Source organism: Tasmannia lanceolata, unplaced genomic scaffold (genome assembly GCF_043159265.1).
Source record: "Tasmannia lanceolata isolate RefF3 unplaced genomic scaffold, GAP_Taslan_0.1 ptg000024l, whole genome shotgun sequence".
Classification (NCBI taxonomy): domain Eukaryota; kingdom Viridiplantae; phylum Streptophyta; class Magnoliopsida; order Canellales; family Winteraceae; genus Tasmannia; species Tasmannia lanceolata.
Genome location: NW_027518701.1, coordinates 13,811,533 through 13,883,621, shown reverse-complemented (window position 1 = coordinate 13,883,621; position 72,089 = coordinate 13,811,533). Strand labels below are relative to the sequence as shown.

At 39.0% G+C, this 72,089-nt stretch overlaps 3 protein-coding genes and 1 pseudogene across 3 annotated transcripts; 2 read left to right on the top strand and 2 right to left on the bottom strand.

The window, feature by feature from the left end:
• Positions 1 to 42,865: 42,865 nt before the first annotated feature.
• LOC143857065 (BAHD acyltransferase DCR-like) lies at positions 42,866 to 46,602 on the bottom strand (annotated as a pseudogene).
• Positions 46,603 to 52,313: 5,711 nt separating this feature from the next.
• LOC143857144 (BAHD acyltransferase DCR-like) lies at positions 52,314 to 56,279 on the bottom strand. Its single transcript, XM_077367463.1, has 3 exons — positions 55,702 to 56,279; positions 53,332 to 53,829; positions 52,314 to 52,885 (listed from the first exon to the last, which is right to left on the bottom strand). Exons 1-3 carry the CDS (start codon positions 56,152 to 56,154, stop codon positions 52,502 to 52,504), a joined length of 1,335 nt encoding a protein of 444 aa, XP_077223578.1. The 5' UTR covers positions 56,155 to 56,279; the 3' UTR covers positions 52,314 to 52,501.
• A 3,010-nt stretch (positions 56,280 to 59,289) lies between these two features.
• LOC143857064 (uncharacterized) lies at positions 59,290 to 60,243 on the top strand. The gene has a single exon (XM_077367336.1). The coding sequence runs from the start codon at positions 59,290 to 59,292 to the stop codon at positions 60,241 to 60,243; it is 954 nt and encodes a 317-aa protein (XP_077223451.1).
• A 2,330-nt stretch (positions 60,244 to 62,573) lies between these two features.
• Positions 62,574 to 63,368, top strand: LOC143857062 (uncharacterized). The gene has a single exon (XM_077367335.1). It carries the CDS (start codon positions 62,574 to 62,576, stop codon positions 63,366 to 63,368), a length of 795 nt encoding a protein of 264 aa, XP_077223450.1.
• The last annotated feature ends 8,721 nt before the right edge of the window (positions 63,369 to 72,089 follow it).

Here is a 72,089-nt window from a genome sequence, read left to right as displayed (position 1 = left end):
AATTATCATAAGAATCCATGAAAGTTTATCAGTAAGCTATACTCATCCATATCATATTACTGTATAAATTTCAACTTGTTTGAAATTCGTTTGCAATGGGTTGCTTTGTAAAATCACCCACTTGGCTTGAAATTGATAAAATCTCTTAAAAATTGAAATTAATCATAAACATCATGAAAATTTCCAGCAAACTTTGATTTTATATCATGTATTCATTCCTTAAGCCGTTGATTATGTAATCCTGATCCTCTTTTTGAAATGATCTGATCATACTTGTATGCTTGGTCTCTTCTTACTCTAGGGGTAACCTTTCTCAAGATTACTTTGCTAAGCGCCTCAGAGTACATTATTATTATCCTTAAACTATGGGCATTCCCCTGCGCGGTTGTGCCATCATTGTTATGTCTCGATCATTAGGATTCATTCTATTGTCCCAATTACTTGCTTAGCGTATAATCTTTTTTTCAGTCATTGAGAAGGAACACTTCTTGAGTGTCAAGCTCATATACCGTTCTTATTGTTTCCATGTCAGGACTGTTCACAACTGAAAATCCAGGAAAGCTTCTTGGGTTTGAATCTATTCGCAGTCAGTGAGGAAGCTAATTCCCCATTTTCTTTGGAAACGTCTCTAATCCTCTCCCTCCATACTCATGGCAGACTCTATGAAAAATTCCCAGCTCTCTTACATCATGGAAGCCTTGACCCAGCTCGTCCAACAGATGAAGGAATTGAAGGAAGAAAATCAATTCATTAAAGCACAACTGACTGAGAAATTTGGTCAAACCACTATTGTTTCTAAGGGCAAAGGTCCTAGCTTCTCCATGGTTATGGGTTCTGAAGAACTAATTGTGAATCTCTCTAGACAAATGGTTATGCTAACAGAAGAAGTTCATCAGATGAAGCAACAAATGCAAACCTGGTATTTGTCAGTCCCAAAGTTCTGCACATTTCGCTGACAAAAATATCAAATTCCAGGATGTTGTTACCAGGAGCTCCGTCTCTCGGCACCATCAGGATTCTGTTGGGCCCTTAATTCTTGAATATGACCAAGAGCCACTATCTGAGACTCCTAAAAGAGAATTCACTGACTTACCGATCTCACGACCTGATACTTTGAAATGGTTGCTCAAGGAAAGAATGATAACACTATTGGGACCAGAGCCTGTTCCTAATCCTCTTCCTAAGACCTTTCAAATGAATGAATTTTGTGATTACCATTTACGTCGCTACTGATAAATGCCTCAGTTTGAAATATGATATTCAAGACCTTATAGACATGGAGCTCCTCGACCCTCAAAATCTTTTGTCAAGCGGCAGAACTCCATCCTTTCCTGATGACCGCAAACCATGGTTTGAGCAAATGAAGAGAAAGTCTTACGATAATCACGACCAGCAATGTACAATGACGGGTCAAAATATATTGAGCCTGATCTCCACAGGTCAGGAAATCAAAGAGACCATAACACATGGGGCTTATAACAGGGGCAATTTTACTTCAAAATATCAAGGAGCTTCAAAACCCTATGGTATTCAAATACGACCAGTCAGGGGCGACACCTAAGCAAGAGCTCATTAAGGAATTTACCCCTCTCCTGTTTCCACCATCCATCACATTACAGTGAGAATTGGCTTCAGACAATATTTATTTACCTCCCATTAAACCTCCTCCTAATCCACTCCCCAAGACTTGGAGGGCGCAGGATCACTGTGATTTTCAGCGAGGACAGGGGCATAGCACTGATCAGTGCATAACTTTGAAGCATATTATCCAGAAATTGGTTGATGAACGTAGGCTGGCATTTCAGCAAGCACCAAATATTGTTGATAATCCTATGCAAAACCGTGGTGTACCGCCGCTGGATGATGTTTAGATACTTGGGGTTTGACAAGCTCAGGTCCAGTTACAGTGAAAGGGAAGAACCAGAAGTTAAAAGGCACTTGTCATGATGATGATTCAGTTATCGCCGAGCCTCCAAAGCCAGACAGTTGCAGCAGTCTTAGTCCTTTTGTTATTTTAATTCAGTCAGTCATGATGTTGAGTCTAGTTATCGAGTGCAGTCTTCTAAAAGTTTGAATAAATTCCTAGTCCAGTTGAGTCTTTTCTTACTTTTACTTTTGAGTCAAGAATGTGAATCCTTAGTCTGTTCAGGATAAGTCTTATCAGATGTAGTCATTTTCAATTCAATAAAATTTGCTTTCTCTATACATTCCAATGTGCGCTTGTGACTTTAATAAACAATGAGAATAATACTCCCTCCTCGAATGAGAAAAGATGCCGATGAAACTCCTCTTGAGTTACAGCCTATGCTCAAACAAGAGGAGGAACGCCGAGCCCAGCCTCTAAAGAGAAAATTAAAATGATAAACATTGGCACTGAAACTTTGATTCAGTAAATGCCTATTGAAAATACATTGTCCTCTGAAGAATGTGAAGAATTGGTAAACCCATTTCGAGGATAAAGAGATGGTCAAGTAAGCACTACCATTAATGGCAGGAGAAAGACCTAGATAGAAGGTTCAAGAAAGAATGAAGGAAGTGAATGTCAGATGTTATACAGGGGGCATGGATTGGAAACAACTTCCATATCTCCAGTCAATGCCCCTGGTCACTGGTTTCACTAGTGATGTGTAAAGCCATCGAATTCAATATGAAAAGTGCAAGAGCAATTATCTCAGAGCGATCATCAAAATATCAAGAGTCACCAATTCAAGGATGAAATGATGTCTACAAACCAATATCCACTCTCAAAGTCAAAGTACTTATCAATATCTAGAAGCAAGAAGAATCATTATCTCTTACCGGCAAACGCCATCAAACTCCATGAAAAGAAAAAGAAAAAAAGAAATACTAAGTACCAGAGGGACTCTAGTAACCTAGATCGATTCCCAATCTGAACATCCGAGGCCTCCTTTGGCCGAATAAATTCCAAAATCATAACCCAGTGTTAAAAGAATACCGGTTGGCAAACCCTTTGAGCGTGAATGAAATTTTCTTGAAAACCCATCAAACTAGGGGCATCTGCCCTGAACTACGCGAGACCTGATCCCTACGCTGGGGTTGTTTCCTTAGGCTTCAATCTTAAGAACCACTTCTTTGCTATTCCTATGAGAGACATGGGAAATAGTTGGGCCATTTGCTCTCGGTTCAATCCATGCTATTGGGACAAAGTGATAAACCATCTGACGTGGTTTCTAGGGCACCCAGTTCCATCATATTTATCATAGTCTGGTGCCTTAAACTTGGGTGGTAAAGTGATACTAGGGGTCACGAAGAACTCGGAGATGTCGAACCTCTTGGGTCCCTGTAACTTCCTACTCTCAATATCCCGAAACATCTTCTCATAGAGATCGAACAGCTCTTTTTCCTTGTTCTGTTTCGAAGCGCAATACTCCTCGGCATACTGCTCGTCATCCAAATCAACCTCTACAGGAGGAATAACATGCCTATTAAGGTTAGGGAATGTGACAGGAGGAGGTGGAATGGGGGGCTCTCTAGAAGTAGAGGCTTTGTCGGTATTTTGGGCTTTCAGCTGAGTGATTTCCTCTTTCATGCTTGCCATCTCATGACTCATATTTCTCAACATCTCTTGTATGGCTATCATGGGATCACTTGAATCAGCCATTGGATCAGATTTGGATGAATTACGTAACTCAAGTGTAGGGGATAAAGAAGCTCTAGATGTAATAGGTGAGTCAAAATGATGAAAAAGTCTAGATAGTGATGAAGATCGAGACCAAACAAGTTTCGACTGGTTATCTTTGACTGGAGCAATGGTGGCTCTCTTTCATAATCCTAAAATGGAAATTAACACATTAGATTAAATGAATGATAAGTGAAATAAGACATTATGATCAAATAGAGATAAGAGAAAACAAACACACTTTCATTGATAAAACTTGGTCTTATTACAAAGATAAACTGGTAAAATAAAGGATAACATGTCGTAACACTGAAACTCTAAACAATAAGATGTCTATGAAAAGTCTCAGTCTTACTTTTTCTCCAGTCTCGCCTTCTTAGGTTTGCGATTTTCGATTTCCTCAATCAACTCTTGATAATATCCTGGAGATACTCGTGCATGTACTCCTCCAGGTACTGTTCCTCCAATTTCTCATCTAGGAGTTCTATCTCGCATACGATGCAAGAAATCCTCAGATTTGCGATCTCAATCTTCACAGATGTTTTTGGCAATATGACGATTGAAATTTTCAAGAGGATGGACTGGTGCAGAAGATAAAACTAAGTTTGGAAATCCCCACATGGCCATTCAGTTTGGAGACCTCCATACTAACGGAGGATACGATCTAGGACATAGAAAGAGGTTTTCTCCAAACCGAGGAATTGAACATACCTACTAGCCCGGGTTTGGGTTACTCCATCATGATAGATGAAGAACCTCCAAGTGATTCAATCAGCCTGACGGGAGCTTAACCAAGTAACCCATTTATCTTTGGTATAGTTAAATGTCTTTTAGTCCCACGAGTTGTACTTGGACAAAACAAGGTCATTATGTGTTGAGGGTATGAAAATTCGGAGTTTCAAACAAAGCCAGACGTACAAAAGGACAGGAGAACCCGTGAAAGAAGCATTACGGACTTTGTTAGCAATGCAGTCCAATCCATTAAAAGTTTCTGCAAGAATAGTTGGAATTGGATTACTTCCTTTAGAAATTTGATACACAAAGTCCAAAAGCAAACATAATGGATGTTCCCTCTAAGCAACGATCTAGAATAACACATAATACTAGGGCATGACGATGACTGGTTTGGAATTCAGTGGTATGTTTACCAGGTTCAAGAAAAAATTTGATCAGTTGATTAATGGACACACCCTTCTCCCCTAGGAAGGATTCAACAGGTGCAACATAAGGGGGAATTAACTTCTTAAAGGTATGACGATGACCTAGTTTAGCGTCAATCTTGACTAGGGGATCAATGCGGACATGATCCTTCAAATGATACTAGTCCTAAAAAATTGGACAAATCTCTTGCATGCCAAAACGGAATACATGGAGGTCGGGTTGCCAAAATTCAGTGGCTGCCTCGAGGAGCTTCCAATCTATCTTAATGAAGGCCAAATGGCAAAAACTGGAAATATCATGACCGGCGGAGTCTATCAAAATATGACGACCTCTATGATTAGTAATCTACTTTTTCAAAACTTCATTCGACATGATGAATCACCTGATGATTAAAGAATGTAAATAGGATGAGAATAAGGTCAGCCCTAAATATGAAGTTATAAAAGAAATGGTATCGGCAATAAATCATGCACTCAAAGGATACGGGTAAGATCAAACTTTTCCATCGGTGATTTTGATATGATCCTGTGGGACCTCAGAATATTTGGACACTGGTACAGAGGATTCTTCTTTTGACAAGCATTCAGACAAATATTCAACTGACTGGAAGGAGATTCCGATTTTTAATGGTTCATCTTTATGAGAAACTTGCTCAACCACCATTGCATCTAAGGCTCTTCCAAGCTCAAGGTGCTTTTCTAGGGTATGATCTTCTTATGGGAACTAGTTTTTCGGATTTTTCTGCTTCTGGATTCTTCTGGAACTGACTTTGCTTAGACTGGATTTTTTTCTTAACTCCTGAAATCCTTGCCTGCGGATTAACTTAGCTCTGGAACAATTGCAGGGGGTTAGCTACACCAGGCATCTTTTACCGAGACAGTTGCAACATTTGACTAAGTGGACAATGATCGACTCTACTAAAAAGGGGAAGATGGTAAAAGACACTATTGGATGAACGGGAAGTTTCTGAAAGAATGAGCTAAAACGAACAGGAATGGACTGACTGGACTGATACACAGTGAAGCTCCTGACTTAGTTAGCGTTTTGTTTGGTAAGTCTAGCCTTTCAAATAGTAGTTTCTCAATTTATAAGCACTGGAAATTTATTTTTATTTTTTTTAACAGTAATGCTCTTAGAATTTGATTACCACTCCTAGGATTGCTTGGTTTCAATGCCCCCAAGTTTCTTGGATGACATTTAAGCTTGCTCGAACTTCTTTTCTCTTCGTCAATCTTGATACTGGCTATAACCTTCTTATAATGACTCTCTTACCGTGACCAAGTCACCTCTTCAGCGTTTTTAACTTGGCGGACCGTGTTAGCCTTAACTTTTGCCTGAATCGTCCTTTCGGATTCTCAACTCAGCAGGCTATCCCCTTAGCTTTTGCCTAAGCCGCCCTTTCGGGTTTTCAACTTAGCAGGGGAATGATCTTCAATTTTGCCTAGACCACCCTTTCAGGTTTTCAACCTAGCAGATCTTCAAACTCCATTCTTTTTTTTCTTTTTTTTTCACTTTTTGTGTTTCGGGACCTATATCATTAATTCTGAACACCGGAAGGACTTTATAGGTAGGATAGGGCTTTTCAAAGAATGGCTTAAGGTTCAATAAAGATTTCGACCGAACCTGTGAACAGGTTGCCTACGTGTCCTAGGGTAGGAATCAGGTCGTGCGTAGATCAGGGCGAATGCCCCTAGTTTGAAGATAAGTTGTTTGAAGGTTAATTGATTTTTCTTTTTTCTTTTTTTTCTGAAATAATTGACTTCCCTTCTTTTGGAACTTGTCCCTCTTTTTTTTGAAATGATTGAATTTCTTTTCTTTTTTTTGAATCGACCGAACTCGGTTTAACCGAGCTGCCTACGTACCCCAGTGTAGGGATCAGGTCTCGCGTAGTTCGGGGCGGATGCCCCTAGTTTGATGGGTTTTCAAGAAAATTTCATTCAGGCTCGAAGGGTTTGCAAACCGGTATTCTTTTGACGTTGGGTTCTGATTTTGGAATTTATTCGGCCAAAGGAGGCCTTCTGATGTTCAGATTGGGAATCGATATAGGTTACTAGACTCCCTCTGGTACTGATTATTTTATTTTTTTTTATTTTTTTCACGGAGTTTGACGGCATTTCCCGGTAAGAGATAATTATTCTTCTTCCTTCTGGATATTGATAAGTAATTTGACCTTGAGGGTGCATACTGGTTTTTGGACATCATTTCATCCATGAATCGGTGGCCCTTGATATTTTGATGATCGCTCTGAGATGATTGCTCTTGCACTTTTCATATTGAATTTGATGGCTTTACATTGTCACCGGTGAAACCTGTGACCGGGGCCATTGACTGGAGATATGGAAGTTGTTTCGAATCCATGTCCCTTGTATACCATGTGACATTTACTTCATTCTTTCTTGAACCTTCTATCTGGGTCTTTCCCCTGGCATTAATGATAGCGCTTACTGGACCATCTCTTTATTCTCGAAATAGGTTTATCAATTCCTCACATTCTTCAGAGGGTAATGTATTTTCAATCGGCATTCACTGAAACAAAGTTTCAGTGCCAGTGCTTACCATTTCAATTTTCTCTTTGAGAGGCTGAGCTCGGCGCTCCTCCTCTTGTTTGAGCATATGCTGCAACTCAAGAGGAGTTTCGTCTGCATCTTCTTTCTCATTCGAGGATGGAGTATTTTTCTCTTTGTTTATTAAAGTCAGAAGCACACGTTGGAATGTATAGAGAAAGCAAGTTTCACTGAATTGAAAATGACTACATCTGATAAGACTTATCCTGAACAGACTCAAGATTTACATTATTGACTCAAAAATAAAAGTAAGAAAAGACTCAACTGGACTAGAAATTTATTCAAACTTTTAGAAGATTGCACTCAATAACTGGACTCGACATCATGACTGGACTTAATTAAAATAACAAAAGGACTAAGACTGCTACAACTGTTTGGCTTTGGAGGCTCGGCGAAAACTTAATTATCATCATAACAAGTGCCTTTTAACTTATGGTTCTTCTCTATCACTGCAACTGAACCTGAGCTTCTCAAACCCCAAGTGTCTAAACATCATCCAGCGACGGTACAACATGGTTTTGCATAGGATTATCAACAATATTTGGCGCTTGCTGAAATGGTAGCTTGCGCTCATCGATCAACTTCTGGATCACATGCCTCAGAGTTATACATTGATCAGTACTATGCCCCGATCCTCGATGAAAATCACAGTGCTCTTCCGTCCTCCATGTCCTGGGGAGCGGATTAGGAGGTTCCTTAATGCGAGGTAAATAGATATCGTCGGATTCCAATCCTTGCTGTAGTATGACAGATGGTGGAAACAGAAGATGGGTGAATTCCCTATTGGGCTTTGGCTGAGCTGCAATCCCTGATTGATTATATTTGAATATCATAGGGTTCTGTGACGAGTAGTCCTTGATACATTATCAACCTCGGAGATCTTAGCTAGAGTCTGTGTCTTAACTTCTTTTGAATTGGGGTTACCTGTATTATAAACTCCTTGTGTCATTGCTTCCTCAATTTGCATACCAGCATTGATGAAGTGTTTAAAATCTGGATAATACTGAAGAGATATGTGATATTGGAGCTGAGAGGATATATTCTTCATAATCATCTGGACTTGTTCCTCTTTTGAGGGACGCTGCATCATTTGAGCCGCTAACCTTCTCCATCTCTTGACGAAAGTTAAGAATGACTCTTTTGAGTCCTGCTTGGTTCTCTCAAGATCCTTCCTAGTGATTTCGGTTCCATCATCATATTTGAATTGCTTGATGAACTGCTCTCCAATATCCTTCCATGTCTTATAACGAGTCTTGTCTAGGACCATGAACCACCTTCTAGCGACCTTTGTCAGGGAAACCGGGAACAATTGAGCCATTTGCTCAGCAGATAGACCTTGAGGCTGGCACATGATAGAGAACATTCGCAAGTGTGTGATCGGACAACCCACACCGTCATATTTGTCAAAATCTGGCATCTGAAAGCTTGCGGGGAGACGGATTTCGGGAAACAATGTAAGATCACTTGGGTTGAAACTACCCTGGTCCTGAAGCTGGATGTCTTGAACTTTCCTGGTAAGACTTTCTAATTTCTCCATAACCGTCTTATCAACCGCTGACTGAGAATGCTTACTGTGACCTTCGCTGTACTGTTCTTTTTCTAACTCTTCTTCAGTTTTATCTGGGATAGGGATGAACACTGGCTGGGCAGGTGCTGCTGAAGTAGCTGTATGGTGCATAGGCCCTTTATCTTTGGAAGACGATGGCGCCAACTTCTCAGAAAGCTGGGTCTTGATAACTCGGTTCTCCTCTTTGAGCTCTTGAAGTTGCTGGAGAATTAAGGCGAGAGTATCGGTAACAGCAATAGGTGGAAGATTATCTTGGTATTCTGCCATTGGCGAGGATGAGGATGAGAAAGGAGGAGATGCTGGGTTTCTCAGAGAAGGTGGCGGAGAGACAGATTTCCTTTCTAATTGTGAAAAAATTCGAACCCAAGGAGTAGTAGGCTTAGCTATGGTGCCAACTTCCTGTCATGGAAATAATGAACACGAGGTATATGAGCTTGACATTCATGGAGTGTTTCTTCTCAATGACTGAAAAATATTATGGAGTAAGCAAGTAATTGGGACAATAAGATGAATCCTAAAGGACCAAAACATGACAATTATGACAAAATCGTATAAGGAAATGCCCCTAGTTCAAAGATCATGAGAGTGAACTCTGAAGGACGTAGCAAAATATTCTTGAAACAGGTTGCCCTTGGAGTAAGAAGAGACTAAGGGTACAAGTACGATTAGATCACCAAGGGTATAAGAATTGAAACACAATTCTTGCCAATTGAGAAAGGGAATGAAGATATAATCAAATCACACAAGAGGCGAATGATAGACACATGAGCAAAAGATTAGATGAGATTACATAAGATTGCTTTCAACGGGTAGATCAGGAATGACTAATCTTATGAGATCTTTGGAAATGATGAGATTTATATCTTAACCCCAAAGGGAAAGTTTTTTAATCTTTGTACATTTTAACAGTGTTACCTGAAGGCATCAAACCCTAATCCTAATCTAGCGGAGTGGAGAGAGAATCTCGACTCATGACTTTGTTTGTGTACCTAAGGACCGATCGTAGCCATTGGAAGATGGACTACGGCCTAATCTAGACACAAATGGGTAGGATATCCTAAGGTAGGTTCACACACGTGATGCACGTGTGTTCGTATACTACATGCATGTGTGGGTTAATCTAGGGGTAAGGCCAAGAGTTCCCTTAGCGCGAATCTGTGCTCAATATACTGTACCAGTGTCCGGTGTATCAGTACGTGAACAAGAGATCCGTTTACGTACCATAAAGGTACTAGGCTAAGAGTGGAATGCTTCTCTAGCACAGAGGCACCAGGTGATGAAATCCCAGTCAACCATGCTAGATATCACTCCGGGTTCCTAAAATAGGATGTGTGTGCATGTGAGATGCAAGAGTTTAGATGCAAGTGATGTAAGTGTGTGCAATATGTTTGCGCAATCTATGATGCCTTCAGGTTTTGTTAGATTAAATTTGAGTAAAATGTGATGAGAAAATAAAACATACAAACTAATCTAACAAGTATATAAGAGATAGAGTTTTCATGAGCCAGTTAAATTAAATTCAAATGAGTTATCCTTTGAAGTTTTAATGAAGTTAGGTGGTCCCCAGCAGAGTCGCCAAACTGTGGGACCCGATCCCGCGAGAGGGGTGGGGCGCGAGCCGCCACGCTCTCTCTTGGTCTCTCGTACCCACGCGAATGGCGTGTGCTTTTTATTATTGATTTTAATTACCCAACCAAGCAGGCAGGAACTAAGCCATAGGGTGCAAACAAACGTGCAACCCAGTACCCATAAGGGCAAGGGTAAGCCGCCGAGCCTAGCAAGGTGTGATTTAATTCATCTTTTCCGTGAACTTGGGATCACTAAGGCAATCCGAATTCCACGCAAAAGAGAGTGACAGAGTCGCCACCTAGATGAGGGATCTACGACCCATAATTGACCAGAAATCTAGACTCGTTACCTGGTTACGAGAATGGAAGGTATGGGGAGTTACCACCACATGCACCATTCCTGCCCGATAATCGGTCTTTAATTCCAAAAGTTAACTCTTTCGAATTTCTTTTAAATGGCTCATTTAACTCTATATTAATGTGCGAACTATGTGACATGCATCCTAAGATCTAATTTCAATGTAATTCCTAAATGTGTATCTTGATTTTCTTAATTTGTTGGAATTCAATCTAAGTGAAAGTTCTCCTAAACTTCTAATTTCATGGAAAGTCCTAAGTGATTTAATTACTTTTAATTTAAGGATTAATGTACAAAACCCCACTTATGTGGGGAGCCGACTCGTGATTGATATGCCATCTAGCATCCAAGCTGCCTACGTACCCAAGCCTCACTGGGATCATAGTCGATGTAGTTCGGTGCACCTAAGCTAAGCTACTTATGCCTAACTCATCTAAGACAGCGATCTAGACTGGATTGACTGTTTCAACAGTTTTAAGAGAAGTTATTTAATTCAAGTTGAAGATTTTATTATCCTAGGACTTCATCTAAGATGCTATATGATCCTATCTAAGTGCAAGTTGCCCCTTAGACTAATGCAGGTTAACCTACATCCTAGGTAACTAGGCTTGTCCTAGGGAAAAATTGGGTGACTATTGTAACTAGATCTATGGCACGGTTGCTATCCATAGCAAACGCCCGTGATGAGGATGGACTCCTAACTCTAGGACTCCCTAAAACCTAGGACTCGTAAGTGTTCCTAAATAGGGCTCTAATGATTCTTACGATGGAAACCGCAATCCAACGGTTCCGAAAGACATGAGGTAAATTGATTCAAGTTGTTGAAGTTAATGATTTCAGATTTCAAGGATTTTCGGTTCCTAAACATCTAAGGAATACCAAAGGCTCTATGGTTCGCAAGCTTCAGCCTTGAATCGCAACCATGGAAGGAAATCGTGCTCTCTACCCTCGTATAATTTAGCACGTAAGTTATAGTATCTTATTGCCTGGCATCTTTCTCAGGATTTCCGTGGACAGTGGACCCCGGAGCCAATAACATACTATAATTTACGCACTCCAATTATGCTGGATCGATCGCAATTAGTATACGATTATGGTTACGATCTCGGCAGTTAAATTGTCACAGCATAGCCAATTTACAAAGGCAATCTATGAACCCTAAGGTTTCTGTTTCAAAAAAGTTAGGGATTGAATTTATGATAAAAATTTAGGGTTTTTTGGAGATTTTTACTGACTTTTGTATTGATTTGCTATTAAATTGTGATTTAATATCATTAAGACCAGATTGCTAGGATTAGACAGTAACCCTAAGCAATCAAACTCCAAATCAGTTGAAACTTTTTCAGTAACAAGATATAGATGATTGTGGCTTACTAGAAAAATGTCATGAATTATCATTAAGATTTGATATCAATTTTTTATTTTTCAAAATTCAAATCAGATTATAGATTAACACAGTAACGTATATCATATCAATTTTAAATTACTCCAAACTTTTACCGAATAAATATATAGATGATTAAAGCTTACTGAAAAATTTGCATGAATTATCATTAAGATTAGATATCAATGTCTGATTTTTCAAAATTCAAATCTGATTATAGATTAACACAGTAACCTATAGCATATCAATTTCATATTAACTTAAACTCTTACAGTATAAAGATAATCATCAGATTAGACTACTGTATGACTTTCATGAATTTTTATGATGATTTGATGCCCATTTAAATTCACACAAAAATCAGATAAAACTAAAGAATTACTTAAAAAGCAAACCTAATGGTATCCTAAAATCAAATGAAAAATTCCAGTAGATATATAATAGACTATAGAATTTATTATCAAAATTTCAAAACTTAAAACTAAAATCTCCTCCATAAAATTGGTTTTTAAATATAAGAGATCAATTTGTTTCCTAAGCGTTAAAACTCGTTTATTAAAATAAATTGTAAAACCTTATCAAATCTTTGCAAAATTAGTTGAAAATATTTCTCTAACATTCTAGAAACCAAAGTTACTGGTTTGTAAAGAAAATTTTTAAAAATATATTAATTTAATAAGAAAAAGAATTATGGCACGTAAAACGGGGAAGCGATTAGAAAACAGTAAAACCTTGTAAAACTACTGGAAACAAACTTTTACTAAATTTGAACATGATTTGATATACTTTTGGCTCCATTCATCAAGAAATAACCATTTTCGTGGTTATTCTTTGAAAAATAGAATGAAAAATAAAACGGCCGAACCACGGTTGGAAATTAAGTTTCCAGTAGTATTTTATTTTACAGAAATCCCAAAAAATATCATTTTTTAAAGAAACCCACGTTTTCTAACACTTGCTTTGATAATCCGATTGAAATCCATATTGAATAAAAAATGAAAGAAAATCATTATTAAATGGAGGAAGTTTACTTTTTTGGTGAAATTTTGAATTTTGAAAACTTATAATCTATATTATAACATACTGAAATTTCAAGGAAAAATTCATTGATTTGATCTACCAAAAGTAAAACCCTAGCATGCTTTTCTACTTTTGATATTACAAAGATAAAGATCCTACCGTTGATCGCACTCGTTGTCTCTAGGGTGCGTAGATTCGAGGTATACGCTTTGTCGCACCCTTTTATATGATGAAGAAGACCCAAAGAACACCCCAAAGATCCTTGATCTGTGATTTGTTGAAGAAGAAAAATGAATTCAAGAATTTGTTTTGTGAAGAACACTTGAGAGATATGAACACATTTCAAGAGAGAAAAGAAAAAAAAATTTCTTAGGAGGAGTGAGAAAATGGATGAATTTGGATTTTTTTCCTTCTTTTTTTGGATTGTTTGCTTTGATTTTTATACAAAAAAAGTTAGGGTTAAGAGAGAAATAGTAATTTCCAATGTGAGAGCTCCCTTTTTGGCTTGTTTCTAATTTTCCCTTCTTGCTTTCTTTCTTTCTTGTTTCCAAATTGGATTTGATTCCAATCTTAATTTCTTGTCAATCAAGACATGTTATTCTCATTCCGCATTGCTTCTTTGGAAGAAGACCTTTTTAAGCAATCATTCATCTTTTCCTTCTTTCCTTCTTTTCATTTTTTATCCTTTTTTATTTTTCTTTTAACAAATATGATGTCACCATTGTGACATCATCAAGGTTGGGTGCTCAACTCATGTGGGTCAACCATGTGGGCCCCCACCATGGTGGTTGACTCATATGGGTGAACCCACATGAGCTTCATCTTTGCGGGCTTTAGCCTAATGGGCCATTTCACACGGGTTTCGGGTTTTTCCGTAAAAAATCAATAAAATCTTTCTAAATTCAACATTCTATATATGAACCCAACCCATTTGACATTTACGGTGCATCCCTCACACATGATCGGACCATCTTTTTTGGGAAATAACTTTTCGGACCAAAATGCCCCTACTTGATTGTTAGACATCCAAATGCGACCAAAATACCCTCAGATTGGTCCACCCCTAAAGGGAAAAATTAAAAATGGAAAGTCTTTGTGGTCAAACTTCAAAAATAGAAACTTTTAAAATTAGGTCCTTTCGGTGAGCAATATTAAACAGAATCATTTGGTATCCCCTGAAAATACCCAAAATGCCCTCAACACTTAGAATTTCCAAATTAAGCGAAACTCCTGAGAAATTCTAAATTTAGCAGGTTTTTCAAAATTCAGGAAATCATTCATAATCTCTCAGACATATTTCGGGGATCAAAAGAAATACACAGGAAAAGACCAAATTACCCCGAGGTGCTAGAATTTGGCGAGACTAGGGAAAACCCTAAGAAATTCTAAAAATAGCAGATTTTCAAAAATTTATGAACGGACTCACAACTTAGGGACTAAATATGATATGTTTGGAAATGTCTAAAATACCCCCGAAGTGCAAGACTAAGAGAAAATCTTGAGAGATCTAAATTTAGCAGGTTTCCCAAAACTTACGAAATTACTCATAATCCATCAGCCGTACCCTCGAGATGGTTTTGGACATATGAGAAATGATTGAAATATCCATAAGATGATGAAAATGTGCAAGCCCCATGAGTTTCTAAAAATAGCAGTTTTTTCAAAATTTGTAAAATCACTCAAGATTTCTCAAATATAACTCGGGGGTCAAACGAGACACATCGGGAATGACCAAAATACCCCTGCAGTGCAAAATAGGCAAAAATGAGGTAAACCCTGAAAATTATAAAAATAGTAGGTTTTTTTTCATTTGCTTGGAAACTTAAACTTTCATCTTCCAGAGGCCAAAGGAACCCCCTAGAGACCTTCAGGATCGCGAATCAACTTCAAAACTCCGATAATGAAATGAAATCTACCCTAAATGCAATGATGCCTAATCTAATGCTGAATACGGATTCAAAACTCGATCATACTACCGAATCTTTTGCTTTTTAATGCGTAGGAAAATGGGGGTGTCTACAGATCCAAAGGTAAACAAAGATAGAGGATAAGAAGATATGGATCAAATGGATAATCAATAGCGCAGATGATAGACCATGGCCATAATAATGACAAAGTAGGGTCATGGACCAGATCTAAAATCTGAATAATGGATGGATATATTTGATTGATTTAGACAAGGAGTCTCTACCAAAAAGTAGGTCCTAGTCTAATAATCAAGGAATGTAAAGATTGAATTTATCATCAATAGATCAAGAGATAGACCATGATCATGAGAGTGCCAAAATAGAAGCCACTGACCAGGTTTAGATCTGAAACATGGATTCATATAATTGATTGAATTAGATAAGGAAACATCACTAAATAAGTAGGCCCTAACCTAATAATCAATAAATATAGATATATATATATATATATATATACACACACATATGTATATAGCCTAACGAGGAGCACCATCCCTAGTCTAATCTAGCGGAGTCAAGAAAGTCTTGACTGATGAGTTTACTAAAACCGTGTTGTAGCCACATAAGGTGAGATACCCTAGTCTATAAATAGGACAAGGCCCCTAACTCTAAGCTCCACATGTGTGAGCAATACATGTCCGTCCCTATATGCAAACAAAAGGACAATGCAATATAGAGGGGCTAAGGCTGAGGTCCACTTGGCCGGGTGCATAGTTACTTGTATACTGTGAGTTCCCTCCAATATACGAACTATGTCCATTTTATACACGAAGTGTCCAAGTGTCGAGTGTACTACTGGTGCGGTGATGCTCTAGAAGGCAGGTATAGCCCTCACGGCTCCTGCTCATAGTACCCCGAATAGGTCATCTGATATCACATCCACAACAAACCATAGCAAAAAGTAACCACAAAACATGATAACATATGCAGGGATGAGAGTGGTGTGTGAGCCCTTGTTTTATTACTCACCTAATTTGTGCCCCTGGATTCTAACGATAAAGTTTCAATTTAACCTGATTTTAGCCCAAATTTCTTCAAAATTAGTAAAAATAGAATTTTTAACAGAGTTAGGCAATATTTCAAAAGATCCTCAGCAGAGCTGTCAGCCTGTGGACCCCGATCCGAGAAGCGGCGAGGAACGAGTCCCTATCAGTCCTTTAGATCTCCACATGTGAAGGAGAGCTCTACCAAGGAACTCTCAGAATGGTGCCCTCACAGCATAGCATGAGTGGCGATATATGAGATACCTCTTGATCTGGAGCCAGGACTCGAAATCAAGACGTACCTACAAATGTAAAAGAGTCGCCATCCATGGATAGGCCATGGAACCAAAAAAAAATATTTGTTTGCAGTGGATAACCAGAAACAATTGGGTCCGTGTCTGGTTATGAGTAGGGAAGGTGTTAGGCACCCCACTCACCCGAGCGCACTCGGTCTCTTATACCAATTTTATTATGTTTGAAGAATTTGGGCAAAAATCATATGAAATGGGAACAATCATCCCCGAGTAAATGTATACCTAAACATGCATGACCCGGGGATGGGCAAAAGAAAAATAAAACATCCAAGTCCTAAAGAGAATTGATATTAGCGTCATCTGACATTGGAAAAAATACTAGAATCTATCGTCTCTAAAAGAGGCGGAGAAGACTAGAGCTAATCCAATATTAGACAATTATGCTCCCTATCTCCACACATCTCATCTAACATCCATGCCTAAAGAGAGTTGGAAATAGTATCATCTGTCATTTAAATGAACGCTATAATCCATCGTCTCCTCATAAAATGAAAATACATATACAATGCTAAAACAAGTACATCAATATCATGGGGAGGGGGAGAATACTAGTGTCGATCCAATAACAGATAACCCTGCTACCAGTCTCCATACATCCCATCTAATCCTGACTCATCACATCTAAGAAAGCAATAAACAATCACATTCACATCTACAGCTAAGTAGATAATGACAATGATAATGAACAGATATAATGAGATAAGATAAGCAAGAAAAGCAGTAAATAACTATAGCTAAGCAAGTAAATGAGATAAGAAAGTAAAGAAATGCTACAGCTAAGCATGTGAGTAAGCTGATAAGCAAAGCAGTAAGAGGTAAATATGCTATAGCTAAAGATATGACAAAAGCAAATAAAACAAGTAAAGCTACTGCTAATCATGTGAAAGAGCAAGTAAAACTATACAAGAGATATATCAAAAAAAAATAAACACTCAAGATAAAGAAAGAAAATACACTAACATGTTCCTATGCAATGGATAACAACAAATATCAAACCACGGACTCTTAAAAACTCTAAAACAACAAAAACAAAAATGTGCAACAATACCACCTTCACTTAGATGACCAGTCATCCAAGCTGCCTACGTATCCAAGCCTCTTTGTGAAATCAAGGTCAACGTAGTTCTGTGGCCTATTCTAAGCTACAATACATTTTTGTGCCTAGACCACTAAACTAGACTTGACCTAAAGGACCGGACTAGTTTTTAAAGCTTTATGAATGTGATTAGTTAATTGAAGTGAATTGTGAATTTTAGGACTTCCTATATGTCTTAACCAAATGCAAGTTTACCCTTAAACTAATGCATGTGGTCTCTACATCCTATGTTCAATTAGGTTGTATACTAGGAAAACTGAAAATCCGATATAGGGGGTCCCAAGTTGAATTAGAAATGGCAACTATTGAGGAGGGAGAATACGGTTGTTTAAGAAAACTAGAATTTACCAATTTGAAAAACTTAAACAGATTAAGAGATCAAAAACAATATTTTAAGCATACAAGTTAAATCTAATGGTGCAATGCAAATGAAAGAGCAAAGAGATAGAAAGAGTGCACCCGAGATTTAAAGTGGTTCGGTCCTCAAACTCGAGGCCTACTCCACTCCACCAACCAAACCCGTTGATGGCTTCACTATTTGATCTTCTTAACCTTGGCGAAGATCGGTGCCAATTACAATTGCTTTAACCTTGGTGGCAATCCTCACCACGGAGAAAAAGGGCTCCGCTTCTCCGAATACTCGCCCGAATACAAATCTTGAAAGATGAAAGAAAGAACTAAAAGATCCCTTCACAAGGGTCACAAAAGATGTACAATTGAGAGCCTATGATCCAAATCCTAGAGTTGGTGATGAGAGGCACAATTGAAGCTTGATTCACTCTTGGGTATTCAAATGAAGTTTAAGAGTGTTAGGATTGATAGTTTGTATGTTTAGAACACTCATATTTATAGGAAAACCAAAATATGACCGTTCAATGGCATTGAGGTAATTCCAGCAAAATTCCAAACGGCTCTTTTTCAGACCGTTGGAGTGTTCTCGGAGTTCCGAGAATAATTCTCGGAGTTCCGAGAAAAAATCTCGGAGTTCCGAGAAGCCTCACAGAAATTGGAAAAAGTCTACTGGACCATTTCTCAGAGTTCCGAGAATAATTCTCGGAGTTCCGAGAATTCTCGGAGTTCCGAGAAAACCTCTCGGAGTTCCGAGAAGCCTATGCAGAGCAGATTTTCAATTCTGTTTTTTGGGCTTCCAGTTCTCAATCAAGATGGGATTGCTAAGAGGGTTCCAAGGTGTTGGAACTCCACAAGTACAATCACTTGTTTATTTAGGGTGTGTGAGATTACTTTAATCATGCCTCTAAAAACCTAATCTAGGTTTGGATCAATTACATTTTAAGAAATGGTCTTCAATATTAATTTCTTCATGTCTTCAAGTCTTCATGACTTCTTGCTTGATGACTTTGGCCTTCCAATTAGTGGTCCAATGTGGGCTTCTTGGCCTTCAATCCAAGCATCCTTGATCTTACTTTATCAAGATCTACAACTTAGACAAACAAACACATTAGTGATAAATGATCACTTGTGTATTGGAATCATCAAAACAAGATGGGAATGCCAAGGTAAAAACCATTGGGCTTACAATCTCCCCCTTTTTGATGATGACAAGCACAAGAGATTTACAAATCAAAGCATATACTCTTTTCACATTTTTCTTACACTAGAGACTTTACTCTAGATTCTTCTCCCCCTTTGTCATCAACAAAAAGAAGGGGTAAGAAAAACAAGGGTTTAAAATTTACAATTTTAAAGCTCCCCCTTTTTCAAAGAAAATTCAATTTTAACTCCCCCTAGTTAAAATAATTTTACAATACAAGAGGGGTTATCAAAAAAAATACAAATGAAATATATTCAATTTTAAGTTCAAAAACCCCTAATCTACACAATATGAATATCATCATATGGGGGTTTTGGGAACCCAAGATTTCTTGGTCCCACATCTAGCCCTACTCTTGGATGCACATTGGAATTGGTAATGACCATTCATTCCACAAAAATGGCATCTAACAAGAGGGTTAGATACACTAGTCCTATCATGATAAGCATGTTGAGGTCTAAGACTAGTTTTACTTAGGATTATGTCAATAATTTTATTTCCATTTAGAAATCCATGTAAACATAATCTAAGTCTTTCATTTTCATTATGAAGATGGGATGTTTGAACTAAAAGCTCATTTCTTTCATCTTCATAAGAATTGGAGGAGCTTGCCATATTTTGAAATTTTAAAAGTTGGCAAGTTTTCTCATCCAAGCTACCCTTAAGGGTATTAATCTCAAGTTTATGATTTTCAAGTGTAACTTGTTCTTGAGATATGGAAGAAGATAAATCACTTTTCAAAAATTCAAGTTCTTTTTCTAATTTTAAAATGGATTTTTTAAGAACTTTGTTTTTGGAAATTTGGGTATGCAAGGTTTCACATAATTCATCATAAGGTATACTATCACTTTTACTACTAGATGAAGAATATGAGGGGTTAGAGTTTACCTCAACTTCATGGGTGATTGTCATGAAGCAAAGATCATCTTTTTTATTTTCTTCCCCTTCACTTGAGCTTTTGCCCGATGTGCTTAACGCATCCCAACCGGCGGCAAGAGCCTTATGCTTCTTCCAATCCTTCTTACCCTTGTACTTAGAGGAAGTAGATTTTAGAAGTGGACAATCCGGTCTTTTGTGTCCAATCTTCTTGCAATTGAAGCATCTTAAAGCTCTTTCAACATCACTTTCCTCTTTCTTCTTCTTATCTTTCTTATGCTTCTTTCTCCACAAGCTCTTGAATCGTCGTAAAGCTTCTTCTTCGTCACTATCCGCTTCACTTGATGAGTCTTCCTTGGAAGCCTTGAGTGCTAGGGATCTAAATTCCCTCTCCTTCTCCTTTGGCTTCTTTTCCTCTTGTCGGCTAGTAAGGAGCATCTCATGGGTGATGAGAGATCCTACAAGCTCCTCTATGGTTAGAGTCTTGAGATTTTTTGACTCTTGAATCGCGGTCACCTTTGGATCCCAATGGGGAGGAAGAGACCTAAGTAACTTACTCACAAGCTCATCGTTAGGATAAGATTTACCAAGATTAGCTAGTTCGTTAGAAATAATAGAAAAACGAGTATACATTTCCGAAATACTCTCGTTTGGACTCATTCTAAACATTTCATACTTGCTCTTTAACAAGTTTATTTTGGAATCCTTGACTTGTGATGTTCCCTCATGGGTAGTTGCAAGGGTATCCCAAATAGTCTTGGCGGAATCAAAAAGAGCAACTCTATTAAACTCCTCGGTAGCTAAGGCACAAAACAATGAATTTATTGCTTTGTAGTTCAAATTAGCTTGCCTTTTCTCTACCACATTCCATTCTTCAAAAGGATTGGAAGGTACATTGTATCCATTTTCAACAATGTACCAAAGTTCCACATCTATCGAAAGAAGATAGATGCGCATCCTTGTTTTCCAATGTCCATAGTTTGACCCATTGAAGAAAGGAGGTCTAGTTGTGGAATGGCCTTCCGGAAGTCCGGTTCCAATTTGGTGTGCCATTTCACAATTAGAAGTTGCCAAATAAAATCTTTCCCTAGTTAGATTTTGAAATAACTTTTTCAAAAATTTTAAAATCTTTTAAGAGCCAAGGCTTTGATACCAAGTGAAAATCCGATATAGGGGGTCCCAAGTTGAATTAGAAATGGCAACTATTGAGGAGGGAGAATACGGTTGTTTAAGAAAACTAGAATTTACCAATTTGAAAAACTTAAACAGATTAAGAGATCAAAAACAATATTTTAAGCATACAAGTTAAATCTAATGGTGCAATGCAAATGAAAGAGCAAAGAGATAGAAAGAGTGCACCCGAGATTTAAAGTGGTTCGGTCCTCAAACTCGAGGCCTACTCCACTCCACCAACCAAACCCGTTGATGGCTTCACTATTTGATCTTCTTAACCTTGGCGAAGATCGGTGCCAATTACAATTGCTTTAACCTTGGTGGCAATCCTCACCACGGAGAAAAAGGGCTCCGCTTCTCCGAATACTCGCCCGAATACAAATCTTGAAAGATGAAATAAAGAACTAAAAGATCCCTTCACAAGGGTTACAAAAGATGTACAATTGAGAGCCTATGATCCAAATCCTAGAGTTGGTGATGAGAGGCACAATTGAAGCTTGATTCACTCTTGGGTATTCAAATGAAGTTTAAGAGTGTTAGGATTGATAGTTTGTATGTTTAGAACACTCATATTTATAGGAAAACCAAAATATGACCGTTCAATGGCATTGAGGTAATTCCAGCAAAATTCCAAACGGCTCTTTTTCAGACCGTTGGAGTGTTCTCGGAGTTCCGAGAATAATTCTCGGAGTTCCGAGAATTCTCGGAGTTCCGAGAAGCCTATGCAGAGCAGATTTTCAATTCTGTTTTTTGGGCTTCCAGTTCTCAATCAAGATGGGATTGCTAAGAGGGTTCCAAGGTGTTGGAACTCCACAAGTACAATCACTTGTTTATTTAGGGTGTGTGAGATTACTTTAATCATGCCTCTAAAAACCTAATCTAGGTTTGGATCAATTACATTTTAAGAAATGGTCTTCAATATTAATTTCTTCATGTCTTCAAGTCTTCATGACTTCTTGCTTGATGACTTTGGCCTTCCAATTAGTGGTCCAATGTGGGCTTCTTGGCCTTCAATCCAAGCATCCTTGATCTTACTTTATCAAGATCTACAACTTAGACAAACAAACACATTAGTGATAAATGATCACTTGTGTATTGGAATCATCAAAACAAGATGGGAATGCCAAGGTAAAAACCATTGGGCTTACAAAAACAGATAAGCTCACTAAGGGAATCCTTTACTAGCCATCAGCAGACTATGCGCCAATCTATATAGTCAAACTGACCGCACATGAGCTCCTCACTCTATGACTCTCCTAAACATCTATGACAAACTCCTAAACTCTAAAACACTCTAAACATCTAGGATATACTCCTAACTCTAGAGGAAGATCTTTTTCTAAATGTAGTTAATTGAAATTATTTGTTTAAAAAATAATTTTGGTCGAAATGATTTTTTTGAAAACTTAACAAGGATTTATTTGAAAAGTTTGACTGGACTTGGGATAAAGATCCCAAGGTGAATACATACCTCGTGGAAGAGGATCAAGCCAACGTAGTTCGGAGACGAACTTTCCTAATACGCTCCTAAAATCTTTAATGTTTCAGAGGTTTCAATATTTTTAAAATCTTTTCAGATGTTTTTGTTCTTTTAAATTTCTACTGTTTTTGGATTTTTAAATGATTTTACCCTTTTAGCCAACGGGAACAGACAAAACAAGACACTAGGGTAAAATCGCTAGGGCTAAAAGGAAAAATCCTAAACAAGTAAACTAGTGTCCCAAGGTGGAAATAAAAATGAATAAGATCCCAAGTAAGGCAAAAGCTCTAATAAGACTGAATTAGTTTCTAAGGTAAATGTGAGTGACAACAACACTAAAGGACAAACTCTAGAACTATAGGGCTAAATCCTAGCTAAAAGACAGACTTCTAAGTGGGCTCCAAGTATCCCTATCATTGCCCTTGCAATGATAAATAGGATAGGGCAACTAAAAAGACTAAGTTAGTCTCTAACTTATAAAGGTTAAACTAGACACGGCTTGTCTCCAAAGGAGAACTGTCTTATGAGACAAAACATGTCTCCTAATGAGGGCTCTAGGTGACTCTTTCATTGCCCTCGCAATGAGAGAATAATTCAATTTAAAGGTATATGTCTAAAAGACTAGGAAAGTCTTCTTAAAAGAAAAGGGAAAAATGGGGAAAATTCTATATGGACTAAGCAAGTCCCATAAATGATGGGCTTGGAGATCTGTAACTAAAAAAATATCTAAGCTATAGAGAGACAGTTACTCCTATGAATTATTATGTTCCATCCTAAGGAATAAGTAAGCCAAATATAGGATTCGCATTCAATAAACAAGATACCATTAATATTAAGGAATCAGTAAAAAATTCATTATTTGTATTATCATTTTCAACATTTAACCAAAGTGAAAAACAATAGAAGGAATAAGATGTTTTTCAGGGATTTAATACCAAACAATGTCCATATAAGAGATCTAACAAAAGGACAATTATATAGATCATATCATACTCTTATGATCACATATACTCTTAACAGCTTTCTAACTTGCAATATTGTCCAAGATATATATGACTGTTTCAGCTAGAAAATGACAAATATTTTCAACATATTCAAAATATAAGTGAATATTAATGTTCCCTGGTACATTGATAGAGTAATAACAGAGTGCACGCATCGTAACTAGGATATCCACCACATCACATAGACATTGACTTCCATGCCCTAAGTAATGACATTAACACAACCATTTTTTTTATATACTTATCATTCTTATTTTTTATCATCTTAAGAATCTATCAAATGGTGATTAACATTCCCAAGTTAATTCATCATGAAATATTTAGAAAAATGGTAGAACAGGCCAAGCCTGAACACTTGATAGCATATGATGGTAGCAACACCAGGTAAATTAGCAAAGAAGAATTGGTCCAAGCCTCATAATAGGTTATCATTGACAAAAAAACAGACTAAGTGAGCATCATTCTTAAATATATATATATATATATATACATATATATATATGTAGACACCCCCATTTTGATATACTTTAAAAAATAAAAGATTCGGTAGTTTATCAAGTCTCGAGTTCACATTCCACCTAGGATTAGGCATCTGTGCATTTTAGCGTAGATTTTACCTCGTTGAAGGAATTTTGAAGTTGATTCGCGATTCTAAAGGTTTCTAAGGTGTTCCAATGGTATCTAGAAGATGAAAATTCAAGTTTCTAACCAACTGAAAAAAAAACCTGTTATTTTTAGAATTTTTTGGGTTTCCCTCATTTTTGCCCATTTTTACACTACAGGGGTATTTTGGTCATTCCCGATGTGTCTCGTTTGACCCCCGAGTTATATTTGAGAAATCTTGAGTGATTTTACAAATTTTGAAAAAGCTGTTATTTTTAAAAACTCATGGGGCTTCCACATTTTCATCATCTTATGGATATTTCAATCATTTCTCATATATCCAAAACCATCTCGAGGGTACGGCTGATGGATTAGGAGTAATTTCGTAAGATTTGGGAAATCTGCTAAATTTAGATCTCTCAAGATTTTCTCTTAGTCTTGCACTTCGGGTGTATTTTATACATTTCCAACGTATCATATTTGGTCCCTAAGTTGTGTCTAAGAAATCTTGAGTCCGTTCATAAATTTTTGAAAATCTGCTATTTTTGGAATTTCTCAGGGTTTTCCCTAGTCTCCCCAAATTCTAGCACCTCGGGGTAATTTGGTCTTTTTCTGTATAATTCTTTTGATCCCCGAAATATGTCTGAGAGACTATGAATGATTTCCTAAATTTTAGAAAACCTGCTAAATTTAGAATTTCTCAGGGGTTTCGCTTAATTTGGAAATTCTAAGTGTTGGGGGCATTTTCGGTATTTTTAGAGGATACCAAATGATCATGTTTAGTATTGCTCATCGAAAGGACCCAATTTTAAAATTTTCTATTTTTGAAGTTTGACCACAAAGACTTTCCATTTTTAATTTTTTAGGAGTGAACCAATCTGAGGGTATTTTGGTCGCATTTGGATGTCTAACAGTCAAATAGGGGCATTTTGGTCCAAAAAGTTATTTTCCAAAAAAGATGGTCCGATCATGTGTGAGGGATGCACCATAAATGTCAAATGGGTTGGGTCCATATATAGAATGTTGAATTTAGAAAGATTTTATTGAATTTTTACAGAAAAACCTGAAACCCGTGTGAAATGTCTCATTGGGCTAAAGCCAGCAAAGATGGAGCTCATGTAGGTTCACCCATATGGGTCGACCACCATGGTGGGCGCCCCACATGACTGACCCACATGAGTTGAGCACCTAACCTTGATGATGTCACAATGGTGAGATCATATTTGTTAAAAGAAAAATAAATAGAATAAAAAAAAGAAGGAAAGAAGGAAAAGATGAATGATTGCTTAAAAAAGGTTTTCTTCCAAAGAAGCAATATGGAATGAAGAATAGCATGTCTTGATTGACAAGAAATTAAGATTGGAATCAAATCCAATTTAGAAACAAGAAAGAAAGAAAGAAAGCAAGAGGGGAAAATTGGAAACAAGCCAAAAATGGGAGCTCTCACATTGGAAACTACTATTTCTCTCTTAACCCTAGCTTTTTTGTATAAAAATCAAAGCAAACAATCCTAGGAAGGATAAAAAAAAATCAAAATTCGTCATTTTTTTCTCTCCTCCCAAAAAAAAAAACTAAAGAAAGAAAAAAATCTCTTCTCTCTTGAAGTGTGTTCATCTCTCTGAAAGGTTCTTCACAAAAGGGATTCTTCAATTCCCTTTTCTTCTTCAACAAATCACACATCAAGGAGCTTTGGGGTGTTCTTTGGGTCTTCTTCATCATATAAAAGGGTGCGACAAAGAAAGAAAAAAATATCTTCTCTCTTGAAGTGTGTTCATCTCTCTCAAAGGTTCTTCACAAAAGGGATTCTTCAATTCCCTTTTCTTCTTCAACAAATCACACATCAAGGATCTTTGGGGTGTTCTTTGGGTCTTCTTCATCATATAAAAGGGTGCGACAAAGCGTATACCTCAGATTTACTCACCTAAAGACAAGGAGCGCGATCAACGGTAGGATCTTTATCTTTGTAATATCAAAAGTAGAAAAGCATGCTAGGGTTTTACTTTTGATAGATCTAATCAATGAATTTTTCCTTGAAATTCCAGTATATTATAATATAGATTATAAGTTTTCAAAATCCAAAATTTCACCAAAAAATTAATTTTTCTTCATTTAATAATGATTTTCTTTCATTTTTTATTCAATATGGATTTAAATCGGATTATCAAAGCAAGTGTTTGAAAACGTGGGTTTCTTTAAAAATTGATATTTTTTGAGATTTCTATAAAAATAAAATACTACTGGAAACTTAATTTCCAATCGCGGTTTGACCGTTTTAATTTTCATTCTATTTTTCAAAAAATAATCCCGAAAGGGGTTATTTCTTTATGAACGAAGCCAAAAGCATATCAAACCATGTCCAAAAATTTTCAAATCTTGTTTCCTAACCAATTTTTTGATTTTCAGACCACCCAAATTTTTTTGGATTTGTTTGAATTTTTTTAATCATGTTTTAAATTATTTTAATTTTGGGATATTTTTAATAAATATTAAACGCTTTTAAAAATTGATGAAACTTTCCAGAATTCAAGTTTAATTATAAATTGAATTTTTCACAAAAACAAATTTTCGAAAAATATATTTTCTTTACTGTTTTCTAATCAATTCTCCATTTTTCGTGCCGTAATTCTTTTTCACATCAAACTAATGAATTTTTGAAATTTTTCTTTACAAACCAGTAACTTAGGTTAGTGGAATGTTAAAGAAAAATTTTTAAACGGTTTTATAATGTTTTGATATAATTTTATAATTTATTTAAATAAACGGATTTTGATTCCTAGAAAGCAAATTGATCTTTTCCATTTAAAATTTAATTTTATGGAGGATATTTAATTTCTAGGTTCTGAAATTTTGATAGAAAATCTTATAATTTATTTAATATCTATTATAATTTTTCCTTTATTTTAGGATACCATTAAGTTTGACTTTTAATTGATTCTTTGAATTCATCCGATGTTGGTGTGATTTTGAATTGATATCAAATCATAATCACAATCCATAACATTTTTACAGTAGCTTACTGTCATGATGATTTTTACACTGTAAAAGTTTGGATTAATTTGAAATTCATATGCTATAAGTTGCTATGTTAATCTACAATCTAACTTGAATTTTGAAAAATCAGAACTTATTAGTAAATCTTGATGAAAATTCATGAAATCATTTTAGTAAGCTACAATCATTCATATCTTGTTATTGAGAAAGTTTCAATTGATTTGGAGTTTGATTGCTAAGGGTTTCTATGTAACCCTAGCAATCTGGTTTTAATGTTATTAAATAACAACTTAATAGCAAATCAACACAAAAGTCAATAAAAATCTCCAGAAAATTTTAACTTTTCATCATGAATTCAATCCCTAACTTATTTGAAACAGAAACCTTAGGGTTCATAGATCTTCCATGTAAATTTGCTATATCACGGTAGTTCAACTGCCGAGATCGCAACCATAATCGTATACTAATTGCGATTGATCCTGCATAATTGGAGTACGTAAATTATAGTATGTTGTTGGCTCCGAGGTTCACCGTCCACGGAAATCCTGAGAAACATGCTAGGCAATAATATACTATAACTTACGTGCTAAGTTATAAAATGGTTGAAAGCACGATTCCTTTCCATTGTTGCGATTCGAGGCCGAAACTTGCGAACCATAGAGCCTTTGGTATTCCTTAGTTGTTCAGGAATCGAAAATACTTTAAAAAATCAAAAATCATTTAGTCCAAAAAATTGAGTTAACTCGATCCATGCTTTGGAACCGTTGGATTGTGGTCTCCTATCGTAGGAACCTTTAGGGCCCCCTTAGGAACATTTACGTCACGTCATGTCATAGGTTTTAGGGAGTCGTAGAGTTAGGAGTCCAGCCTCATCCCTGTCGCTTGGTATGGATAGTAACCGTGTCATAGATCTAGTTACACTAGTAACCCAATTTTCCCATAAGACGAGCCTAGTTACCTAAGATATAAGTTAACCTGCATTAGTCAAAGGGACGTCTTGTACTTAGCTAGGACCATGTAGCATCTTAGATGAAGTCCTAGGATAATAAAATCTTCAACTTGAACTAAATAATTTCTCTTAAAACTGTTGAAACAGTCAATCCAGTCTAGATCGGTGTCCTAGACGAGTTAGGCATAAGTAGCTTAGTTTAGGTGCACCGAACTACGTCAACTCTGATCCCAGTGAGGCTTGGGTACCCTGGGAACTTGGATACTTGAGTGGCATACCAAGCCCGAGTCGGCTCCACACATAAGTGGTGGGGTTTTGTATATTAATCCTTAAATTAAAAGTAATTAAATCACTTAGGACTTTCCATGAAATTAGAATTTTATGAGAACATTCACTTAGATTGAATTCAAACAAATTAAGAAAATCAAGATACACATTTATGAATTACATTTAAATTAGATCTTAGGATGCATGTCACGTAGTTCGCACATTAATATAGAGTTAAATGAGTCATTTAAAAGAAATTCAAAAGAGTTAACTTTTGGAATTGAAGACCGATTATCGGACAGGAATGGTGCATGTGGTGGTAACTCCCCATACCTTCCATTCTCGTAACCAGGTAACAAGTCTAGATTTCTGGTCAATTATGGGTCCTAGATCCCTCATCTAGGTGGCGACTCTGTCACTCTCTTTTGCGTGGAATTCGGATTGCCTTAGTGATCTCAAGTTCACGGAAAAGATGAATTAAATCACACCTTGCTAGGCTCGGCGGCTTACCCCTACCCTTATAGGTACTGGGTTGCACGTTTGTTTGCACCCTATGGCTTGGTTGCTGCCTGCTTCGTTGGGTAATTAAAATCAATAATAAAAAGCACACGTCATTCGCGTGGGTACGAGAGACCAAGAGAGAGGAAGGCGGCTCGCAGGCCATTCCCCTCTCGCGGGATCGGGTCCCACAGTTTGGCGACTCTGCTGGGGATCACCTAACTTCATTAAAATTTCAAAGGATAATTCGTTTGAATTTATTTTAATTGGCTCATAAAAACTCTATCTTATATCTTATATACTTGCTAGATTAGTTTGTATGTGTTATTTTCTCATCACATCATACTCAAACTTAATCTAATAAAACATCAAGGTATCATAGAATCGCGAGAACTTATTGCACACACTTACATCACTTGTATCTAAACCCTTGCATCTCACATGCCCACACGTCCTATTTTAGGAACCCGGAGTGTTATTTAGCATGGTTGACTGTGATTTCATCACCTGGTGCCTCTGTGCTAGAGAAGCATTCCACTCTTAGCCTAGTACCTTTATGGTGCGTAAACAGATTCGTTGGTTCACGTACTGATATGCCGGACACTGGTACAGTATATCGAACACAGATTCGCGCTAAGGAAACTCTTGGCCTTACCCTAGATTAACCCACACATGCATATAGTATACAAACACACGTACACCACGTGTGTGAGCCTAGCTTAGGATATCCTACCCATTTGTGTCTAGATTAGGCAGTAGTCCATCTTCCAATGGCTACAATCGATCCTTAAGTACAAAAACAAAGTCATGAGTCGAGATCCTCTCTCCACTCCGCTAGATTAGAATTAGGGTTTGATGCCTTCAGGTAACACTTGTTAAAACGTAAGAAGATTAAAAGCTTTCCCTTTGGGATTAGGATATAAATCCCATATTTCCCAAGATCTCATAGGATTAGTCCATTCTTGATCTATCCGTTGAAAGTAATCCTATGCAATCTCATCTCATCTTTCCCAAGATCTCATAGGATTGGTCTATTCTTGATCTATCCGTTGAAAGCAATCCTATGCAATCTCACCTAATCTTGTGATCGTGTGTCTTTCATTCTTCTAACATACGATTCGATTATAACTTCATAAAATCTCACCATCCCCTAACTGGCAGGAACAGAGTCTCACGACATCTCGATTATACAATCTCAAGATCTGATCATACCTGGTCCAGATGATCCAACCTTATTTATATCGTTCATATATCATTGGTCTCTTCTCACTCTAGGGGATGCCTGTTACAAGATTATTTTGATAATCCCTCAGAGTTCATGCTCATAATCCTTAAACTATGGGCATTTCCCTGCTCACTTGTGTTATTTTGTTATGTCTCGGTTCTTTAAGGATTCATCTCTATTACATGTTTACTCCATAATCTTTTTCAGTCATTGAGAAGAAACACTCCATGAATGTCAAGCTCATATACCTCGTGTTCATTGCTTACATGACAGGAAGTTGGCACCATACAGGAGTATTTAACCAAAGTAACCCGAATACCAGAGAATTCAAGAAGCCTCCATCAGCTGAAATTAATAACCTTTCCCGCTCCAAGCCTCAGCCTCCAAAACCTTAGAACCCCATGGTGATGGACTATACCCAACCTGCTGCCGCACCTCGACCACAGGCCCAGACAGAATTTACCCCTCTCCCTCTTCCACCATCTGAGATACTCAATGAGTGTCTAGCCTCAGGTCGCATAACCCTACCCGACATTAGGGCTCCTCCCAATCCTTTGCCAGCAAATTGGCGAGCAGATCAACACTGCGAATACCATAGAAATTCCGGCCATCTCACTGATAATTGCATTGCCCTAAAATTCAGAATCTAGAGGTTGCTCGACAATAGAGGCCTTGTGTTCGAGCCAAGACCCAATGCTACCAATGACCCATTACCTGGTCATGCAAACCCTGCTGCTGCTGTCAATGCTATAACCTTAGGAGACCCAAATTTTGATCTTCTCACTCTTATCTGTGCCTTAGAACCTACCTCTGAACGTCTGGGTCAGATTCTTTTGAAGAAGAAGAAGATACAGAGAGTGAAGATATTCTAGTAGCTGCTATCCTGATGTGAACCAGCCTTCGCCGAACCTCCAAAGCTAGACAGTTGCGGTGGTTAAAGTTTTAGTCATTTACTATTTTATGTTGAGTCAGTCATCATGGTCAGTACAATTGTTGAGTCCGGTCTTACTGTTCAAGGTCAATGCCTAGTCCAGGCAAGTTATCTTTTGCTTTCTTTTTTATTTAGAGTTGTGAATCCTGAGCATGTTTAGGATAATTCGTCAGATGTAATAGCTTTTTCTTTAAATAAAATTTCAGTCACCATAGTTCATTTGTGTCTGTTTCTTAAGTATGCTTCTGATCTTAAAGTAAGACTCCCTCCTCAAATGAGGACAAAATTGACGAAACTCCACTTGAGTCACAGCAATTACTTGAACAAGAGGAGGAGAGCCAATCCTAATCTTTCAAAGATGAAATTGAAGTGATAACCATTGGCACTGAAATTTTGATTCAGTGAATGCCGATTGAAAATACATTACTCTCTAAAGAGTGTGAGGAATTGATAAACCTATTTCGAGAATAAAGAGATGGTCCAGTAAGCGCTACCATTAATGCCAAGAGAAATACCTAAATAGAAGGTTCAAGAAAGAATGAAGGAAGTGAATGTCACATGCTATACAAGGGGCATGGATTGGAAACAACTTCCGTATCTCCAGTCAATAGCCCTGGTCACTGGTTTCACCAGTGATAATGTAAAGCTATCGAATTCAATATGAAAAGTGCAAGAGCCATCATCTCAGAGCCATCATCAAATATCAAGAGTTACAGATCTATAGATGGAGGATGTCAAAGAACAAGTTTCGCTTCATCAAAGTCGAAAGCACATATCAGAATCTTGAAAGAAGAAGATCCATTATCTCTTACTTGGAAATGCCGTCAAACTCTGTGAAAAAAAAGAAGGAAAAAAATAATAAGTACCACAGGAACTCTAGTAACCTAGATCGATTCCCAATCCGAACATCGGCAGACCTCATTTGGCCGAATAAATCCCAAAATCATAACCTAGTGTCAAAAGAATACCAGTTTGCAAACCCTTTGAGCCTGAATGAAATTTCCTTAAAAACTCATCAAACTAGGGGCATCTGCCCCGAACTACGCGAGACCTGATCCCTACACTGGGGTACATAGGCAGCTCGGTTAAACCGAGTTCGGTCGATTCAAAAAAGAAAAGAAATTCAATCGTTTCAAAGAAAAAAGAGGGACAAGTTCCAAAAGAAGAGAAGTCAATCATTCCAAAAAAAGAAAAAAAATCAATTAACCTTCAAACAATTTATCTTCAAACTAGGGGCATTCGCCCTGAACTACGCACGACTTGATTCCTACCCTGAGATACGTAGGCAACCTGTTCACAGGTTCGGTCGAAATCTTTGTTGAACCTCAAGACATTCTTTGAAAAGCCCTATCCTACCTATAACGTCCTTCCGGTGTTCAGAATTAATGATATAGGTCCCAAAACACAAAAAGTGAAAAAGAAAAAAAAAAGAAAGGAGTTTGAAGATCTGCTAGACTGAAAACCTGAAAGGGCGGTCTAGGCAAAATTTAAGATCATTCCCTTGCTAAGTTAAAAACCCGAAAGGGCGGCTTACGCAAAAGCTAAGGGGATAGCCTGCTGGATCGAAAACCTAGAAAGGTGATTCAGGCAAAAGTTAAGGCTAACACGGTCCGCCAAGTTAAAAACCCTGAAGAGGTGACTTGGTCACGGTAAGAGAATCACTATAAGAAGGCTACAGCCGGTATCAAGACTGAAGATCAATAGAAGTTCAGGCAAATTCAAGTGTCATCCTCAAAACTGGGGGCATTGAAGCTAAGCAATCTTAGGAGTCGTAATTAAATCCTTGAGACATTATTGTTTTAAGGAAAAAGTCCAGTGTTTACCAATTGAGAAACTATTCCTCGAAAGGATAGACTTACCAAACAAAATATTAACTAAGTCAGAAGTATCACTCTATTTGTCAGTATAGTCAGTCAATATTTGTTATTCTAAGTTCACTCCTTCAGAGCTCCTCAATCCTTTGAGTAGTGCCTTTTATCTAAGTTTTCTCTTTAGAAAGAGTCAATCGTCGTCCTTATGTCCAAATGATGCAACTGTCTCGGTGAAAGAGGCCCGGCCTCGTCAGCTCCCTATGATTGTACTTGAAAGAGCTCGAGAATCTAGTCAAACAGCTTTATTTCAAAGAAGATCAACTTAGAAGAATTCAGAAGTAGAAACATCAGAAAGCCCAGTTCCAGTAAGAAGATCATACCCCAGGAAGGCACCTTAAGCTTGGAAGAACCTCAGATGCAATGGTGGTTGAGTCAATTTCTCAGAAAGATGAACCATTAAAATTCAGATATTTCTTCCAATTAGTTAAATACTATCCTGGTCAAGAAATGTTTATCTAAACACCTGTCAAGAGGCAAATCCCACTTTTCCATGTTAGTATCCAAGAGAGCCGTTGTTCTAGATTACCAATTTCAAGTATTTAGATCAAGGTTTCAGTTATCAAAATCCCCAGAAGACAAGACCAACAGTCTCTTTGCGAAAAATCTTGTTGAAGCTTCATGAAAGTGTTCCTAAACCATTCTCGTTAGTCATGCTTCTTCGTTCCTAAGGTTTGTCGTCTCATCATTCGTCAAAGTCTTAGTTTTCAATATCTTTATCGGGTCACGATCTCTATTATCCCTGATTTCATTGAGTTCAAAAAATCTAAAATTCATCAAATCCAATCTTACGTCAAATTCAAATTCATGAAAAAACTATAAATTCTTTGTTGTTAAATTCATCAATCGAAGCTATCTTTATCTTCTCCGAGCACGTTTGGGAACGGTGTCTCATTTTCCGAGTCCAGTTGGGAATGGTCTCTTAAAATTCTTCAAGCCCGTTTGTGAACGATATCACATTTTTCGAATCCATTTGGGAATTGTCTCTTATCTTCGAGCCCGTTTGGGAACGGTGTCTCATTTTTCGAGTTCATTTGGAATGGTCTCTTATCTTCTACCCGCCCGTTTGTGAACGGTATCTCATTTTTCGAGTCCATTTATGAATGGCCTCATATCCTCTTTGAGCCCGTTTGTGAACGGTGTCTCATTTTCTGAGTCCATTTGTGAATGGCCTCATCTCCTCCTTGAGCCCGTTTGTGACCGGTGTCTCATTTTTCGAGTCCATTTGTGAATGGCCACATATCCTCCTTAAGCCCGTTTGTGAACGGTGTCTCATTTTTCGAGTCCATTTGTGAATGGCCTCATATCCTCTTTGAGCCCATTTTTGAACGGTATCTCCTTTTCTGAGTCCATTTGTGAATGGTTTCATGTCCTCCTTGAGCCCGTTTGTGAACGGTGTCTTATTTCCCGAGTCCATTTGTGAATGGTCTCTTATCCTCTTTGAGCCCGCTTGTGAACGGTGTCTCATTTTCTGAGTCCTTTTGTGAATGGTCTCTTATCCTCTTTGAGCCCGTTTGTGAACGGTGTCTCATTTTCGAAGTCCATTTGTGAATGGTCTCATGTCCTCCTTTAGCCCGTTTGTGAACAGTGTCTCATTTTTCGAGTCCATTTGTGAATGGTCTCTTATCCTCTTTGAGCCCGTTTGTGAACGGTGTCTCATTTTCCGAGTCCATTTGTGAATGATCTCTTATCCTCTTTGAGTCCTTTTGTGAACGGTGTCTCATTTTCGAAGTCCATTTGTGAATGGTCTCATATCCTCCTTGAGCCCGTTTGTGAACGGTGTCTCATTTTCTGAGTCCATTTGTGAATGACCTCATTTCCTCTTTGAGCCCGTTTGTGAACGGTGTCTCATTGTAGACACCTCCATTTTGCTCCGCTTTAATCAATAAAGGAGTTAGTGTTTTCCTATCAGTTTTTCAGTATTTTTCATTTTCGTGTCCGTCTCTTACGATTTCTCGATCTTTTCGGTCATTTCCGTCATGTTTCGCATTTTCCTGCTAAGTGTTGAGAAATGTTATTACGAGAATCCGAACAAGAGAGAATTTGCACCCATTTGGTAGGCCTGCATTGAGCATTTTGATTTGATTTGGATCAAGCAAGAGTGCCCCACTTTGTTTGTTTTTTATGAAAAACATGAGTTTTGAATCTAAAAAAATAAAATCTATTTTTGTGGGGCCCATATATGTTTTCAGTCAATATACAATGGGTTCACTAAGTGGAAACAAGCAGGGCCAAAATTTTAAAATTGAATTTTTGTTCTGTAGAAGGTTTCGGTCAAAATGGGTGTAGCCCACCAATCAAGTGATTCTGAATAATCATATGGAGGCGATTTGAAGGGTGTGATTTATTTATGTTATCACCCATCCAAGGAACAATTAAGATCATCCTTCGGAAACAATTTGAGGGGCGCAACCAAGTTATATTTTGGCCCATTAAATTGGATGGTTTGGATCATCTTACGGAAGCGATTTAGGGGGTACGACACATTTACATCGTGGCCCGGCAATTGGACGGCTTGGATCATCATAGGGAAATAATTTGTGGGGCATGACCCGTGAATGGCTCGTTAAATGAACATTTCGGATCATCCTATGGACACAATTTAGGGGACATGTTTGATTTACAAATTGAAGCCCTCAAGATGAACGGTTTAGATCATCCTATGAAGCGAGTGGCTACCATGGCATTGTCGTAACAAAATTATGTTGGGTCATTACATGGATAGGTTAAATCAATTTTCATAGAGTAAACTTGTGTATTTTAGGCATATGGTGAGGCCCAACATGCTCCCAACATGTGTGTGCCAATTCTAAATTGTTCGGCCATGTTGAAATGGGTCCTCATGTTGTTGAATAAAAACCCAAAACCCATTATTAGGAGCCCACATGTAAAATGGTTTTCGCATATGGAGATTGTTCGGCCATGTTGAATGCGCTCCACATATATGCATTCACATGCTATTTCCAAAAAAGGTGGTTCTCTTTTAAATTTAGAAGGCCAGATGTAAAATTCGACCATGCAATATGGGACCCACTTAGGCATATTTCAAAATGGACGAAAGCCCATGGAATGTTTCTATTTGGGCATGGTATAGCAAATAGGGAAATTGACTCTAAAGGAATCTTTCAATGCCTTTCATGAAAAGTTATTATTATTTCTTATTCTTGAAAAGGTGAGTGATGTATAGTATCTTATTCTAAAAGAAAAGCAGACTATGTTTATGTTTTGGTAATGCCTAAAAATAAAAGAGAACACATGTTTGGCAATTGTGTCGCAATTTCCTCTATTGCTTTTGTACGGCAGTTGCTTTTAAGGAAGGATATGCACGTCATTCTTTTAAAAAAAAAGAAAAAAGAAAGAAAGAGCAAAACTAGACTTTCTTGATGTATCAACTTACCTTTTATAAATGGGTATTCTACGGAAATGTTTTGTTGATTTGGGAATCACATCCTCACTTCCTCATAAAAGGAGAAGAAACCGAAGCAATCTAGGTTTTGTTACCTCTGATCTATGAACCTTTGACCGAACAACCTTCTCTCACTCTGACAACCCTCTCTCATCTTCCTCCAAATTCTACTACCCCATTCTCTCTCTCTCTCTCTCTCTCTCTCTCATCTTGAATCCTCTCATAAGTGCAACCTTCTCTATTATTTGGTGAATAAAGGAAAAAAGAGATCCACTTATTCTCTCTTGGTGGTGTTATCTCTTCATTGTGCCGAGTCAGCCATCTTTCTGTGGGTCGTCGCACATAGCTTCGGTTCGCAACTTCATCAAAGGGGTTTTCTAGAGCGTATAAAAGGGTGCGACAAAGCGTATACCCGGGATTTACGCACCCTAGAGACAAGGAGCGCGATCAATGGCAGGTTCCTACATTTTTATAATATCAAAGGTAGAAAATCATGTTTATGGCCGTTTCTTCTTTGTTTTCTTCATGATTTTCGTAAAAGCTACCATACATGATCTAATATGATTTTGGTAGGTCAGTTTATTTGATTATCAATTTTGGTAAAAAAATGAATCGTTATATGAGAAAATTTGGTGTTTAACCGATTGGGATATCTAGTGGCTTTTGAATCGTTTTACAAAGTGAGTGTTTTAAAACCAAGGATTTTTTGCGAAGCTATATTTTCTGAGTCTTAATAAGGTTAAAAGAACACCAAAAATCTAAAAATTCTTGTGGATTTCATTTGTTTTGATGGCTCAAAAATTCGTTTAAATAATACCCAGAAATAGGATTTTGATGGTTCTAAAAATCGTTCGTATAACAAACCAATTCGAAACTGATTGAAATTTGGTCCTCAGAAGATTTTTAATGTTTGAATGTCATGCAAAAATTTTCAAAAGATTTGGAGTTTATTTATTATTTTTACTGGATTTGTTTTGGTAAAATCACTGATTTTCATGTATATGAAGGAGATATCACTAAAAAAAGTCCTTAAAAGCTGCGATTTGGTAGAAAGATGAACTAACCAGTTAGAATCATATTAGGAATTTCTCAGAAATTTTGGGCATATTTTAATATTTTGTATTGATATTTAATTGCTCTGCCCAGAACATAAATATATCTGTTAAAAATAGACAATTATCGAAATAATGTTTGAAAGTTTTCTCATAATTTTCTCTTTGTCCAAGAATATTCTAGTAAAAGTTTGATTGGATTTGGAATTCGTTTACTATATGTTTAAGTGTAATGTCATCAATCTGACCCGAAAGTGGAAAATCAATTAAAAATCGAATTGCAATCTCTAAAATCATGGAAAATTCAAGCATAATATATTTTGAAATAATACATCATATCCTAAACTTTCTGGAATAGATAACTCAATTAGCTATAGGATGCTTTGTAAAATCATTAATCTGATCCAATTGTGATAAATTCATTTAAAAATCCAAATTAATTCAAAGCACCTTAAAATTTTTTAGAGAACTCTAACTTTTCATCATGTACTCCACAATTAAGCCATTTGAAACAGAAATCTTAGGAGTCATAGATTTTCTTTGTAAAATGGCCATGCTAGGATAGTTTAGCTGCCGAGGTCGCAACCATAATCGTATACTAATTGAGATCGTTCATTCATAATTGAAGTGCGCAAATTATAGTATGTTGTTGGCTCCGAGGTTCACTGTCCACGGAAATCCAGAGAAATATGCCAGGCAATAATATACTATAACTTACGTGCTAAATTATACGAGGGTTGAGAGCACGATTCCCTTCTATGGTTGCGATTCAAGGCTGAAGCTTGCGAACCATAGAGCCTTTGGTATTCCTTAGATGTTTAGGAACTGAAAATCCTTGAAATCGAAATATCAAGTTCAACAAATTGAACTAGCTCACTCCATGTCTTTGGAACCGTTGGATTACGGCTTCCCATCGTAAGAACCTTTAGGGCCCCCTTAGGAACACTTACGTCATGTCGTGTCCTAGGTTTTACGGAGTCCTAGAGTTATGATTACAGCCTCATCACGGCCGTTTGCTATGGATAGCAACCGTGCCATAGATCTAGTTACACTAGTTACCCCATTTTTCCATAGGATGGGCCTAGTTACCTAGGATGTAGGTTAACCTGCATTAGTCTAAGGGGGCGTCTTGCACTTAGCTATGATCATATAGCATCTTAGATGAAGTCTTAGGATAATAAAATATTCAACTTGAACTAAATAATTTCTCTTAAAACTGTTGAAACAGTCTAACCAGTCTAGGTCGGTGTCCTAGATAAGTTAGGCATAAGTGGCTTAGTGTAGGTGCACCGAACTACGATCGACTCTGATTCCAGTGAGGCTGGGATACGTAGGCAACTTGGATACTTGAGTGGCATACCAAGCCCGATTCGGCTCCACACATAAGTGATGAATTAAATCACACCTTACTAGGCTCGGCGGCTTACCCCTGCCCTTGTGGGTACTGGGTTGCACGTTTGTTTGCACCCTATGGCTTGGTTGTTGCTAGCTTGGTTGGGTAATCAATAATAAAAAGCACACTCCAATCGCGTGAGTATGAGAGACCAAGAGAGAGGAAGGCGGCTCACGGGCCATTCCCCTCTCGCGGAATCGAGTCCCACACTCATTTTCCAAGTCCATTTGTGAATGGTCTCTTATCCTCCTTGAGCCCGCTTGTGAACGGTGTCTCATTTTCTTCTAAAAACCGTTTGAGAACGATCTTTGTTCCTTCTCTTCAGAATCCATTCGAAAATGATATCTCATTCGCTCATTGTCCGTTTGTGAACGGTGCCGCATCGGGATTATTTTTCATTCTAAGTTGCTTGATTTTCGCTCTTAGATTGGATTCATTTCTCCATTTATTCTGGACTACCATCTCATGGTAGCAAGAATAAATGATACTTTATTACATTCCAATTCTAAGACTTCGTTTAGGGTCTTGCATTAGGTAGTATATGTGTGCGTCTATGTTGCATTTTGTCTAAAGCCCTTTGTTGATTAAAGCTGCGCAAAATGGCTCTGTCACTTTTGCTTTGGTATTCGATGACTACGTCATCTCTACCAAAGAGGGGCATCTGTAGACACCCCCATTTTGCTATACTTTTAGCGTAGATTTTGCCTCATTGAACTGCTTTTGTGGGAGCGCGATTGCATAGGTATACCGTTGTTGCCACTGCTTCAGCCCAATAGTCATTAGGCAACCCCTTGTCTTTAGCACGCTCCTTGTCGCCTCAACAGAGGTTCTATTTTTTCGCTCTGCGACTCCATTCTGTTGTGGGGTATAGCTCGCTGTCAATTGTCTTTTGATTTCACTTTCTTTACAGAAATCCTGAAATTCGTTGGAAATAAATTCACCACCATGATCAGTACGAAGAGTAATAATAGAATGACCACTTTGATTTTCGACAAGTGTCTTGAACTGTTTAAAGATTGAGAAAGCCTCATCTTTTTATTTCAGAAAATAAAACCATGTCATCCTTGAGTAATAATCAACAAATAGGAATGAAATATTTATTTACACTCAAGGATAAAGTTTGCATAGGGTCACAAATATCAGCATGTATAAGCATCAAAGGCTTATATGCTCTCCAAGACTTACCACTTGGAAATTGCTCACGGTGGTGTTTTCCCAAAACGCAAGCTTCACACACTTTCCCACCATATTTCAAAGAAGGGAAACTAACAGTCATATTCAATTTTTGCAGTAAAGACAATCCACAAAAATTCAAATGTCCATATCTCTTATGCCGTAACATAGAGTCATCATCACATGCACTATTTTCTGTCATCTTAATAGACAAATCTAGTTTCATTCTTTTCGTATCATAAAGTTTACATTCTCCTTCATCAAAGATAGCACGGTTCTCCTTTTTTATCAATTGGCCCAAACTTAGCAAATTTTGAGTCAACCGAGGAACATACACAACATCTTGAATTTGTTTCTTGTCAACCAGTGTAGAAACCACGATGGGACCAATACCATGGGCATTAACATGATTGTTATCACCCATTCTTACTCGTGGTTTGACAGTTTCATCTATTTCAAGAAAATAATCTTTGTTCCCGGTCATGTGGTTACTACAACCACTATCTAAATACCATATTTCATCATTCAATTCAATATTGGTAGTTAGACATGACAAAAATACGTTATCTTCTTTTTCAACTTTTTTATCACTTTTCTCTTCATGATAGCTTGCTTGTTCCCTAGCCTTTTGATGGCAGTTTTTTCAATATGACCATACTTTTTGGAATAAAAACAATGTGGTAAATTTCTATTTTGATTTTCACTATCCTTATAACAACAATCCTTATCAGCATGATTTGATTTCGTACAAAAAGAACAAAATAATAAAGTTGATTCATGGTTACCTCCACTTTGATTTTTTTATTACCAGTGAATTGGCCTAAACTTCTTCCTCGCAGCGGAATCCACCACGTCCACGGCCTCTTCCTCCTCGGAAACTTTTATTTGAATCATCAGATCTTTCTTTCGAATCCACTTTTGATTGAAACTCTTGTTCTAGTGGATTTTTTGTAGTCCTATTCAATCTCTGCTCATGTGCTTGCAAAGAACCCATTAATTCATTTATAACATATTTAGACTCTTCTATGTTAGCAACTACATGATCAAATTTATTTGGAAGACTCCTTAACACTTTTTCAACAATTTTCTGATCATCTAGTTTTTCCCAATAAGTTTTAATTTGATATATAATAGAACTCACTCTAGAGAAAAAAACTTGAATTGATTCAAAAATTTTCATTAGTAAATTTTCAAAATCACGACGAAGGGTTTGTAACTTAACAGAAATTACCTTTGTAGTACCTTGATATTCTTCTTGAAGCAAATCCCATGCTTCTTTTGATGTAGTTGCAGCCATGATACTTGAAAATATTGGTTCATCCATGGCTTGTTGGATGAGGAAAAGAGCCATTGCATCTTTTTTTTTACTCTCCTTCAATTTGTTCTTTTATGCCGTGGTCAATCTTTCCGCTTTTGCAAAAATTTTATACCCATTCTCCACCAATTCCCACAATTCATAATACATAAATAACGTCTTCTTCTTAATAGACCAAAATTGAAAATTTTCACCTTTAAATAAATGAACACTTGCGGAAAATTTGTAGAATTGGTGTTACCTACCATGTTGCGAACTTACCGAACCCTTGCCAGTGTTTACTTGAATTTGTCGTAGGCGTTTCTGATCTATGGAAATCCCAAGACCTTCTGCTCTGATACAATTTTGTAGAATTTGATTATCCAACATATATAAGCAAAAGAGAATTTGGAGAAGCTTTTCTTTTGAAAATAACAACACAAGAATAGAACAAGAACAGTGGGCGTTCCTTTTTTTTTATTTCACTACTTCTTTCTTTTTTTCATTCATCCTCCAAAATAATCATATCAGCCCCTTTAAATAGAATTGTTGCCGACGTGCAAAACAAACAAAAAAAACTGATGTTTTTTACTTCCACTTCTAAAAAGACTCCACTAACACTAACACTTTGGACTCTTTAAAATATGAATAAACAAAATTGATTCACATGGAAACTCATGACCGACTCAAACTAGTTTGAATTAGCATTCCAACAAGATCCTCTTGTAAACCAAAATCTTGCAACTTCGAACTCAAAAGATTCATTGAAAAAACATTCAGACCCACTTATTCTGATAAGGAAAGCACTTTGAAAACGGGATCCAATTTAGAAAATAAAAATTGGAGTGATATGACTAATTATTTCTTAGAAAACACTTCATGAACGGAGCTCCACTCTCAGGCATAAACAAAAACAAAAATAAAAATGAACGAGTGTGTGTAACCCTGTACCTTCGTACGGACAATCAAAGTATACCACGTGTACAAAGGGAGATCATATTTTCACTCCCCCTGCATTAAGCATACGCTCCCCTTATAACGTGATTTGATATGAACAGTGGCCAACTTTAACGCTTTTTGACGTGAAATGACATTATCCAAAGGGGGGGAATCATCACCTAAATTGACCGTTATTTACCCAAATTAACTTTAACCAAGAGAAGTGGTTCTTTATGTTGTGATGTTGTGGCAGTAACCAATTTGTTCGATTTCGTACCCGGTTATAAAACCGATTTCCCAACTTATTTCTTTGTTAGAGTCCTTGCAGTTGTTACAGCCTTTAATTACTAATCAGAAACGTCTAAAATAGAGGAGTGCCATTAGTGAAATAGCAGAATGCATATATCATTCCCCAAAATATATTTAGCATTACCCCGCAACTTACAACAGTTATCCTAGCAATAAAAGATGTAAAATCCAACTAAAAAGAGTACCCCAATCAGCATATTTCACTATTTGATTGAACACACTAAAAAACCAAAGAAAATAACACCTAAACCTTTATACTCTCAATCACTAACCATGAGAAATTCCTTATCATTCTTCAAACTCTCTGTAGTCTTTGGCTCCAGAGTAATCTCAACTTCGACACTCCTCCCCCCCATCTTTCCCCCCCATCTTTCGCCGGGTACAAACAAACCATCCCATCAAACTTATTGTTAGTTCCACTACTCACCATTTCCGGTCTTCCCACCCGAAATCGACGTTATACACCGGAAACCTAGGCAAACTCCACCCGAAATCGACGTTATACACCGGAAACCTAGGCAAACTCCCGACCCAGTATCCTTGTAATTGAACAACTTAGGCGCGCTCTCCTACTCCTTAGAGCGCGCTTCTATAACTTTTGCATCATGGGCCCCAATTGCTTGCTGTAATAGACCTGCCCCGAACTCCGGTGAGTGAGCGAGCAACAATCCGGTGGCTGTCACCTGTTAAAAGTATAAAAGATTAAATAACCTCAACTCCAATGGCATAAGCTTTTGCAAAAATTGGTTGTTTGACATGGTATCAGAGCAAATTGCAAATTGCCTAGGTTCAGAACTCCTTGATATTAAAAATCCGGGGATTTGCAAGGCAATTTTGCTGAAAGCCATTTTGTGGCTAGCTTTTGCATGTGAGAACAGCCACATCAGATGAATAAAATTCATAAGACAAAATCTGCTAAAAACTCAACCTGTGTGGTGATCTCCCAAAATTGCAAAGCAAATCCTTAAAAATCCACATGTAATATCCAACCCAAAAGAGGGGTCACATGCGCCACCTATAGGCCAACCCTAAAAAAGAGAGGCCACACGTGAGGGGGGGTGTTAAAGTATAAAAGATTAAATAATCCAAACCCTAAAGGCTAAAGCTTTGTGATGAATTGGTTGTTTGACATCACCGTGAATATGGCTTGGATCAGATTCCCAAAGTAACTTTCCGACACGGGGGTCAACCCTTTTCCGGCAATCAGTGAATATGGTGAACACGGTGTAGTCCTCCAGCTTGAGGTGGGTCCGCGCACGTCTGATTGCGTGCCACAAGTGTGTGCCTAAGGATTGGAACTTCGAGAGTGGTTTTAAGCCGTTGGTCAGACTTGCATTTGCTTTGGCTTTTATCTTGTCCATTGAATTTTCGGAGAATCGGAAAATCTTTTCTCTAAGAGATTGTAATGTGGCCATTGCGGAATTATCGTGGGCCCACCGCGAACTCAGGTAGGTCAAGCTTCAGACGTATGTTTCGGGCTTGGGTCCGATCGTGTAATGGGTCAAGCTTCGGTTCCACTGCAAATCTCGGCCCATGAGCTCATGAAGTGCCACGTGGAGTTCCCATCCAAGATGACGTGGTTGAATGCGCACCCTATCGCAATTCCATCCCTGAGCTTGGTAAACTGTTCATGTAGCAAATTATTGTTAGCAATCAATGGCTGTGATCAAGTGCCAAGTAGGCAAAAGTACAGGTTAAGCCCACAAAGTTGATCATCCAAACTATTCATTTACTAATTACTAGGGTTCTGGTTCGTTTAAGATCATCACAACATATAACCGATTACTGGTCTCAAATTTACATGCCAATAGTGGGGTTTGGCTCTCACAATAGGTTGTCATAATCATAAATGTACAGGGCCTAGGCTCTGACATGGACCGGCAAATGGGTGATGCCTCAAAATCCTTTGCCCCTCAATTAAACAACCCTAATCGCTTGATTAAATAATAAAATAAAAAAGCTGTCATAATCAAAATTAAGTGGGGAAATCTTAACAAATTTAAGGGTTCGGATCGTCTAATGGAGCATACCAGGAGAGCGTTGGCATCAGAGATGGGACCCAACAAGTGAATTGTTTGGATCATTGAACAGGTGGGCTCCCCAATTGTACTTTTGTCCACATGTACTTTTCTTAATTTGAAAAGATAACATTTCACTATTAATTTTGAAGGGGTTACCTAAGGACCATCTCACAAGGAATTTCGTGGGACGGCTGTTGCATGAGAGAGCAGCCACATCGGCTCCGATTTTGTCTGAATCATTTAATTCATCTGATGTGGCTGGTCTATAGTGTAACAGCGGTCCCCGAAATGCCTTCTGCGATGGTCCCTAGCAAATCCCAATTTATAAATTAATATTTTGCAAATTTTCAGTCAAGTTTGAGAATATTCTCAACAGATATGATCAACAAGTCAATGGATTAGAGGGAATAAATAGTACAAAATAATACAAGTACTTATATGCAGATATATACATAAAGTAAGAAGTCTCATTATCAAAACAACATGGTACGGAAATCATTCCTCGTGCTGAATCTAGCAGTTGGGATATCTTGGAAATCAGTGATCTGAATAAGGTAGCAGTCTAGCAGAGTTATGATCGTACAGAAGTAGTCGAGAATTTTTAAATTGAGCAATTACATACATAAGATATTTAAACTATAACGTATGGGCCCTCCCATTATTGTTAATCCTCCAAAGTTAGTAGATGTTAATAACTCACTTGGAAATTGTAAGAGCCTTAAACAGTTAGCAAACTGTAAATTGAAGGGTGGAGCGTCATTATCAAATCAAATAGGGTAGGGCCAATGCCATTTTCCTTAACATTGGATTAGAAAAATAATCACATCAATAGAAAACTTTGCAATCAAAATTTTGGAGAATTGAATGGCACCGACAGAAAAAGAGAAGAAATGGGTTGGGAAGTAAAGACACACCTCTTTTTTATTAAAGTCTCCCATGTGTTATCTCATGAAAACATAAAGGAAGGCAGCTCGTATCATAAAAGAGGACCCATTCCATAAAAAGATCCAAATTGATCCTCTTGATATTTATACACAATGTATGTGTGAATGTGAATCATGGAAAACATTAGTTCCCATACTAGGTGCACTTGAATATATATATATATTATTCTAACATATTATGTACACTTGAATATATACATTATTCTAATGTTCCAGTCTTCTTGTGTAACATGTAAATGTCTATTTGAAATACTTAAAATCTTAGTAGGATAGTAGAGCCCTTGTATGTGAAGTATATAAAATAATAGTACATGTCCTATGTTCACTTAACATAAAAATTTCCCTGTTGTTTCAATATATGTGTGTAATTATGTGAATGTCTACTTACTGGGTTAGATGTCTAGGACCCGTGTGTCACGGGAAAACAGTTCAGGACACAACCGGTATTAAAATCCAAACATACCTCGTCTAGTTGCGTCTTGAGAAGTCGTCATTTCCAGCACCTTTGCTTGCCACTCCTAGTTGAGAGGGTTGGTTGGCCAAACTCTATAGGAGTTGACCCCGTGACTTGTTGACTCCTCCCCCGTTTGGCCTAGCAGGTGTAGGCCAAAACCATGGTGGTTTGCCTAAGGGTTGCAAGAGTACTTGCTTGTGCACGCGACGTACATAGCAGAAAATCATACTACAACTCGTAGGCGTGCCTTAAGGGAGCTTTGGTACGGACTGTGAGCTATCCACAAGGGTGATCCAGTTTCTTTGGTCGAGGTTGGGGGCCAAAGACAGTACATGTTGGGTTTGGTTCCCACATGCATTACGCATACGGACCGGTGCAAGGGGCTGGCTATACTGTTTGCCTCCTGCACCGCGGTACATCTTGTGGGCAGGCCAATCTCTAGATCTTCCATGAGTTCGTGCCGGGGCGACTTTGGTTGCCCTCGCGAGATGTACACCTTGCAAATCAATCCATGAGGCATCTTGCTTCTTGGATGACCAAGCCCCAGCGCTTGACGGATAGGTGTATGGCATCGTCATGCCTCATACTCAATTGACTTTGCATTGTGCTACAAGGCCTGATGTTCGATGTACTCGTGATGCAGGCTGATCATGAGAGTGGGTATCTAGAAGTGCATGTGAAGATCTGAGCCAAGTAGAATGATGAACAACTTAGAGACTGTGTGCACGCTCAAAGCATCAAGGGATGTTGGGGCATAGGGCCTATAGAGCCTTGCACGATTGAAGGCTTGCCCTAACATTTGTGCATGTTGGGGCACCGCACGGGTTATTCCATTGCTCAAACATTAGGCACGTGACAGTTGGTATCAGAGCAAATTGTCCAAGCTATGAATTTAGAGTGTGCTTTGAGAGTTGGTATCAGATGGTATCAAGTGATAGATCAGAGCAGGTTGTGAATGCAAGAGCTTGTCAAAGGACCTATGATACAATTGGTGTATGTGCTGGCATAGTTGCAACAAGTTGCAGTGTATGTGGCTATGGTTGGTGCATTTCTAATGCATGTTGCTATGCACAAAAGAACAGGGATTGATTTCAGTTGTGGCAGAGTTGGAAAGAGCTTGAATGTTAACCAAGTGGTTGCAGCTTGGTGTGCTAAGTTGCGGATGTCTTTGAATCTAATACTTTGAAAGTCCAGTAATTAGCTGAAGAAGAGCTGACATTGCGTGGGTATGTTCCTTTCTGTGAACTCTCTTCTATTCTACTTGAGTCGAAAAACAGAGGCGCGATGGCCAGGAAAGATTCATACCATCAGTGTTTGTTTAAGCATTGTTCAATGGATTTGCTCGAAGCTTGATACAGTGGAAGAGCAGCAACCGTCAGCAAATGGGTTGCGACATGTTTCAATGACCCATCGATGTGTGAGATCGGAAGTGGCAGTTGGGGAGTTGTGAATGCTCCGTTGCAGTGTTGGCTAAACATCGATGTGTTTGCATATAACCTTAAGGGCTCGCTATGACAAAGGGTTGGCGTGCTGGCAGAAGCCTTTCCCTACCAAATGAGGTGCTGAATGTGTGGGCGCCAAAACGCTCATCGAAGTGAATTTGCTTACTCAGTATGATGACATAACTAGTTTGACGAACTAGCAGTTTGCTCTCAGGGTGAAGAGGAAGCACTGACGAACTTGGGTCAAGGTAGCACCCGTGAGAAGGGTATCCATACTGTGGGCCAGCAGGGTGAAGGTGTTTGTGACCTCGACGAAGTAGCAGACATGCTCAAGGTGAAGAGCTGGTCAATGACTGAAGTACTTGGATGGCAGTTCACAGTCACAATCGAGCATGCGTGATGCTCATCTCAGCAAGACCTTGGAACGGACGCCAAGGCCGCCTAGATCGACAATGGATTTGTTGTGCTGATATGGGACAGTGTGGTGAGCTCAGATGGCATATGGGCAGACTATGTTGGTATGGGACGACATGGTATGTTTGTATGTTTTTTGCTGCTTTAGAATTTCTGTGTTTGTTGAAACTGAAAGGACAGCTCAATCTGAATGATGGAAGATTTGGGTGGTTAGCAGTGTGAGTACTAGCCGCGAGTGCCCAAGGAAACCATTTGTGGCGTATTCCGCTACTCAAACATTAGGCCCGTGACACGTGCCTGTTCTTCCAAGAAAATGGGTAATGAAACTCAAATTTCGTTGAAAGAACAGTAACCAAAGGGGTTCTGTTGCTCTGGGCCTAGAACCTTATATTTTGCTCTATTTGCTTAAGGTATGGTCCTTACAGATATCTGGGTGAGGGTTATGGTTACAATCGGGGAAGGTGTTAGGCACCCCTCTTGCCCTGACGAATCTGGTCTCTTAACTTAGATTGGCATTTTTTGAAGAGTTTAAACCTGGATAACTTATCTTTTTATCCTTTACTCAGGTTATGCTTAATTTCAGGATGTAAATAAAGATGAATTGACAAAAAGACGAAAAATAAGCGGTAGTTATCCTGATTGGAACCGTATGTTGTAGAATAAGTTTAGAAAGCTCTCGCAACTGATCCCAATCAGATTAACAAATCTAACGGAAAAAGACAGTAAAAAAAGAAAGGTAGAGGGGTTTATATCATAAGTTATGAGGGCAATATAAGCGGAGATCTTATTTCATCACCTCGTAGCTTACTTTGTAAAGGAAATTGTAGAAAATAAAGAAAGGCAGAGGGGTTTATATCATAAGTTTGCGGTCAATGTGAGCCAGAGATCTTATGATGTCACCACCGCACACCTTACTTTGTAAAGGAAATTACAAGAAGCTGTTAAATAAATATAAGTTTACCAAAATCTGTAGATGATTGGGTAGCATAACGGCGTTGTTTGGAAGAGAGGAGCTCTAAAGCTGCCGAGATTTCAGCGGCGTAACGACGTCTTATTGATAAAGAGACTTCGGGTTTGCCGAGATTTCGACAGAACAACGACATTATTTCGATAATAGGGCCTTGGGTTCGATAGAACAATGGCGCTACTATTGAAAAGTAGCTCGTAGTTCTGCGAAATTCAACAGAATAACAGCATAAAAGGAAGAATGTCACTTCAAACCTTTAGAATTTTGGCGGAGTGCCGACGCCCAGTGTAAGCTACCTAGGGTTTCTCTACTTTCTCTCTTCTAGAAACAAAGCAAATTAGGGTTTTTCTGAGCATTCTGTAAAGGTACGACGCGCTCAAAAAGAGAGGAGGAGGGAGGGAAAAATCACCACCCAAAAAATCCATCTTTAAGTCTTACCCCCCCCCCCCCGACCCCTCTATTTATAGAGTTTGGGGGGGGGGGGTGTATTTTTTGGTCATTTTCGACCAAATTTTGCGTTGGGCGAAATTGGCGAAATCCAATTTCGCCCAGGCGAAACTTGGTGTCACCTTCACCTGGGTGACATCATCTCTCGAATGGCGCACAAGTTTGTCTTTTTCTCGTCTCGATAAATGTGATTTGTTTGTCTTTTATAGGTGAGTTTTGAACGTTCGTAGCTCCTCAGATTGAATTCTGAATCACATGCAATCAAATCCATTGGGTTCCTCGTTCTTGGGACTTTCTAATGAATCTAATATCGCTTGCCTTTGGGAAATGAAGTGCCCTCAAGGTAAAAACAGAAGTTTTCGACTCATAATTAACTTACCGATTGAAATGCAGTGTGACAATGGGCTTACCTGCTTATGCCGTAAAAAGTGGGTGCTGTGTATAATAGGCTTTTCGGTTGCCGAAAAAGGTGAGTGCTGCGTAAAAACATGCTTTCCGGTTGTATTTCTCAGATAACACGGTTTTCAAAAATCGTTTCTTTTTGCAAAATACCCTGAGGAGAGATTGAGAGAAACCGAACTGATGCTCTGGGACTCGACATAACTTTCTTCCTCGCGACACCTATCATTAGTACCACCTTGACAAAATTCGGTGTCTACAGGGGGTAAAAATATCATCACCATTTTTTTAACTTGTAAAAGACCAAAACTTCCTTTTATATAAAAAACTGAAAATTACCTAGTAATAGGACCAAAATACCCATTAAGCTCAGTGATATGATTTGATAGGTGGGTCCCACTAACCCAATTCAAATCCATACATCAAGTGAGGCCCACCATTTTACCTCATGCTTTGATGTGGTAGGTTCCACGCAACTTTATACGCCATGTTTTTGTTTTGGGGGTGGCCCACTTTCTGACTTGGTAGTATATGTAAAAATGATATTCCCACACCCTTGATTCAAAATTGATCAAGCGGAATCTGAAATACATTGAGATCACCGAAAAATACACACAAAACTAGGAGAAGGAAGCAACACCCAGCTCGATGAATCTGAAGCAGCAGACCTGCAAGCCAGAGATGTATTTTTGTCTTTTTAATCTTAGTCTTTTAACGAATAAGGAGATTTTGGTCTTTTCAACGAGTAAATAGAAATCTAACAAGGTATTTTTGATAAAAAAAAATGGGTGGCATAACCTGATTTGCAAAATTTGCTCAAGCATGACGACTGTATTTGCAACTTCGCAAAGTAGAACTCTTTTTTGCAAATAAAACATTGTACAAGACTTCTTTTGCAATAACGCCTTAATAAAATAAAGAAAATTTAAGAAAAAAAATAATCTTAAAGAAAAGAGTGGGGCCGGGGGTTATAGGTCAGGTGGTAGAATTGGAAATGTCGCATGAACATTGAAATTGTGCTTTGTTTCATTTAGTTCCGCAATTCTACATGCATCACATGGAATTGAAAATTCATGTTATATATTTATAACAAGAAATCCTACCATAGGGAATGGCTCTTTGACAAGTTCTTGGATGCAATTTGGATGTTGGAATTTTTTTGGTTCTTGGGACTTTTGTGGAATTTCCGCAGGAAACCCATGTTTGGTTGCTGGTTATATAGTGGGCACAAAAGAATCCCATGAACTAAAATAACCCCGCACGAAACCCAAAGCTGGAAAAAAAAGATCCCAGGAACCAAAATAATCCCGCACAAAATCCGAAGAACCAAAATAACCAAAAGAAGTACTTTTTTCTTCCCAACAGTTCAAGCAACCAAACAAAGGGAAACCTGGAATTTTTTTTTTCCCACCATAGTCCGGCCAACCAAACATGGGATTTTTACTTTACCGGGATACTTCCGGGGAGTTTTTTTTCCCACCAATCTCCTAGGAAGTTTTTTGTTCCGCAAAAGTTTAGTTGAAGCATGGAATTTTGGACTAATGTAGTTTCTTGGAAATCAGCCCCAAGCCAAAACAATGAAATTTGCTGTAAATTTTCTGATAATTTGGTACACCGATTCTACATCAAATTGGTATGAGAGCTCCATCCCTGTCACATTGATCTACATCAATAGGCCGAGACCGAGTTTTAATAAACCAAAATCTTGCGACTTCGAAATCAAAAGATTCATTGAAAAAATATTCAAACCCACTTATTTTGATAAGGAAAGCACTTTGAAAACGGGATCTAGTTTAGAAAATAAAAATTGGAGTGATATGACAAATGATTTAACCGTTTTCAAGATTTATTTATTGGGGATTTGAGCTTCCTCCCTTTGTCTTTTTGTGGACGTGGATCTATGCCCTTGTTTCCTCACGAAACGGGATCTGGTTTTGCTGGCAGTGCTCTTTTGATGATGATACCCAATACTTTATTAATCAACCTGCTAATTATTTCTTAGAAAACACTTCAAGAACGGAGCTCCATTCTATGGCATAAACAAAAATATAAAAATGGGATCTGGTTTTGCTGGTAGTGCTCTTTTGATGATGATACCCAATACTTTATTAATCAACCTGCTAATTATTTCTTAGAAAACACTTCAAGAACGGAGCTCCATTCTATGGCATAAACAAAAATATAAAAATGATATCGGAACGAGTGTGTAACCAGGAACCTACGTTCGTACCGACAATCAAAGTATACCACGTGTACAAAGGGAGATAATATTTTCACTCCCCCTGCATTACGCATGCGCCCAACTTATTAGGTGATTTGAAGTAAACAGTGGGCAACTTTAACGCTTTCTGACTTCTAATCAAGTTATGAGGGGAGCGCATGCGTATTGCAGGGGGTGAAAATATCACCGCCCAAATTGACCTTTGTTTTGTTAGTTACCCAAATTAACTTTAATCAAGAGAAGTGGTTCTCTATCTTGTGATGTTGTGGCGGTAACAAATTTGTTCGATTTCGTAACCGGTTATATAACCGATTTCCCAACTTATTTCTTTGTTAGATTCCAAGCAATTGTTACAGCCTTTAATTACTAATCAGAAATTTCTAAAATAGAGGAGTGCCATTAGTAAAATAGAAGAATGCATATATCATTCCCCAAGATATATTAAGCATTACACCCAACTTACAACAGTTATTCCAGCAATAAAAGAAGTAAAATCCAACTACAAACAGTACCCCAATCAGCATATTTCACTATTTGATTGAACACACTAAAAAAGGAATGAAAATAACACCTATACCCTAATATTCTCAATCACTAACCATAAGAAATTCCTTATCATTCTCCAAATTCTCCATAGTCTTTGGCTCCAGAGTAATCTCAACGTCCACACTCCTCCCCCCATTTCTCCCCGGGTACAGATAAACCATCCCATCAAACTTATTGTTACTTCCACTCCTCACCATTTCCGGTCTTCCCCACCCGAAATCCACGTCATACACCGGAAACTTAGGCGAACTCCCGACCGTCACAGTGTTAATGCCAGCATCCTTGTAATTGAACAACTTAGGCGCACTCTCCCACTCCTTAGAGCGCGCTTCTATAACTTTTGCGTCGTGGGCCCCAATTGCTTGCTGTAATAGACCTGCCCCGAACTCCGGCGGGTGAGCGAGCAACAATCCGGTGGCTGTCACCTGTTGCAAGTTTAAAAGATTAAATAATCTCAAGTCCACTAGCTTAAGCTTTTGCAAAATTGGTTTTTTGACATGCTATCAGAGCAAATTGCATGGGTTCAAAACTCCTTGATATTAAAAATCCGGGGATTTGCTAGGCAATTTTGCTGAAAACCATTTTGTGGCCAGCTTTTGCATGTGTGAACAGCCACATCAGATGAATAAAATTCATAAAGACAAAATCTACTAAAAACTCATCCTGTGTGGCTGATCTCCCAAAATTGCAAAGCAAATCCTTAAAAATCCACATGTAATGTCCAACCTAAAACAGGGGTCACATGCGCCACCTCTAGGCCAACCCTAAAAAAGAAGGGCCACACGTGAGGGAGAGTGTTAAAGTATAAAAGATTAAATAACCCCATCCCTATAGGCTTAAGCTTTGTGATGAATTGGTTGTTTGACATCACCGTGAAAATGGCTTGGATCAGATTCCCAAAGTAACTTTCCGGCATTGGGGGGTTAACCCTTTTCCGGCAATTGGCGAATATGGTGAACACGGTGTAGTCCTCCGGCTTGAGGTGGGTCCGCGCACGTGTGATTGCGTGCCACAAGTGTGTGCCTAAGGATTGAAATGTGGAGAGTGGTCTTGAGCCGTTGGTCAGACTTGCATTTGCTTTGGCTTTGATCTTGTCCATTGAATTTTCTGAGAAATGGAAAATCTTTTCTCTAAGAGATTGTAATGTGGCCACTGCAGAATCATCGTGGGATGCCGTGGACTCGGGTAGGTCCAGCTTCAGACGTATGTTTCGGGCTTGGGTCCGATCGTGGAATGGGATAAGAGAGGGAGCTTCGGATCCACGGCAAATCTCGGCCCATGAGCTCATGAAGTGCCACGTGGAGTTCCCATCCAAGATGGCGTGGTTGAATGCGCACCCTATCGCAATTCCATCCCTGAGCTTGGTAAACTGTTCATGCAGCAAATTATTGTTAGCAATCAATGGCTGTGATCAAGTGCCAAGTACGCAAAGTACAGGTTAAGCCCACAAAGTTGATCATCCAAACTATTCATTTACTAATTACTAGGGCCCTGTTCGTTTAAGATCATGACAACATATTGTGACTGCTAAACCGATTACTGGTCTCAAATTTACATGCCAATAGTGGGTTTGGCTCTCACAATCGGTTGTCATAATCCTAAATGTACAGGGCCTATGCTCTGACATAGACCGGCAAATGTGTGATGATTCAGAATCCTTTGCCCCTTAATTAAACAACCCTAATCGCTTGATTAAATAATAAAATAAAAAAGCTGTTATAATCAAAATTAAGTGGGGAAATCTTAACAAATTTAAGGGTTTGGATCGTCTAATGGAGCATATCTGGAGAGCGTTGGCATCTGAGATGGGACCCAACAAGTGAATTGTTTGGATCATTGAACAGGGAGGCTCCCCAATTGTACTTTTCTCCACATGTATTCTTATTAATTTGAAAAGATAACATTTAACTCTTAATTTAGAAGCGATTTCCTAGGGACCATCTCACGAGGAATTTCGTGGGACGGCTGTTGCATGAGACAGCAGCCACATTGGCTCCGATTTTGTCTGAATCATTTAATTCATCTGATGTGGCTGGTCTATAGTATAACAGCCGTCCCCTGAAATGCAGAAGCCTTCTGCGATGGCCCCTAGCAAATCCCAATTTATAAATTAATATTTTGCAAATTTTCAGTCTAGTGTGAGGTTATTCTCAACAGATATAATCAACAAGTCAATGGATTAGAGGGAATAAATAGTACAAAATACAAGTACTTATATGGAGATATATCCACAAAGTAAGGAGTCCCATTATCAAAACAACATGGTGCGGAAATCATTCCTCATGCTCAATCAAGCAGTTCTGATATCTTGGAAATAAGTGGTATGAAGAAGGTAGCGGAGTCGTGTTACTGAAATACTCGAGAATTTTGAAATTGAACAATTACATACATAAGATATTTAAACTATAACGTATGGGGCCTCCCATTATTGTTATTCCTCCAAAGTTAGTAGATGTTAATAACTCACTTGGAAATTGTAAGAGCCTTAAATAGTTAGCAAACTGTAAATTGAAGGGTGGAGTGTCATTATCAAATCAAATAGGGTAGTTCCAATGCCATTTTCCTTAAGATAGGATTAGAAAAATAATCACATCAATAGAAAACATAGCAATCAAAATATGGGAGAATTGAATGGCACCGACCGAAAAAGAAAAGAAATGGATTGGGAAGTTTAGACACACCTCTTTTTGATTAAAGTCTCCTATCTGTTATCCCATAAGAACATAAAGAAAGGCAGCTCGTATCATAAAGAGCGCCCATTCCTTAAAATATCTGAATTGATCCTCTTGATATGTATACACAATGTATGTGTGAATGTGAATTATTATGTACACTTGAATATATACATTATTCTAGTGTACCAGTCTTCTTGTGTAACATGTAAAAGTCTATTTGAAATACTTTAAATCTTAGTAGGATAGTAGAGCCTTGTATGTGAATTATATAAATTAATAGTACATGTCCTGTGTTCACTTAACATATAAAATCCCCTGTCGTTTCAATATGTGCGTAATTATGTCAATGTCTACTTGAAACACTTTAAATCTTAGGATTAGGGTTTCGAGATCAACCTTGAAAGGCTAAATGAGAGCTGTAGAGCCCGGTATGGAAATCACATAAAACATTAGTAAATAGACTATGTATAATCAACTTATAAATTGTTCCAGTGTTTCTGTATGTGTATTATGTGAAAGTCTAATTGAAACGCTTCAAAAATTGGGGCTAGGATTTCGAGATCAACCTGGACGACTAAAAGTGGGCTGTAGAGCCCGTCTAGGTTCATGACCCCAGTGAATGGTACGATCTTTTGCAAAAGAGGTGGAGCCTCGTCCTGAGTGAGCTCGTCAATGAAAACCCCCTCTGCGATCGCCTCCACCACTTCCACTCCAGCATCTTCCTCTCCACATTTCTCCACTTTCAACACTCCTTCCTCATCCTTCCCCATCCTCCCTGAGAGGGGATAAAAGTATTCCAAAACTACCCCTAACCCCTCCTTCAACTTCCCCACTATCTCCTCAAAGTCACCCCCTCTATACAACAACACTTTTTGGTTGTAGTAGAAGGTCACATATGGAAGATCAAATGTGACCAAAGGGCACTCACTTTTTTCCACTGTTTTATGAGGTAAAACCTTAGTTTTGCTTATGATCTTCACCACTCCCACCTCCTCGTCCTTCCCATTTTCTGTCGCCATGGCAAAACCAAAAACAGAAAAAAAGTCCAAAGAATGAAGATGAAAACAAAAGTTGAAATGGAGCCAAGTGGGTGGAGAAAATGAAAGAGACTAGAAGAAAATTTGTGGGTCGGAGAGAATGAGGAGGGGTGAAGTTATAGAGGCGGGGTTATATGGGATGTGGTTGGCGGGTGCATTTATGAATTTCAGGGGTAGGTGTATGTCGAATAAATGAGTTTGCATCGGCTTTATCTACAGGCAGTTGGGGGTAAGAAATATGATGCAACCGGAATAGGAAACGGATTTATAATTACACGTGATCACGTTAAATGAGAAAGTTAAAATGGGGACCTACGCATTTACAATTGCCTGAAAATGTAGATAGAGGTGGAAAAACTGTTTTTTCCATTTGTGTTGGCTGTTTTGTTTTAATTAAAACATCTAACCCAATTAATAAGACTCTCTCATTAATAAAGGAATTAAGATGATGGCTGTTTTGTTATAATTAAAGACATCTAACCCATTAAATAAGAACTCTCTCTCTCTCTCTGCACATCAATAATCATATTTAAGGACAAGCTTGCCTTTTGTTTTGTCATAAAACAACAAACATTCCCTCCAACTAGGGGTGTAAACGAGCCGAGCCGAGCTTGGCCAGGCTCGGCTCGGCTCATTAAGCTCAAAAGCTCGGCTCGGGCTCGCGAGCCTTACCGAGCTCGGGTTATATTAAGTTCACACCCCTCTTCTTTCCTGGACAGCCCTATCTAGTGTAATTTGACTACTTTTTTACACTATGAGGGGTGGTCCAAGTAACAAATGGGGTTCCAAAAATGAAGTGACATATTTTGCCTCCCCCTTTCACTCCCTGGACAACGCTTTTAGTGTATATATTAATATATAATATATATATTTAAATATATTAAATTCTTAACGAGCCTTAACGAGCCAAGCCTGGCCTAAATCGGGCTCGGCTCGTTAAGCTTAACGAGCCTGGCGAGCCGGCTCGCTAAGGATTCGAGCCGAGCTCGAGCGAGCTTCCGAGCCCGAGCCAAAATTGACACCCTTACCTCCAACACGCCCTAGATTTTATAAGCTCTATGTGCTTGAAGTCCGGTATTTTGCAAAAAGAATAATGAAGCAATCTTCTTACGATGATCCAAGCCGTTCAATTACGGGGCCACAACATAAATAGGTTGTACCTGGAAAATGAGTCCCGTAAAATGATCATAATCCTCTGATCTGTAGATGGTCCACACATTGCACGAACCACTATAAATAGGACAGTTACGATATCCTATGGAGATGATTCACGGGGTGCAAACTATTTACTAAATGGCCTAATCAATGAGCGGTTTGTATCAGCCTACGAAGTAGGCAGCACTGTAGTATTTAAAGGAATGTATTTTGATAAAATTTTATTTTATTGCTACTTTCAAAATAAGTTTCGAGAAAAACAAAAGCTTCGTTTTGTTTTCAACACTTTAATCAGTTCTACTTTTTTGTTGCTTTCACTTTATGTCATTTTTTTCTGGCTTTCACTTTATGTCATTTTTTTCATGATTATTGTCCCTCTTTCTTTTCCTCTGAAAGGGATAAGTCATGAATCACTTTCCCATCGCACATGGATTGTTGCATCCATGGTTTTAAATTTCGGTTTCGGTCCCCACCGAACTCGAAATTTCGGCCGAAATTCAACGAAACAATAAAAACACTATTTTATTCGATACCAAATTTCGGTTGAAATTTCGGTAAAATATTAAATTAATTAAAGAAAAACAGGTATTTGGTGAAATTTTGGGAAAAAACAAAATTTCGACTGAAATTTCGGATGAAATAAAATACCATTTCGGGTTTTAGTGATTTCAGTGTTGGTCTCAACAGAAATCTGAAATCCAAAATTTTGGTCCGAAATTTTGATCGAAATTTAAAACCATGGTTGCATCTGACAGCAACCACCAAGGCTCACTTTTCAGCAGGTATTGTCTCCATTCACGAGGTGGCTGGTTTGACTTGCGACATACCAGTCACGAAATGCCTTTCGCGGTGGACCCTAGTGTTAGGGGTAAAATCGGTATACACGGTACCGACCCTCAAATCCATCCTTCGTCATTCGACTAGATCACGTTGACCTACACAAGCAGCACTCATTAACGAATCGCGCCCATAGGACTATACCTTCATACGGTAACGAGCCTCAAAAGAAGTCAAACACAATCACGAGAATCTCACCATTGTGCGACCAATCCGGACTACCGTTGCACCCCAGGCGCGATATTCAAAATTCAAGCATCCCGCCCAGGCCACTATCCAAGATCTCCGCCCAGAATCGTCGGGAATCACATCTCCACAATTTTATTCTCCATCCATCACGCTCCACGTGAGCTAAATTAAAGGCCTAATTGATATCTCCAAGATCGGGGATCTCCCTCCCTATAAAAAGGGGTCTACACAGTCAAGCTAAAGGCATCCAGGAATTCTCCTTCATCTTTGCCTTTTCCTCTTTGGTCTGGTAACTTCAGTTGGCCCTCCCTCATTCATCGTCCATTGTCTGTGGTTGCCTATATCTAACTTGAGTGTCGAAGTGCCTGCCCGGAGCCACAACTCTGAGTCTACTGACGCCTTTCCTGTGAGTGCAGGATTCCAAGTTCTACCAAGCTAGTTCGTGCGGTCAGATTTTGGGTGTCATCAGATTGGCGCCATCCGTGGGACCGTCTATGCCAAAATCGAAAGCTACCTCCAAACCTAACGGTGGAATGGTGACGAGAAGCCAAGCCAGTCAACGAAACCAGGAACAGCCGGAGGAGACAGGAGAAATGGTTGTTTCCGGCAACGCTCCAGTTACTATGACAACCTTCAACCAGTTCACACAATAACTTGGAGACGTTGCAGCCGCCCTCCAACAAATACTTCAAAGAATTCGTCCTCAACCGGTGGAACCACCTTCGCCTGTAAACCCACCGGCTGAGAGAATTTCACTCGCCGAAATTTCTGAAGAGCAAGAATCTTCAGAAGGACGAAATCCTAGGAATAAAAAACCCCGCCAGCATCAACAAGGATCTGCATCAATCACTGGTCTGCCATCCGACCATCGTCATGACAATCGTCGTCAAAGACACAATGACCCGATGATGGAGCCCATAAATGTGGCTCCACAAAATGATAACCAGATACCTTCGCAAAGAGAGCCCGATGAAAAACGACCAAGCAGAAGAAAACCCCACCATCATGGCTGATCTCCAACGTCAGATAAGAGAACTCCAACAGCAAATGAAGGTACCATGTGATCCGAACCTCTTGGCAGAATGGGATAGCGAGATCGCTTCCCCGTTCATCCCGAGAATCGCCAATGTTATCGTTGCTACGAATTCAGACAAGCCTCGATTGAACCTCTACGACGGATCATCCGACCCTCTCGAGTTCCTTCGAACCTATCGCCATGCAATGGTAATCAGGAACACTTCTGACGCCACCATGTGCAAGGCATTCTCTGCCTATCTAAAGAAATACGCCAATAACTGGTACAACCGACTGAGGCCTAACTCCATCGAATCCTTTCACGAATTAGGGAAGGAATTTGTCGCCTATTTCGTCAACAGTCAGCCCGAAAAAAAACCAGCCGACACTCTTCTGACTTTGAAACAGGGGAGAGACAAGACACTCAGGAGATTCATCGGTCGTTTCAACACGGAACTTCACCAGATCAACGAACCAAACTTTGATATGGTCCGCGCCGCGCTTCGCCACGTCATTCGGGATAGGGATATGAAAGTAGCCCTGAATGTGAACTCCCCTCGAGACCTCCAAGAACTCATGGCCACCGCGGATTGGTATATCAATAACAAGGAATCTTTGGCCATGGAGAAAGAGCTGAAATGTACACGAGGAAGTGAGAAGCGGAAAGACGATTTCAGATCGGGACCGAACCACCAACAAGCACGACACAATGACCACCAAAGTCGTCGCGCCCCTAATCCCCATCCTGAAAGGGTCAACTATACCCCATTGAACACCACCGTGTCAAATATCCTGTACGAAATTCAAAATAAGGAGCCCATACATTGGCCCGAGAGAATGCGAAATGCAGGAAAGGGAAGAAATTCCAGTAAATAGTGTCACTTTCACCAAGATAATGGGCACACACCGACAACTGTTATCATCTTGCGGGACTCGGTCGGATCGATCTTTACCTCCATAACCCTCCAAGAAGTCAGCAGCGACCCAGATCCGAAGTACACCGACCAGATGAACATCAACGTTCGCCCGGTCTCCAAGCAGAGGGTAGCAGACAAAGAGCTTCGGATCAAGAAGAAGCGCCCATGATCACTGGGAATATCGATACCATTTACGGTGGTCCTGCTACCGGTGGATCGACCGTGGAAGGATGCAACCGATATGCGGGACAGATCAATTCTGTGGAGACCCCCTCGAAAAAGTCAAAATCGGATTCAGTGCCTATCACTTTCACTGAGAATGACCACGAAAAGATAGATCGACAACATGATGACACTATAGTCATTCAACTCGCTATCGCTAATTTCAATGTAAGTCGAATTCTCGTAGATACTGGAAGCTCTGTTAATGTCTCCACCAGGATGCTTTCGCCGAGATGCACATCCATAAAGACAGACTGGAACCGGTGGATTGGTCTATCTTTGGATTCTCCGGAGCAGAAGTCAAAGTGCAGGGCAAAATCAAACTCCCCATCACATTTGGAACTTACCCTGCTTAGCGAACCATCATGCAAACCTTCGTGATAGTCCGCATCCCTTCTGCCTATAATGGTATCATCGGACGGCCAACGCTGAACGAGCTGGGGGCAGTGGTTTCTACTGCCCACTTGAAAATAAAATTCCTCACAAAGGTCGGGGTCGGGGAAGTCGTTGGCGATCAGGAGAAAGATCGCGAATGTTACGCCGCCCTGCTAAAAAAGAGAAAAGCCGCCAAACAAACCTTCTCAATCGGCGGTCCCGACCCTCGAGTCGAAATAAAGCGGGGAGAACCGGTCGAGGAACTTATAAAGATCCCCCTGTTTCCAGGATCCGATGAACGAACCATCCAGATAGGATCTCTCTTGACAGGTAAGTTTAAAACTAAACTTGTCAATTTCTTACAAACTAATTCGGATATCTTCGCCTGGTCCGCCTCATACATGCAGGGAATTCCCTCCGACATAGCAGTTCACAAACTAAACGCAGACCCGAGTTACAAGCCGGTCAAACAAAAGAAATGTAATTTCACCGTCGAAAGACAAAAGCACATCAAAGAAGAAGTGGATAAGTTTCTTGAGGCCAAATTCATAAGGGAAATTCATTACCCGGAGTGGCTCGCCAATGTGGTCATGGTCAAAAAGTCTAATGAAAAATGGCGGATTTGTATAGATTTTACCGATCTTAACAAAGCTTGCCCTAAGGACTGTTACCCATTACCAAGGATCGATCATCTCATCGACGCAACCGCTGGACATGAAATGCTGAGCTTCATGGATGCCTTCTCCGGCTACAACCAGATACAGATGTACGGACCTGATATTCCGAAAACCTCCTTCGTCACCGACCAAGGATTGTTTTGTTATGAGGTCATACCCTTTGGCCTCAAGAACGCTGGTGCCACATACCAACGATTGGTCAATAAGATTTTCGCCAAGCAAATCGGAAGGAACATGGAAGTGTATTTCGACGATATGCTCGTCAAAAGCCTCGAAGAGCAAAACCACATTGCCGATCTTGAAGAGGCCTTCGCCGTGCTCCGTCGATACCGAATGAAGTTGAACCCCGCCAAGTCCTCCTTTAGAGTTACGTCCAAAAAATTCCTAGGCTTCATGGTCAGCCAGCGAGGAATTGAGGCTAATCCTGAAAAAATGCTACTAGAGATGACAGCGCCGAAGGAAGTCCGGGACGTGCAGAGGCTTACAGGCAGAATCGCGGCCCTCGCCGAAAAATGCCTGCCTTTCTTCAAAACCCTTCGAAGCGTAAAAGATTTTCAATAGACAGAAGAATGCCAGACCGTCTTCGACCAACTAAAGGCATATCTCCAAATACCTCCTTTACTCTCAAAGCCGGTACCAGGGGAAGATTTATACCTGTACCTGGCTGTAAGGCCCAGCGCGGTAAGCTCCGTACTCGTTCGGCAGGAGGGAAAAATAGAGCAACCCGTTTATTATGTTAGTCGAGCACTCCATGACGCTGAAGCACGGTATCAAGAGGTTGAGAAATTTGCCTTCGCAGTCATAATATCTGCAAGAAAGGTCCGTCCGTATTTTCAAGCTCATCCCATTACAGTCCTCACCGAGCAACCTCTCCGAAAGATATTGCAGAAGCCCGATACCGCAGGCTGACTAATTAATTGGGCAATCGAGTCAGGGGAATTTGAATTCAAATAAAACCACGGCCTGCGATCAAATCACAAGTACTCGCAAACTTTATTGCTAACGCACTATACCGATGGACGAATCGGAAAAACAAGATAACTTCACCGGGGAGCCGACTCCTGGATCACCAGACCAGAATCCTCTATGGATGCTATACGTTGACTGTTCCGCCACCGCTGGGGGCAGTGGCGCTGGACTGGTTTTATCAGGACTTGACAACTTCCTCATAGAGTACGCCCTGAAGCTGGACTTCAAAGCCTTGAATAATGAAGCAGAATATGAAGCCTTAATCGCCAGGATAGCACTCGCTGCCGAGTTATGCGCCAACCGCGTTAGAGCACATAGTGACTTGCAATTGGTCGTGAGCCAGGTCAACGGTTTTAGTGAAGCTAAAGAAGAGCGAATGATCAAGTACATAGGAAAGGTACGCAAGGAGATTTCCGCCTTCGAAGAATTCCAAATAGTGCAGATCCCCCGAACCATGAATCCCCGTGCCGATGCACTCTCCAAAATGGCATCATCTGGCATAGTTGAATCAGGAAATATCTTCAACGAGATTCTCTCTCAACCTAGTGTCGAAGAAAAGGAAATCCTGCAAATCGGAGAAGAGCCTAGTTGGATGGACCCGATAGTACGCTACTTAAGAGACGGCACCTTACCCTCTGATAAAAAAGAGGCCCGACGCCTGATCGCCAAAGCCGCCCATTACATCTTCGACGGACAAGCGTTATACAAGCGGTCCTTCTCGTGGCCGCTATTAAAATGTCTCCAATCCACAGCTGCGGAACTCGCTATGAGAGAGGTCCACGAAGGAATATGTGATGATCACTCGAGCGGGAAGGTGTTAGGTCATAAGCTACTCCACTGAGGTTTCTTCTGGCCGACTCTACAACAGGACGCATTAGATTTTGTCAGAAATTGTGAGCAGTGCCAGAAGTTCGCTACCGTACCTCGTCTCCCTGCGGTTCCCTACAAACCCATCTCCAACCCTGTCCCATTCGCCATGTGGGGAATGGACTTATTGGGACCTTTTCCGAACTCAACCAGGGGGCACCAAATGATGTATGTTGCTATCAACTATTTCACCAAATGGGTCAAAGCCAAAGCGGTGAAAAAGATCACCTCCAAAGAAACGGAAAACTTCTTCTACCATGATATTATTTGAAGGTTCAAAATTCCGCGGGTCCTCGTAACCGACAACGGAACTCAGTTTGCAAGCAGGCGGTTCAAAGACTTTTGTGGTAAACTCGGCATCGAACAATGATTTACCTCGGTCGGCCATCCACAAACTAACAGACAGGTTGAAGTAACCAACCAAACACTCTTGCAAGGATTAAAGAAGCGCGTAGAGAGAGCCTGAGGCTTGTGGGCAGAAGAATTACCAAATCTCCTCTGGGCTTATAGAACCACCCCCAGAACTGCTACCGGAGAATCACCATTTAGCCTCGCCTTCGGAGTAGATGCTATTATTCCGGCTGAGATTGGTGCCCACTCCCCAAGGCTTGAAACATACAACGAACGGGTGAACCCCAAACATCTAAGAAGTAGTCTCGACCTTGTAGAAGAAATAAGAGAAAAGGCCCGAGTCAGGATGACCGCGTATCAACAGAGGGTCGCCCGATACTACAACTCCAAAATGAAGGAGAGGGCGGTAAAAAAAGGAGACTTGGTGCTAAGACGAGCCAAAGTCTCCGACCCTCGCAACTCGGGAAAGTTGGCTCCTACTTGGGAAGGGCCTTACCACTTCTCCCGCATACTCCAACCAGGGTCATATCAGTTGGAGAGTCTGGAGGGCGACCCTATTCCCCTCACTTGGCATATATCAAACTTGAAGAAATTCTACCAATAGGTGAGAATTTAGTTCTCTTTCATTTTGTATGTGTAAGCCCAATGGTTTCCACCTTGGCATTCCCATCAAATTTTGATGATTCCAATACACAAGTGATTTAAGATCACTAATGTGTTTGATTGTTTAAGTTGTAGATCTTAATTGTGCTAAGACAACATTGCTTGGATTGAGGCCAAGAAGATCTCATTGGACCACATCATGAAGGCCAAAGTCATCGGAGTCCAAGACGAATGAAGACTTGAAGAATCGCATTGAAGATCGAAGTCATTTTAGATTGTAAAAGATCCAATCTTAAATTAAATTTTAGAGGCATAATTAAGTAATCTCACACACCCCTAAAATGTATAAGTGATTGTCCTTGTGGTGTTCCAACACTTTGGAACCCTCATAACAATCCCAAGTTGGTGTAATATTGGAAGCCCAAAAACAAGAGTTGAAAATCTGCTGCTGATAGGCTTCTCAGAACTCCGAGAGATTCCTCGGAGCTCCGAGAAATGGTCCAGTAGAAATTTTCTTATCTCTGTTTGTATTCCCGGAACTTCGAGAAATATTCTCGGAACTCCGAGAACACTATAACGGCCAGATTTATAGCCGTTGGGAATTTTGCTGGAATTACCACAATGCCACTGAACGGTCATATTTGGGTTTTTCTATAAATATGGGCATTCCAAACATACCAACAATCAATCCTAACACTCTTAAACTCTACTTGAACATCTCAAGAGTGAATCAAACTTAATTATGCCTCTCATCCTCTAAGATTAGGATTTGGATCATAGGCTTCAATTTGTACATGTTCTACAAAGTGTGTAAACCCTTGTGAGAGATTTTTAGTTCTTTCTTTCTTTATCAAGATTGTATTCAGGCGAGTGTTCGGAGAAGCGTAGCCCACTCTCCGTGGTGAAGATCGCCACCAAGGTTAAAAGCGGTTGGAATTTTGTAATCGGCATTGATCTTCGCCGAAGTTAAGAAGATCACATAGTGAAGCCATCAAGGGGTTTTTGTTGGTGGAGTGGAGTAGGCCTCGCGTTTTGAGGACCGAACCACTTTAAATCTCGGGTGCACTCTCTCTTGAACTCTAGCTCTTTATTCGCATTGCACCTCTAGATTTAACTTGTGTGCTTGAATTTCTTTGTTGATCTCTTAATTTCCAAATTAGGTTTGAGCTTTTCAAAAGGTTAAAACTTGCTAGCAACCTAATAATTTTCACTCCTCATTAGTTGCCAATTCGGGACCACCCTTGGATTTTCACTTGGTATCAGAGCCTTGGCTCTTAAAAGATTTTTGTTTTCTTAAAATCTTTGGTAAATTTTTCTTTAAAAATTTTAACAAGGGAAATACCATTTGATCTTTGGCAACTTTCTAATTTGTGAAATGGCAAATACAAATGGAACCGGACTTCCGGAAGCCCATTCCACAACTAGACCTCTTTTCTTTGATGGGTCTAATTATGGACATTGGAAGACAAGGATGCGCATCTATCTTCTTTCGATAGATGTGGAGCTTTGGCACATTGTTGAAAATGGATACATGTTGCCTTCCAAACCATTTGAAGAATGGAATATAGTAGAGAAAAGGCATGCAAATTTAAATTACAAAGCTATAAATTCTTTGTTTTGCGCCCTATCTACGGAGGAGTTTAATCGAGTTGCTCTTTTTGATTCCGCCAAGGTTATTTGGGATACACTTGCCGTTACCCATGAGGGAACATCTCAAGTCAAAGATTCGAAAATAAACTTGTTAAAGAGCAAATCTGAAATGTTTAGAATGAGTCAAAATGAAAGAATTTTCGAAATGTATACCCAATTTTCTAGAATTTCTAATGAACTAGCTAATCTTGGTAAATCTTATCCTACTAATGAGCTTGTGAGTGAGTTGCTTAGGTCACTTCCTCCACATTGGGATCCAAAAGTCACCGCCATTCAAGAATCAAAGGATCTCAAGGCGCTAACCGTGGAAGAGCTTGTAGGATCTCTCATCACCCATGAGATGCTCCTCACTAGCCGACAAGAGGAGAAGAAGCCAAAAGAGAAGGAAAAGGAAAGCCGATCTCTAGCTCTAAAGGTCTCCAAGGTAAAAGCGAACTCATCATCCTCAAGTGAGGCGGATAGTGATGAAGAAGAAACTTTAAGAAAATTTAAAAGCTTATGTAGAAAGAAACATAAAAAGGACAAAAAGAAGAAGAAAGAAGAAAGTGAAGTTGAGGGAGCTATAAGATGTTACAATTGCAAGAAGACGGGACACAAAAGACCGGAGTGTCCACTTCTCAAGTCATCTTCCTCAAAGTACAAGGGAAAGAAGGATTGGAAGAAGCACAAGGCTCTTGCCGCCGGTTGGGATGCTTTGAGCACCTCGGGAAAGAGCTCAAGTGAAGGGGAAGAAAATAAAGATGATCTTTGCCTCATGGCATTCTCCCATGAAGTTGAGGTAAATTCTAACCTCTCTTACAATTCATCTAGTAGTGATAGTGAAAAAATATCTTATGATGAATTGTGCTCTACTTTGCATTCTCAAATTTCAAAAAACAAAGTTCTTAAAAAATCTATTTCCAAATTAGCAAATGAACTTGATGTTTTGACAAATGAGTCATCTCAAGCACAACTTGAAAATTTTAAACTTGAGATTAAAACCCTTAAGGGTTGTTTGGATGAGAAAACTTGCCAATTAGCACAATTTCAAAATGCGGCAAGCTCTTCCAAATCTTATGAAGATGAATTTAATGATTCTTTAAATCAAATAACACATCTTCATAATGAAAATGAAAGGTTAAGATTATGTCTCAATGGATTCCTAAATGGTGACAAAATAATTGACATAATCTTAAAAAAGGCTAGTCATAGACCTAATCATGCATTTTATGATAGGACTAGCTTATCCAACCCTCATGTTAGATGCCATTATTGTGGAATAAATGGTCATTACCAATTCCAATGTGCATCTAAGATTAGGGACTGTGGTGGAACCAAGAAATCTTGGGTTCCCAAAGCCCCCATATGATCCTCTTCATAAGTGCTTAGATTATGGGCTTATGCTTAATATTGAATATGTTTTTATGGTTAAATAGACCCTCTTGTATTGAATTTGTTTTCCAAATAGGGGGAGTTCTATGTTTGTCTTTTTCCTTGAAAAAGGGGGAGCTTAAATTGTATATTTCATCCCTTTGTTTCTCTTTTACCCCAATCTTTTTTATTGATGCCAAAGGGGGAGAGAATTGTAGTGTAAGGAAAATATGTATGCTTTTATTGGAAAATCTCTTGTGCTTGTCATTATAAAAAAGGGGGAGATTGTAAGCCCAATGGTTTCCACCTTGGCATTCCCATCTTATTTTGATGATTCCAATACACAAGTGATTTAAGATCACTAATGTGTTTGATTGTTTAAGTTGTAGATCTTAATTGTGCTAAGACAACATTGCTTGGATTGAGGCCAAGAAGATCTCATTGGACCACATCATGAAGGCCAAAGTCATCGGAGTCCAAGACGAATGAAGACTTGAAGAATCGCATTGAAGATCGAAGTCATTTTAAATTGTAAAAGATCCAATCTTAAATTAGATTTTAGAGGCATAATTAAGTAATCTCACACACCCCTAAAATGTATAAGTGATTGTCCTTGTAGTGTTCCAACACTTTGGAACCCTCATAACAATCCCAAGTTGGTGTAATATTGGAAGCCCAAAAATAAGAGTTGAAAATCTGCTGCTGATAGGCTTCTCGGAACTCCGAGAGAATTCTCGGAGCTCCAAGCTCGGAACTCCGAGAGATTCCTCGGAGCTCCGAGAAATGGTCTAGTAGAAATTTTCTAATCTCTGTTTGTATTCCCGGAACTCCGAGAGCACTATAACGGCCAGATTTATAGCCGTTGGGAATTTTGCTGGAATTACCACAATGCCACTGAACGGTCATATTTGGATTTTTCTATAAATATGGGCATTCCAAACATACCAACAATCAATCCTAACACTCTTAAACTCTACTTGTACATCCTAAGAGTGAATCAAACTTAATTATGCTTCTCATCCTCTAAGATTAGGATTTGGATCATAGGATTCAATTTGTACATCTTCTACAAAGTGTGTAAACCCTTGTGAGGGATTTTTAGTTCTTTCTTTCTTTATCAAGATTGTATTCGGGCGAGTGTTCGGAGAAGCGTAGCCCACTCTCCGTGGTGAAGATCACCACCAAGATTAAAGGCGGTTGGAATTTTGTAATCGGCATTGATCTTCGCCGAAGTTAAGAAGATCACATAGTGAAGCCATCAACGGGTTTTTGTTGGTGGAGTGGAGTAGGCCTCGTGTTTTGAGGACCGAACTACTTTAAATCTCAGGTGCACTCTCTCTTGAACTCTAGCTCTTTATTTGCATTGCACCTCTAGATTTCACTTGTGTGCTTGAATTTCATTGTTGATCTCTTAATTTCCAAATTAGGTTTGAGTTTTTCAAAATGTTAAAACTTGCTAGCAACCTAATAATTTTCACTCATCATTAGTTGCCAATTCGGGACCACCCTTGGATTTTCACTTGGTATCAGAGCCTTGGCTCTTAAAAGATTTTTATTTTCTTAAAGTCTATGGTAAATTTTTCTTTAAAAATTTTAACAAGGGAAAGATCATTTGATCTTTGGCAACTTTCTATTTTGTGAAATGGCAAATACAAATGGAACCGGACTTCCGGAAGGCCATTCCACAACTAGACCTCCTTTCTTTGATGGGTCCAACTATGGACATTATAAGACAAGGATGCGCATCTATCTTCTTTCGATAGATGTGGAGCTTTGGCACATTGTTGAAAATGGATACATGTTGCCTTCCAAACCATTTGAAGAATGGAATGTCGTAGAGAAAAGGCATGCAAATTTAAATTACAAAGCTATAAATTCTTTGTTTTGCGCCCTATCTACGGAGGAGTTTAATCGAGTTGCTCTTTTTGATTCCGCCAAGGTTATTTGGGATACACTTGCCGTTACCCATGAGGGAACATCTCAAGTCAAAGATTCGAAAATAAACTTGTTAAAGAGCAAATCTGAAATGTTTAGAATGAGTCAAAATGAAAGAATTTTCGAAATGTATACCCAATTTTCTAGAATTTCTAATGAACTAGCTAATCTTGGTAAATCTTATCCTACTAATGAGCTTGTGAGTGAGTTGCTTAGGTCACTTCCTCCACATTGGGATCCAAAAGTCACCGCCATTCAAGAATCAAAGGATCTCAAGGCGCTAACCGTGGAAGAGCTTGTAGGATCTCTCATCACCCATGAGATGCTCCTCACTAGCCGACAAGAGGAGAAGAAGCCAAAAGAGCAGGAAAAAGAAAGCCGATCTTTGGCTCTAAAGGTCTCCAAGGTAAAAGCGGACTCATCATCCTCAAGTGAGGCGGATAGTGATGAAGAAGAAACTTTAAGAAAATTTAAAAGCTTATGGAGAAAGAAACATAAAAAGGACAAAAAGAAGAAGAAAGAAGAAAGTGATGTTGAGGGAGCAGTAAGATGTTACAATTGCAAGAAGACGGGACACAAAAGACGAAGACGGGACACAAAAGACCGGAGTGTCCACTTCTCAAGTCATCTTCCTCAAAGTACAAGGGAAAGAAGGATTGGAAGAAGCACAAGGCTCTTGCCGCCGGTTGGGATGCTTTGAGCACCTCGGGAAAGAGCTCAAGTGAAGGGGAAGAAAATAAAGATGATCTTTGCCTCATGGCATTCTCCCATGAAGTTGAGGTAAATTCTAACCTCTCTTATAATTCATCAATTAGTGATAGTTAAAAAATATCTTATGATGAATTGTGCTCTACTTTGCATTCTCAAATTTCAAAAAACAAAGTTCTTAAAAAATCTATTTCCAAATTAGCAAATGAACTTGATGTTTTGAAAAATGAGTCATCTCAAGCACAACTTGAAAATTTTAAACTTGAGATTAAAACCCTTAAGGGTTGTTTGGATGAGAAAACTTGCCAATTAGCACAATTTCAAAATGCGGCAAGCTCTTCCAAATCTTATGAAGATGAATTTAATGATTCTTTAAATCAAATAACACATCTTCATAATGAAAATGAAAGGTTAAGATTATGTCTCAATGGATTCCTAAATGGTGACAAAATAATTGACATAATCTTAAAAAAGGCTAGTCATAGACCTAATCATGCATTTTATGATAGGACTAGCTTATCCAACCCTCATGTTAGATGCCATTATTGTGGAATAAATGGTCATTACCAATTCCAATGTGCATCTAAGATTAGGGACTGTGGTGGAACCAAGAAATCTTGGGTTCCCAAAGCCCCCATATGATCCTCTTCATAAGTGCTTAGATTATGGGCTTATGCTTAATATTGAATATGTTTTTATGGTTAAATAGACCCTCTTGTATTGAATTTGTTTTTCAAATAGGGGGAGTTCTATGTTTGTCTTTTTCCTTGAAAAAGGGGGAGCTTAAATTGTATATTTCATCCCTTTGTTTCTCTTTTACCCCAATCTTTTTTATTGATGCCAAAGGGGGAGAGAATTGTAGTGTAAGGAAAATATGTATGCTTTTATTGGAAAATCTCTTGTGCTTGTCATTATAAAAAAGGGGGAGATTGTAAGCCCAATGGTTTCCACCTTGGCATTCCCATCTTATTTTGATGATTCCAATACACAAGTGATTTAAGATCACTAATGTGTTTGATTGTTTAAGTTGTAGATCTTAATTGTGCTAAGACAACATTGCTTGGATTGAGGCCAAGAAGATCTCATTGGACCACATCATGAAGGCCAAAGTCATCGGAGTCCAAGACGAATGAAGACTTGAAGAATCGCATTGAAGATCGAAGTCATTTTAGATTGTAAAAGATCCAATCTTAAATTAGATTTTAGAGGCATAATTAAGTAATCTCACACACCCCTAAAATGTATAAGTGATTGTCCTTGTGGTGTTCCAACACTTTGGAACCCTCATAACAATCCCAAGTTGGTATAATATTGGAAGCCCAAAAACAAGAGTTGAAAATCTGCTGCTGATAGGCTTCTTGGAACTCCGAGAGAATTCTCGGAGCTCCGAGAGAATTCTCGGAGCTCCGAGCTCGGAACTCCGAGAGATTCCTCGGAGCTCCGAGAAATGGTCTAGTAGAAATTTTCTAATCTCTGTTTGTATTCCCAGAACTCCGAGATTTTTTCTCGGAATTCCGAGAACACTATAACGGCCAGATTTATAGCCGTTGGGAATTTTGCTGGAATTACCACAATGCCACTGAACGGTCATATTTGGATTTTTCTATAAATATGGGCATTCCAAACATACCAACAATCAATCCTAACACTCTTAAACTCTACTTGAACATCCCAAGAGTGAATCAAACTTAATTATGCCTCTCATCCTCTAAGATTAGGATTTGGATCATAGGCTTCAATTTGTACATCTTCTACAAAGTGTGTAAACCCTTGTGAGGGATTTTTAGTTCTTTCTTTCTTTATCAAGATTGTATTCGGGCGAGTGTTCGGAGAAACGTAGCCCACTCTCCGTGGTGAAGATCGCCACCAAGGTTAAAGGCGGTTGGAATTTTGTAATCGGTATTGATCTTCGCCGAAGTTAAGAAGATCACATAGTGAAGCCAGCAATGGGTTTTTGTTGGTGGAGTGGAGTAGGCCTCGTGTTTTGAGGACCGAACCACTTTAAATCTCGGGTGCACTCTCTCTTGAACTCTAGCTCTTTATTTGCATTGCAACTCTAGATTTAACTTGTGTGCTTGAATTTCATAGTTGATCTCTT

Excerpts from the sequence above, each read along its gene's own strand:
- LOC143857144 (XM_077367463.1), bottom strand. The coding sequence starts at position 56,154 with ATGGCGACAGAAAATGGGAAGGACGAGGAGGTGGGAGTGGTGAAGATC. Across the intron at positions 53,830-55,701 it reads GCCCACTTTTAGTCGTCCAG|TTTACCAAGCTCAGGGATGG; the intron begins GTTGATCTCGAA and ends CTGCATGAACAG. Across the intron at positions 52,886-53,331 it reads TGATCCAAGCCATTTTCACG|GTGACAGCCACCGGATTGTT; the intron begins GTGATGTCAAAC and ends AACTTGCAACAG.
- LOC143857064 (XM_077367336.1), top strand. The coding sequence starts at position 59,290 with ATGATAACCAGATACCTTCGCAAAGAGAGCCCGATGAAAAACGACCAA.
- LOC143857062 (XM_077367335.1), top strand. The coding sequence starts at position 62,574 with ATGGACGAATCGGAAAAACAAGATAACTTCACCGGGGAGCCGACTCCT.